Source organism: Pleurodeles waltl, chromosome 1_1, assembly GCF_031143425.1.
Source record: "Pleurodeles waltl isolate 20211129_DDA chromosome 1_1, aPleWal1.hap1.20221129, whole genome shotgun sequence".
Lineage (NCBI taxonomy): Eukaryota > Metazoa > Chordata > Amphibia > Caudata > Salamandridae > Pleurodeles > Pleurodeles waltl.
Genome location: NC_090436.1, coordinates 698,615,865 through 698,687,953, shown reverse-complemented (window position 1 = coordinate 698,687,953; position 72,089 = coordinate 698,615,865).

Below are 72,089 nucleotides of genomic sequence, written 5' to 3'. Positions count from 1 at the left end.
CACAGGATGTGGCTAATAGGTGAGCCCTGGTTCCCACCCAGTATATGTTGGTGTATGGGTATGGTGTGGGCCATATAGGATAGTGAGTGGCTAAATATTGTTCCTCAATATTTGCAGGTGACTCTGGTTACCCAAACCTATCATGGCTGCTGACCGCTGTGTGAAATGCCAGGACACGGGCAGAAGAACGTTATAATGAGGCACATGGGCGAGCCAGAAGGATAATTTAAAGGACCTTTGGCCTCCTGAAGGCCAGCTTCCGGTGTCTCCATCTAACAGGTGGATCCTGATCCCTGTGCTACTCACCAAAGAATGTCTGTCAGGGGTGGCATGCTGCATGTTGCATAACCTGGCACTCAGACACCATGTCCCATTCCTGCAGGAGGAGGAGGCTGGAGATGCCTGTGTGGCTGCAGCAGACCCTGTGGACAGTGAGGATGAGGAGGCAGAGGATGAGGACAACATAACATATGTGATCTAACAATACTTCCAATGTCACACAGGAAGGACAGTGTTACTTCACATTTCAATGTCTTTTGTTTTAATTTGTGTGGCAATGGCATGCTGATATTTTCAACTTCTATGCCCACTTACTGTTCCCTCTGGCAATTCATTTTGCAGATGTTGGTGACCTGACATATACTCCTGGTGTGATCACTACAGCCAGCTACAGGTCATTAATCTATGCTCATTCTCTGTACTGTTGATTTGCAATGCTTGTACTTGTTACAATTAATACAAATGTGATATACACAACATCCTCCAAAATAGTTATTTTCAAAGGGTATTTACTGAAGTGCTAATACATGGAGGGGCAAATGCAATGAGCTGGGTTGATGATGGAGGAAAGTCCATGTATTGTTCCAGTCTGTTTGTAGCACAGGTGCATTGTCCATGGGGACATAGGAAGAGGAGCAATGGCAATTCAAGGTGGACAGGGTGACAGAGTGGGACACAAGGGTGACAATCAGGAGAGTCTCATTTCCTGGTGGGGGTCTTGGCAACTGTCCCTGGCTTCTGTCTGGATCGCAGCGAACGCTTGCGTGGTGGTTCACCTTCTGCAGGGGTAGGGGTGCTGGTGGCCTGTGAGTCTTGTGGCAGGACCTCCTGGCCACTAGTGGCAGCTGAAGTGGAAGGCTGTTCAGATGTCTGGCTAATGGCAGGGGCCCGATGTTGTGAGACTGCCTCCCTCATAATGTTGTCCATGTCTGCCAGCACCCCTGCAATGGAGATCAAGGTGTTGTTGATGGCCTGCATGTCCACCCTGATCCCCTGGTACTGTCCCTTCTGGAGCCGCCTGTTCTCGTGCACATTGTCGAGGATCTGGCCCATCATGTCCTGGGAATGTTGATAGGTTCCCAGGATCTCAGAAAGTGCCCCCTGGAGAGTCGGTTCCCTGGTCCTGCCTCCCCCCCCAGGTGCACAGCAGTCCTCCCAGCGTCCCTAGTGGCCTGTGCCTCTGTCTCCTGAACGTGTGTCCACTCCCCAGGTCCCTGATTCTCTTGGGGTCCCTGTAGAGGTGGACACACTGCTGATTGACGTGTCCTGGTGACAGAGGTATGGGTATGCTAGGTGGGTGCTGTGGTGGCGTTTCCAGATGGGGGAGTCTCTGTGGTGGTGTGTGACTGAGCCTGGGTAATCTGCTGTCCAGTGGTCCCTGATGGGCCAGGTAGGTCATCCAGATCCTGAAGACCATGGTTGCTGTCATCACTGTGGGCCTCTTCAGTTGGGGGATTGGATAGTGCTGGGACCTCCTCTCCGCTGACATTGTCTGGGGTACCTGTAGGGATGTAAATGATGTGTTATGGTTTCTGTGTCTGACATATTGTACATCCGTGGCTTTCCCCTCTTTGGTTGGATTTGCCTTGGAAGCTTTCACTTGTGTATGTTAGTGTACGGTAGGATAGGTTATTCTCTATAGTGTGCATGCTTTAGTGATGAGTGCCCATTCAGGGCTGTGAGTGGTATCCATGCATTGGTACAACATGCAGGGCTTGGCATTTACATGAGTGAGATGTGATGGTGGGGTGTGTGGGAAGTGGTGGAGTGATGTGAGTGATGGTGAGGGTAAGGGTAGGTGATGGCATTCAGGTAGGTGGGTGAAAATAGTAAAGAGTTGACTTACCAGAGTCCAGTCCTCCTCCAACTCTGGCCAGGCCCTCAGGATGCAGTATTGCCAAGACTTGCTCCTCCCATGCTGTTAGTTGTGGGGGAGGAGAGGGTCCACCGCCAGTCCTCTAGATCGCGAGCTGATGACTTGCTGCAATGGAACGTACCTTCGCCAGTAGGTTGTTCCACCTCTTCCTGATGTAATCTCTAGTTCTTGGGTGCTATCCCATGGCATTGATCCTGTCCACAATTCTCCACTATAGCTCCATCTTCCTAGCCATAGATATCTGCTGCACCTGTGCTCCAAACAGCTGTCGCTCTATCCTGACAATTTCCTCCACAATGTTCCTTAGCTCCTCCTCTGTGAAACGGGGGTGCCTTTGTGGTGCCATGGGTGTTCTGTGAGGTGTGTTGGTGATGGTGTGTTGGGTAATGTGATAGGGTGTGTAATGTGTAGTGCGTCAGTGGTGTGTAGGTGTGAATATTGTGCCGCTCTAGTTGTGTCAGTGGTCTTGCTGTCAATCTTCTGGCAGTAACTGTTGTTTGTAAAGGGTTGTGGGCAATGTGGGTGTGTGTTTTATAGTGGTGTGGGTGTGTGGGTGTGGTGTGTGTATGAGTGTCAGGTGTGTGTTGTTTGAATTATCCAATGTGGTGTTGCTTTGTATGTGGGTGTCCATTGTGAGCGCAGCGGTATGTACAACCAATGGTTTGCCGCTGTTGAATGTCCGCCGTGGTGATTCATGGGTCATAATTTGGTGGGCGTAGTTCTGTTGGCGTAACGGTGTGGGTTTTGATACTGCCAGTTTACCATTGACCTTTGGTGTGGTTGATTTGTGTATGTGGTTGAATACTGATGGATTGGTGTGTGTCTGTCATAATATGGTGAACAGATATCTTGCCTATATATCTTTAGCGCCATTTGACGAATCTCCCAAAAGTTTGTTTTTTTATATAGACAGTCATGTGAGGTACTGTCTGGAAAGTGTCAGAGTGATCCATCAAGTGGGGGCTGGGATAAAGGGGGCTGAAATTGAGAGCCTTTCCAATGTTAATTCACGTAGGAAAAATTGAATAGCGATAGCGCAAAAACCACTGGACAAAATTACACCAAATTTGGCAAAAAGATGGCTCTTGGTCCAGAAATAGCTTATTTAGTGTAAATCCATTCTGTAGTTTTTGAGAAATTGTAGAAAATCCAAATTTGCATATATAGGTACCTGAAGGATTTGCAACCCTTCCAAATCGCATCCTGAGACCTGATTGTCTGTTAACACATCTACAAGGAAGTGTTGGCATCCGTGTTTGGACTCCAGGGACCGCCACCTCCCCAGGGCTAAATGTTTTATTTGTGCGGGGGAGGCCCGTCAGCCTTGCCACAGCCTGGTGATCACCACCTCCCAGAGCTTCAAACAACAAAAATGCTGGGGGGCACCAACGCAGAGCCAGGGACCACCACCTCCCCAGGGCTATAATAAAAATAATGATAGGGAGTCTGTTTGGGACCATGTAGCCCCAGGGCCAACTACTTCCCCTGTGCATTGTTAATGAGGGGGCCATGCAGCCTCTCTAGAGGAGCCACCGATGGACCTGTGACTGCCACCACCCAGGGCCAACTCTTGCTATGTCCCAGGGGGCCCACTCCTGAGACATAGCTGTTTGCTTTTGCTTAGTAGGAGCTGACTGATACCACGACGCACAAGCAAACATTACTCTGCTTTCTGACAGTGGGATTTGTCAAACAGACCACGCTGTCAGAAAGCAGAGCTTTCATCTGTCTTCCCTGCACGCAGATATGAGTGCAGTGAAGACAGATGAAAACATTGCTCCAGCAAGCAGGGAGCTGCTATTAAAAGCAGCTTCTTCCTTGCTGGAGCAATGTTGGCTCCTGCAGGAGGTTGGAGCCTTGAGGCCCCCACCATCGTCCCAAATAGCCCATAAAGGGCTAAAAATAAGTTTTAAAAAGTCAGGGACTGCGAGGGAGACCTTGAGCATACCTCGTGGTCTCAGATAGCCCATAATGGCCACCAAATGAATACATATATTTTTTTTAAACATGTGCCTAATGGTCATGGTCTCAGAATCTCAAACTGGAGGTTGATGGTGCTACTCCAGGCGTGTCCCTGATCATTTCCCTCCTTTTATCTTTTTTAAACTTCAAATGTTTAATGCTCATACTGAAAGGTGATCTCCCTCTTTTTATTTGAGAAACACATTTTTTTTTCAATTTGTCCAGAAATCGCTCCTTTTAAGTATATTGTCATCAAAGCCTAAAAGATTCTCGATCCCTCGCCCTCTCACTCTCTTGCTCTCTCTATCTCTCTTTCAATCTATTTCTCCCATTCACACACCCACTCAGACCCTTACACACCCACTCATAGTCCCACTCAGACCCTTGTACCCACTCACAGATCCACTCAGACACTCATGCACCCACTCATAGACCTATTCAGACTCTTACACCATCACTCACATACTCACTGACACCTTCATGCACCCACCCACAGACCTTCACAGGCACTGACACACCCACTAAGACACTGTTGCACATACACTCTCACGCACAGACAGATACACTCACAGCCACTATCACCCCCAAATACCCCCTCTTTCACCTATTCTCAAACCCAGAGAGCTAGGCTGTGGCCAACTCCTGACCTGTACGGCCAAAGGGCTGTGTGCAGAGTAGGGTTAGGAGGTTAGGTGGGGGTTGGCTGCAGGGATTGGCTGCAGGCCCGGCCATGTGGCCAACCACTGCAACACACAGCCAAAGGCTGCATGTGACTGCAGTTGGATTAACGTATAGTAATTAAAATTATTATACGTTAAAATAGAAATTCACTGACAAAAACAAAGGCTACAGGGACATTATATTTAGGAAATAGAATATAAAACAAAACATAGGAATTCACAAAAAAACAAACATTATAGTTAGGCTTACATTTGAAGCATACAAAACCATAGAAATTCACAGGTTATAGTTAGAGTTATCTCAAGTAACTATAACTTGCGCTCTAGGGTAACTATAACACGCGCCCTCGCCATGCACTGCTTTTTACCCAACATGTGACGACACTAACAAAATCTTTGATAATATCATTTATAAGATCAATGTAATATTTGCAGTAACATTTCTGATGAAAAAAAGCATGGTGGGGGCATCAGTTATGGTTACCTCAGGTCACGAGTTATAACTATAACTATAACAGGTGAATTTCTATGATTTTGTACGTTTAAAATGTTAGTATAACCATAGCATCCCTGTAACTTTTGTTTTTTTTTGTGTGAAAAAAAAAATATATATATATGTATATATATATATATATGTATATATATATATATATACATTTATATATATATATATATAGAGAGAGAGATTTAGAGTTATGGCCGTGTTTCCGAAGAAAAAGCATTTTTTGACTTGCCTATATCTTTGGCACCCTTTGACGAATCTTCATGAAATTTTCCAAATAAAAGTGTTCCTGTGATTCTTGTTTTGTATGGAAAGTGTCTTGGTGATCGGTCAAGTGGGGGTAAAGAAAAAGAAGGGGTCAAAAAAGTTGCACTACCCATTTTAATTCCCAGAGGGCCTTCGAACAAGGCTACAGCCTGCACCACTGGATGGAATTACACCACATTTGGCAGAAAGCTAGGTTTTGGTACGTAGATTATGCTTTTGCATATTTGGTGGAAATCCATTCAGTAGTTCACAAGAAATTAAAGAAAATCCAAATTTGTATATCTGAGATTCCGAATAATTCGCAAATATTTGAACATTTTCGCGAATGCGTGCACAACTAGAAGCGCTGTAATTGGCTGGCTACAACCTGAATTGCAATTTGCAGCCACCATTTTATGTTAAGGGAAAGGGTCCCTGGGGCTGAAAAGTAGCATAAGGGGTCAGGGTGGAGGTAGTCTGACCCCAGGAGTGTGATGCAGGGGTCTTTGAGGGTCAAATTATGGATTTAAAGTGGCTTTTCTTCACCATGCACAATATCTGTGATTAATCAAGATCAACTGAGATTAATCAAGTTTAGTCACAAATAATCAAAAGATTATTTCTAAAAAATCAAAGACTCATGCACCGCTCACACACTCACTCAAAAACTCATGTACGCAATCAAACCCACTTATAGACTCCCACTGCCACTTTCAGACCCACTCAGACACTCATAGACTCACTCAAAACCTACTCGGACCTGCATGCACCCACTCACAGAGCCACTCAGACATTGATGCACTCATTCACAGACCCTCTCAGACTCTGACACCCCCTCTCACCAATCCACTCAGACCCTCGTGCATCTACCCATAGGCCCCTCAAACACTCATGCACCCACTCACAAACCAACTCATACCCTCATGCACCCACTCACAGACCCAATCAGACACGGATGCACCCACTCACAGACCCACTCAGACACAAAAGCATCCACTCGCAAACCCATTAAGGCCCTCATGCACCCACTCACAGACCCACTCAGACACAGATGCACCCACTCACACACCCACTCAGACACTGATACACCCACTTACAGACCCACTCAGACACTAACACACCCACTAACAGCTTATCTCAGACCCTCATGAAGCCACTCACAAACCCACTCAGACACTGATGCATCCACTCACAGATACACTCAGACACTGATGCACCCACTCACAGACCCACTGAGACCCTCATGCACCCTCCCACAGACCCACTCAGACACTGATGCATCCACTCACAGATACACTCAGACACTGATGCACCCACTCACAGACCCACTGAGACCCTCACGCACCCAGTCACAGACCCACTCAGACACCCACTGGTGCCTTTTGAGATGTCATCAGTGATGTCACTGACCATATCATAAGTGATGTAACATATGAGGTCATAAGCAGTGCATGACAGGAGCGCAAGTTATAGTTAGCTCAGGTAACTATCTCTGCTGAATTTCTTAGGTTTAGTATGAGTAAATTCAGAACATAATTATAACGTCCCTGTTAGCTATGTTTTTTTCAGTGAATTTCTATGATGTCTTTATTCTATTTCCTAACTATAATGTCTCTCTAACCTCTGATTCCTTCAGTGAATTTCTAAGATTTTTTTTACAAGTATTTGCTAACTATAGCATTCTTCTAACCTTTGTTTTTTTCAGTAAATTTCTATAATTTTCTTAATTAACTGTAACGTCCTTGTAACCTTTGAGTTTTTTTTAGTGAATTTCTATGCTTTTTACAAAGGAATTTCCTAACTATCACCTACCTGTAACTTTTAATATTTTTTCTAAATATATTTACAGTGGTCATGAAAACTATAGTGACTGCTTTTTTATTTATTTTTTGGAAATTATATGATCATTATTTAAGGATAAATGTAATCTGTATCATTTGATTGTTTTATGTAAGTTAAAAATATTGAAAACAGTATGTAAAAGCAATAAAGTTTATGTTCTATGCAAAATGTTATAATATGATAGGATTTATTGTATTGATTAGTAAGTTTTCATTTGTATAAAAATTTGGATCCACAGTATTTCTGTGGAACAGCGACCTGCTGTATGAATTAACTCTATGGTTTTTCATTCATGCACGTGTTACTTTGGATTCCAATCAGCAGATTCACAGATTTATGGTGTGAATTTCTTTTTTCATGTAATACTGTGTAAATTAAGATATAATATAACATTCTATATGTTCCAAACCTCATAAAAGCTTGCACTATTTATTTATATGGCATTAACGCAGTTTGAAATTAAGACAAATATGCAAGTTTCTCACAAAATCCATGGAGTCGGAGAAGAAAAAAAAGAGATTCTTACATTTATATTGGTCAATACCAACCACACCCAGCATTTTAATGAAACCACACCCAGCAGTCATTTGGCTTTTATCTTTTGCTGAAAAAGGTGTATTTTGATGTTTGGGATTTCAAATGGCAGAAGGTGGAGATCATGGTAGGTCTGCAAGCAGAGAGGACCAGGATGAAGATGTATATGGAGGTCTTAGAAAGGAAAGTGATGTGTGAAGATGGTTCACTATCTCCACTTCTTGGACAAAAGCTTGTGCAAGATATGTGGAGTGCACTCTGTGAGGAAAAGACCTTTCCAGAGGCACTGAGAAAAGTGCAGCTATGGTACTTCCATTATGTGTAAACATTTTTAAACTTACCATGTGTATATCTACTTTACATCTGAGAGAGAGCTGATGATCCTTCTGCACCATGACCATCTTCTTCTGGAGCTTCAGCTGTGCAAAATATATCTATTCCACCAGGGTGCAATGATCTCAAGGAGATGGTCAAGTGCCTGAAACTTGTTGTTAAAAAGAATGCAGACATAAATAGCATACTTGATAAAAGTGAAGAGTCACCGCTGATAATTTGTTTGACTTATTTTTAGTTAGCAAAACAGGTTTTTTGAGTATGCAACAGTTTTGCATATAACTCTCTTATTTATAAAAGTTGTTTTTAAGCAAGTTCTATAAAAATTTTTACAAAAGATTTTCTTTGATAACATTTTTAAAAAGTTATTTTTAAAACCACCATATTTACTACAAGAGCTGTATCCGTGTTCTTATTTTTGTAGTTTTTGGATGAGGGTGTACCTGGAGATGTCAGTGAATGCATCAGTATGTCCCTAGGTCTGTCAGTGAATGCATCAGTGTCTCCCTAGCCCCATTGTCAGTGCATGCATCAGTGTGTGACTGAGTATGTCAGTGTATGCATCTGTGTGGCCCTGGGTGTATCAATGTGTGCATCATTATGTGCAGGGGTTTTACCCAAGGGTAGGTCCCTCCCCCTGCCGCTGCAGCTCCACCAGCCCAGGCTCCTGAAACCTCCAAGCAAGCCCTGCGAAATCACAGTAAGTACCCCCCGCCCAGCCCCTCGCCCTGCCCCGCGCTACTCACCTCTTCTCCTTTCTTCATCTTTGATCTTCCTCTGTGCTCTTCATCTGTATTCTTCATCTGTGTTCTTCTTTCTTCCCTGCATCCCGTCCTGCGTGTTCTTTCTTCTGTCTTCATCTGTGTTCTTCTTCTGTGTACTTCAACTGTGCTTCTTTCTCTCTCTTCTGCACTGCGACCTGCGTGTGCTTTCTTCTTCTTTGTCCTTCTTCTAGGCTCTTCTCTCTTCTGCTCCTCGCTCCTCTTCTTCTTCACCGTCTTCTTGGCTCTTCTCTCTTCTGCTCCTCGCTCCTCTTCTTCTTTACCTTCTCCTTGGCTCTTCTCTCTTCTGCTCTTCGCTTCTCTTCTTCTTTACCTTCTCTTTGGCTCTTCTCTCGTCTGCTCTTCTGCTCCTCTTCCTCTTTACCATCTTCTTGGCTCTTCTCTCTTCTGCTCCTCGCTCCTCTTCTTCTTTACCTTCTCCTTGGCTCTTCTCTCGTCTGCTCTTCTGCTCCTCTTCTTCTTTACCGTCTTCTTGGCTCTTCTCTCTTCTGCCCTCCTGCTCCTGACTCTTCTCTCTGACCTTCCTCACTCGCCACCACATCTGTAACCCCCCTCCCCTATCTTCCTATCTTTCTCCCTCACTCGCCACCACCTTTGTAACCCCCCTCCCCTATCTTCCTATCTTTCTTCCTAACTCCCCGCCACCTTTAACCCCCCCTCCCCTATCTTTTCTCCCCACTACCTGACCCCCCTCCCTCCGCTTTCCCGCTGCCACCTCCTGCTCGCCCCGCCCCCCCTGCTCCCATTCGTCGCCCCACTCCCGCCCCCAGCTGACCCCTCCCCCCTCCTCCCTCTTATGGTGGCCGCTGCGCGACAGAGTTAGCGACCCTTGACCCAAGGGTAGGTCGCTCCCCCTGCCGCTGTAGCTCCACCAGCCCAAGCTCCTGAAACCTCCAAGCAAGTCCTGCAAAATCACAGTAAGTACCCCCCCCCGCCCAGCCCCTCCCGCCGCCATGCGCTACTCACCTCTTCTCCTGCTCCTTTCTTCATCTTTGATCTTCCTCTGTGCTCTTCATCTGTATTCTTCATCTGTGTTCTTCTTTCTTCCCTGCACCCCGTCCTGCGTGTTCTTTCTTCTGTCTTCATCTGTGTTCTTCTTCTGTGTACTTCATCTGTGCTTCTTTCTCTCTCTTCTGCACCGCGACCTGCGTGTGCTTTCTTCTTCTTTGTCCTTCTTCTAGGCTCTTCTCTCTTCTGCTCCTCGCTCCTCTTCTTCTTCACCGTCTTCTTGGCTCTTCTCTCTTCTGCTCCTCGCTCCTCTTCTTCTTTACCTTCTCCTTGGCTCTTCCCTCTTCTGCTCTTCTCTCCTCTTCTTCTTTACCTTCTCCTTGGCTCTTCTCTCGTCTGCTCTTCTGCTCCTCTTCCTCTTTACCGTCTTCTTGGCTCTTCTCTCTTCTGCTCCTCGCTCCTCTTCTTCTTTACCTTCTCCTTGGCTCTTCTCTCGTCTGCTCTTCTGCTCCTCTTCTTCTTTACCGTCTTCTTGTCTCTTCTCTCTTCTGCCCTCCTGCTCCTGACTCTTCTCTCTGACCTTCCTCACTCGCCACCACCTCTGTAACCCCTCCTCCCCTATCTTCCTATCTTTCTATCTTTCTCCCTCACTCGCCACCACCTCTGTAACCCCCCTCCCCTATCTTCCTAACTCCCCGCCACCTTTAACCCCCCTCCCCTATCTTTTCTCCCCTCTACCTGACCCCCGTCCCTCTGCTTTCCCACCGTCACCTCCTGCTCGCCCCCGCCCCCCCTGCTCCCATTCGTCGCCCCAATCCCACCCCGGCCCCCAGCTGACCCCTCCCCCCTCCCTCTTATGGCGGCGGCCGCGCCTCTCGGCGCACCAAAGGCAAGCCCGTCTGCGCCCGTCCGCACCTGGACTGCGCCCAGCGCCACGACCCTTGGCCCCCAGCACTCCCAAACCCTGCAGCACCGCTACGACCCCATCAACCTCCACGCCCTCAACCCGGGGCGCTCCAGCACCTGCTTCCAAGCCAACCCGAAACGTACCCACGGACCCTTCGTATGTCACACCTGTAAACTCACCCTCCACCACGAAAACACCACGTCCGCCAGCCCACGTGCCATCAACCACCTCAAATGCATCCTGATCAGCGCACGCTCCGTCCACAAGCACACCGTTGAACTTTGGGACCTCCTGGACTCCACCGCACCAGACGTCGCCTTCATCACTGAGACCTGGATGAACACCTCCTCGGCCCCCGACATCGCCATAGCCATCCCCGAAGGTTACAAGATTTCCAGGAAAGACCGCACCAACCAAGTAGGAGGAGGAATCGCCATCGTCGTCAAGGACTCCATCAACGTCACCACCTCCACCGAAGACACCCCCGTCGCCGCCGAACACCTGCACTTCCAGATCCACACAGACCCCAGGACCACCCTCAGAGGAACTCTCATCTACCGACCCCCTGGACAGCGCGCCCTCTTCAGCGACTCTATCACCGACTTCATCTCCCCGCACGCCCTTGCCTCGCCTGACTACATCCTCCTCGGCGACCTCAACTTCCATCTGGAACAGAACAACGATCCCAACACCACCGCCCTGCTCGAAAACCTCGCCAACCTCGGTCTCAAGCAACTGGTGAACACCCCCACCCACATCGCCGGACACGCACTCGACCCCATGTTCTCCGCCAGCAACCACGTATCCTTCAGCCACTCCTCCGCTTTACACATTGACCGACCACAGATGTGTCCACTTCACCTTCCGACGAAAGATTTGCCACCTCCGCACACAACCCATCCCACGTCGACAGTGGAACAAAATCCCCGAAGAACAGCTTCTCTCCACCCTCATCGACAACCAACCCACCTTCTCCTCTGACCCCAACTACGCAGCCCTCACGAATTGGATCACCAACTGCGCAGAAAACCTCGCTCCCCTCAGACGCCTCCCAAGACAGACCAACACCAAAAAACCTCTCTGGTTCACTGACACCCTTAAGGAGTCAAAAAAAACCTGCTGCACTCTCGAGAAAGCCTGGCGTAAGGACCACACTGCAGATAACATGACTGCCCTCAAGAACGCTACCCGCGAACACCACCAACTGATCTGCGCCGCCAAAAGAAATGTCTTCACAGACAGACTGGACAAAAACAGCCACAACAGCAGAGAACTCTTCAACATCGTCAAAGAGATCTCCAACGCCAACGCCATCACGCCCTCACATGACCTTTGCAACTCCCTCGCCACCTTCTTCCATCGTAAGATCACCGACCTACACGACAGCTTCAAGCACCAGACCCAGCCGACCACCACAGAAGCCACAACCCCAGCCATCACCCTCAACGCCTGGACCCACATCAACACGGAAGAGACCAAAGCCACCATGAACTCCATCCACTCCGGTGCCCCCTCGGACCCCTGCCCACACTTCATCTTCAACAAAGCCGATGACATCATCGCCCCGCACCTCCAGACCATCATCAACAGCTCCTTTTCGTCTGCTACCTTCCCGAGAGCTGGAAACACGCTGAAGTCAACGCCCTACTGAAGAAACCTACGGTGGACCCAAGCGACCTGAAGAACTTCCGCCCCATCTCGCTCCTCCCCTTCCCTGCCAAAGTCATAGAGAAGACCATCAACAAGCAGCTTACCAACTTCCTTGAAGACAACAACCTTCTCGACCCCTCTCAGTCCGGATTCCGAGCCAACCACAGCACAGAAACCGCCCTCATCTCAGTCACAGACGACATCAGAACCCTGATGGACAACGGAGAAACAGTGGCCCTCATCCTCCTCGACCTCTCGGCTGCCTTCGACACCGTATGCTACCGCACCCTAATAACCCGCCTCCGCTCCACCGGGATCCAAGGACAGGCCCTAGACTGGATCACCTCCTTCCTCTCCAACCGCTCCCAAAGAGTCTACCTCCCACCTTTCTGCTCAGACCCCACCGAGATCATCTGTGGCGTCCCACAAGGCTCCTCGCTCAGCCCGACTCTTTTCAATGTCTACATGAGCCCCCTCGCCGACATCGTACGCAAACACAGCATCATCATCACCTCCTACGCTGACCACACTCAGCTGATACTTTCCCTCACCAAGGACCCCACCAGCACCAAGACCAACCTGCAAGATGGAATGAAAGACGTCGCAGACTGGATGAAACTCAGCCGTCTGAAACTGAACTCAGACAAAACGGAAGTCCTCATCCTCGGAAACACCCCGACTGCCTGGGACGACTCCTGGTGGCCCACGGCCCTTGGTACCGCACCGACCCCCTCAGACCACGCACGCAACCTCGGTTTCCTCCTGGACCCACTTCTCACCATGACCAAACAAGTCAACGCCGTATCATCCTCCTGCTTCCTCACCCTCCGCATGCTCCGAAACATCTTCCGTTGGATCCCCGCCGACACCAGAAAGACCGTGACCCACGCCCTCGTCACGAGCCGCCTGGACTACGGCAACACCCTATACGCCGGAACCACTGCTAAACTCCAGAAACGTCTGCAACGAATTCAAAACGCCTCCGCCCACCTCATCCTCAACATACCCTGCAACAGCCACATCTCCGTCCACTTGAGACACCTGCACTGGCTTCCCGTCAGCAAAAGGATCACCTTCCGACTCTTCACCCATGCACACAAAGCCCTCCACAACAAGGAACCCGAATACCTCAACCGCCGCCTCAGCTTCTACACTCCCACCCGTCTTCTTCGCTCCACCAGCCTCGCTCTCGCCACCGTCCCTCGCATCCGCCGCTCCACGGCGGGTGGGAGATCCTTCTCCTACCTGGCGGCCAAGACTTGGAACTCCCTCCCCACCATCCTCAGGACCACCCAGGACCACTCCGCATTCCGGAGACTACTCAAGACCTGGCTTTTCGAGCAGCAGTAACCCCTTCCCCCTAGCGTCTTGAGACCCGCACAGGTGAGTAGCGCGCTTTATAAATGTTTATGATTTGATTTGTCACTGTTTGAATTATTGTGTGCCTGGATGTGTTAGTGTATGCATGAATGTGTGCCTAGGTGTCTCAGTGTATGTGTCAGCATGTGTCTGGGTGTGGTAGTGTATGTATCATGATGTGACTGGGTGTATCAGTGAATGGAGCAGTATATGCCTAGTTGTGTATGCATCAGTGTGTGCTTGCATCTATAACTGTATGCATTACTGTGTGCTTTGATTTGTCTGTATCTGCATGACTGTGTCCCTGGATGTGTCAGTGTGTTCATCAGAGTCTTTCTGGATTTGGTTATTTATGCATAAGTGTGTCCATAAATGAGTTAGTGAATGCATTATTGTGTTAATGGCTGTGTCAGTGTAAGCATCAGTATGTTCCTGGGTGTGACAGTGTATGCATCAGTGTGTCCCTAGGTGTTCACTGTATAAATTAGTGTGTATATGGATATGTTAGAGTATGCATTAGTGTGTCCCTGGGTGTGTCTCTATATGCACCAGTGTATGTTTGGTTGTGGTATTGTATCCATCAGTGTGTCACTGGGTGTGTCACTGAATACAGCAGTGGCTGTGTCAGTGTATGTATCAGAGTATGCCTAGATCTGTAAGTCTATCTATCAGTGTGCGCTTGGATCTGTCTTCATGTGCATTAGTGTGCCCCTAGATGTGTGAGTGCATCCATGAGTGTGTGTCTGGATGTAGTAGTGTTTGAAACTTTGTCCATAAATGGGTTACTATATACAGCATTGCGTGTATGGCTATGTCAGTGCATGCATGAGTATGTTTGTAGGTGTGTCAGTGTATAACTCAGTGTCTACCTGAATATGTTGCAGTATGAGTTACTGTGCCTCTGTGTATGTGACTGTATCTATAAATGTATGCATTAGTGTGTGATTGGGTGCCTTAGTGAATGCAACAGTATATGTCTGGATGTGTTAGTGTATGAACCACTGTGTGGCTGGATCCATAGGTGTATGTATCAGTATGGGCCTGGATCCCTCAGTGTATGCATTAGTGTCTGGCTGGATCTGTGACTGTATTCATCAGTGACTTGTTGCATATGTTAGTCTGTGCATTTGTGTATGCACAAATGGGTTTCAGGATGCATTAGTGTGTGCTTGAGTCTCAGCGTATGCATCAGTGTGTGCCTAGGACTGTTGGTGTATGCATCAGTGTGTACAAGGGTGTGTTATGGTATGCATCAGTGTGTGCATGGGTGTGTCAGCGTATGCATCAGTGTGCTCCTGGGTGTGCCACTGTATTCATTAGTGTCTATATGGGTGTATTAGTGTATGCATCAGTGTGTGCCTCGCTGTGTCAGTGTATGCATAAGTGTGTGTCCGGATGTCTTAGTTTATGCATCAGTGTGTGCCTGGCTGTGTCACTGAATGCATCAGTGTGTGCCTGGGGGTGTTAGTGCATGGATCAGTGTATACATGGGTGTGCCAGTGTAATCCTTAAAGTGTATCCACTAGTGTGTGTCTGAGTGTGTCAGTGTATGTGTCAGCGTGTGCCTGGGCATGATAGTGTATGTATTAGTGTGTGTCTGAGTGGGTTAGTGTATGCATCACTGAGAGCCTGGGTGTGTCAGTGTATGAATGAGATTAGACCTGGGTATGTACCTGGATACCTTAGTTTATGCATACCTGTGTACATGGGTGTGTCACTGAAAGCATCAGTGTATATCTAGCTGTCTTAGTGTATACATTGGTATGTGTCTGGATCTGTAAGTGTAATGCATCAGTGTGTGCCTGGATCTGTCAGTGTATACATCAGAGTGTTGTTGCATATGTTACTCTATGCATCAGGTTATGCACAAATGGGTTTGTGTACCATTAGCGTGGCCCTGAGTGTCAGTGTTTGGATCATTGTGTGCCTGGATGTGATAGAATATTCATCACTGTGTGCCTGAGTGTAGAAATTTATGCATCAGAGTACGATTGGCTGTGCTACTGTATGCATCAGTGTCTGCTTAAATGTGTTTGTGTATCCATCAGTGTGTGCATGGATGTGCTATTGTATACATCAATGTGTGTCTGAGTGTGTGAGATGTAATTAGTTACTTACATTAGCACAGTAAATAGCTTGTTTATTCCGTATAAAAAGAGAAAACATAAAAAGTTTCATATTGATAACTTATATTTTAAAAATTCTCAAACTGTAATAAAATAATATAATTAATTGCAAGACAGAATAATTTTATATTGCTGTATAAAACGTAGAAACTTTACTTACGCATATCATATTCCCTTCTCCACTGCTCTCAGCATCTATATTTTTGCACTATAAATTAAGTGCATATAGACGCTCATGCTTGAATGGTGGGGGAGACAGTCACATTGAATTAAAAAAACATAAGTACATAGCATGTTATTTTAAATTAACATTACTATGTCTGATATACATATATCCACCATTCCTACTTCTGAAAACAAAGCCTGTGCCAGATATGTAGAGTGCACTCTATGTGGTAAATACCTTTCTAGAGGTACAGAGAAAATGTACAGTTATGGTATGTGCACTACGTGAAAACATTTCAAAACGTACCATGAGCGAACATATCTCTGTTACATAAGAAAGAAAGTTGCTGATCCTTCTGCGCCATTTCCATCTTTTTCTTTGGGTGCTCCAGCTCTCCAAAATATGTGTACATCACCAGTGTGCAATGAGCTCAAGGAGACGGTGATCCATTGTAACAAGTGCCAACCACTTGTTCTTTAGAAAACTGATATAACAAATAAATATTTATATCAGTATATGCATAGAAATTTCACTTTTTAATACTAATTACATTGTTAATGTTTTAATAAGTAATCACTGCATTTTGTATACTAGCTTTAACATAGTTCAGGCGTCAGTTAAGAATACTGAAGCAACATAGAAATGCACATAAACCAATTTTTCTAATTTCTACTACATTGTTTTAGTCATTTATTGGTTGGCTTCTATAATTTCTTTATATCAATTACAAACCTACTATGTATATTTCTGATGACATTTTGGTACCATACTACTGAGTTGCATTCACCTAGTATTCATTAATTCTTTACTAATACTTTCGAAACATAAAGTCCATTTTACTACACATACCTGATAAGTGTGCTTGTTGCAGTGTGTCTACAGAAAACCAGCCACAAGAATGGTACCCACTCTCACAGCAAGCAAGCATGAACTGACAAGTGTTTCACCTTTGCTTTCAAGCTTACTCAATCAGAAAACCAATCACAATCTCCATTTCATCTGAAACTTGTGTTCTACTACTTATGACTGGCTTCTATTCTTAACCATTTCCAGCACTCCTCAAAAGACAGCCCAATGCGGTAAGAGTTTTTGCCGGATTTGCGGATCCACCATGGGGCTCAGCATGAAGCCGATGTAAATACATGGAAAGATCCACGGGGAAATCGAAAAAAAATTTTTTTTAATACATTAAAAAATACACATCCATATCAAAGTCTTTCTTACACAAAAGCAGATCTGAACACCAAATAATTCCTGAAATCCGGAAAAGCATTATTGCTTCCACATTTCAATGCTCATTCACATTGTAGTCTTTTTTTGTATACCCTTCCCCCTCATGCTCCTGTAGCTGTGTAATCATGGTTACACAGCCTGCAATATTCTGCTGCATCAGGTTACAAGTTCATAACAGTTTCTGACTGGAGCGTACTTACTTTTAAACTATATTTATATTTATATGTGGTGTAGCCTTTCACAACAAACATATCACAGGCAGTAATACTGTTTCCCATTTTTGTAAAGCCAATCCAATATTAACATAGAATCCACATAACCTCACGACCAAATTCCCCAACAAACATATATTCAAGAGCCAATAAAATCTGTTCATTCAGATCCTACCTTCCACCCTACATTTTAACTGAATTTTATTTCATGCCAGCCTCATTCAGCTGAATCCATCACCTATGTGCTTCTCCAGATTATCTTCAAAATGCTCAGAGTGTGGATTCTGGGACACAGTTGTGAATTTCGGGCCAGAGAGAGTGCAACCAGAAGTGGCATTTAAAGGGACCTGGGTTTATCTAATGTGGATATTACTTGGGTTGACCACAGAGGTTCAAAGCAACATCAATTGCTTCCCTTGATTGAAACCATTAAGGGTTGTCAAAATCCAGACCCTATGATTGTGCACTGTGGTGGCAATTATCAAGGTACAGTTACAGGAGTTGGTTTGGAAATCATAATGAATGATACCTTTTCAAAATTGATGACGCTTTTCCCGCACACAGTCTTTGTATTTTCAAACATTTTTCAAAGGCAGAAGTGGAACTGGTCAACTCAGTTTTGCCAACAAATAGACACATCCTGGAAACATGTTAATAAAACTGTTTCTGCATTCCTCAGGGACCATAACATTGGCTCTATATATCACAAGAACATATGATTTGACACGGAGAGTACATCTGGAAATTATGGAGTCACCTAACATGCAAAGGCAATAAGGTGTTCCTGCATAACTTGAGAGACTGTATCCTCCATCATCAGTAGCAGTCACCTACCCATCATAAACACAAAGGCTCTTCTCAGAGCCAATACATTAACCATACATAAAGAAATATTTTTTAAATACTTACTTTTTTTTAATGTCATACGGATCCATGGATCCACCCGCTAATCCCAAAAATAAAAAATAAACTATTTCTAACATCCTTTACACATTTTTTTCAATGTGCCCTATTAATTTAAATGTATTTAGTAATGGAACTCATACCCTAACTCATTCATATGCATCAGTGCCAACATATTGGCCTCAGGATCCTTTTGTACTGACTGTCTACCTGAAAACTGGATTTTACAGCATCTCTCTAGCTGTAAGGTGGCTGTGACAGTGTCTTTCCTGCTGTGACTCCATGTATGTCTCCATGCGAGGATTAGAGTCAGAGTATGTCTCTGGGTGTGAGACTATGGGCCATATGTACGAAAGCTTTTTCCCATAGACACAGAATGGGTAAAATCCTTTGGTACATCTGTCCCTATGTGTCAAAATATTTATATCAGTGTGAGACTGAACCTGAGACTCTCTATCTGGGTATTAGAGAGAATGTAACAGCGTCTCTGCTTCAATTTGAGAGTGGGTGTAAAAGTGTCTCTCTATGTGTGTCACAGTGAGTATGAGAGTGCCTGAATGGGTGTGAGAGTGGGTATGAGATTGTCTGCCTGGGTGTGAGAGTAAATGTGAGAGTCGTGGTGTGAGAGTGACTGAGACAGTCTCTACCTCAGTGTGAGAATGTGCATAAGATTATCTATCTCTGAGTGTGACAGTGATCGTGAGAGTGTCGACATGGGTGTTGGAGTGTCTGTCTGGGTGTGAGAGAGAATGGAACAGTGGCGATCTTGCTGTGAGGGTGCATCTGAGAGTTTCTGTATGGGTGTCAGACTGAGTGTCAGAGTGTGTTCACTGGTGTGAGAAAAGGCATAAGAATATCTCTCTGGGTGTAAGAGTGTCTCTTTGGGTGTGAGAGTGAGTGTCAGAGTGTGTCACTCAGCATGAAACAAGGTGTCAAAATATCTCTCTCGTGTGACACTGAGTGTGAGAGTATCTGTCTGGGTATGAGAGAGAGTGTGAAAGTGTTGTCTGGATATGAAAATAGGTGTAAGAGTGTCTCTCTGAGTGTGATTAGACTGTCTTTGTGGGTGAGAGAGGAATTGTCAGCGTGTGTCTCTGGGTGTGAGACTACATGTTTCAATGTCTGACTGGGTGTGAGAGTAAATGTGAGAGTCTCAGTCTTGGTGTGAGAGGGAGTGTGACCTCAATCTGAGACTGGGTGTAAGAGTATCTCTCCCTGAGTCTGAGTGTCAGCATGGGTGTGAGAGTGGGTGTTGCTGTGTCTGTGTGGGTGTGAGAGTGGATGTGACAGTGTCTGTCTGGGTGGGAGAGTGGTTGTTAGGGTGTTTTGATTTTTTTTTATGTTTCGCTAAATCTGCAGATTGACCCGCGGATTTACACCACAGGCCGCTCTGAGCTCCACAGATGGATCCACGAAGTTCAAAAACTGACAAACAAAATATGTTTTAGAGCTCTTGATGACCATTTTTACTTATTTACCAGAAGTATATAGCATCCATGGGGTTAGGGACCCTCTAACCTAACCCCATCATCTATATTCTGCCAAGAATTCAGCCCCAGGGACCATTTCCTGATAAAATAAAATGGCGGATACAACATTCCTGTGAGGTTGCGGCCAGCCAGTCAAATCCTCCCTGTGCACATGAGTCTGCAGATCGATCCGTGAAAATCCGTGGAAAATCTGCGGTGCTATATATCTATATTTTTTTCTATATTTTTGTCCTTAAATTACCTCAAAATATCCACCAAACTGAAATAGATTGATCTGCAGAACACAATCTAGCTTTGTGCCAAATGTGGTGTAATTCCATTCAGCAATTCAGGCTGTAGGTGTGTCTAAAGAATTGAAAATCCCGATAGACACAGAATGGAGAAAAAGTGTTTTGGGACTACCCCCTTTATTTTGGCCCCTGTTTCACAGATCACCCCAAAACCTTTCAGAAAGCAGCTGAACTGACAAACGTATAAGTTTAAAAAATGTTGTGAAGATTTGTCAAGAGGTGCCAAAGTTATTGGCAAAACAAAAAATGCTCTGTCTATGGCAACCACTACTAGGTAATATATACATATACTGGGACAGGTTCCGCCCTCAAAAAGATGAGTTTTCACCTCTGTTCCCTGCACACATACAACAGAGATGAAAGCTTTGCTCCAGCAAGCAAAGAGCTGCTACTTAAAGCAGATGCATGCTTGCTGGAGCAATGGGCCCATGAGGCAGGCCTTGAGGTCCCAGTTAGCCCATAAATGGCATAGTATAAAATGAATACAAAAATTGTCAGGGAACACAGGGGAGGCCCTGACTCAAGTATGAAGGTTGCAAACCTTCACACTGAGCATTGAGTGTTTGAACCTAGGTGTGTCCCTAACCGTTTCCCTCCTTTATGTTTTTTTACTCATATATTTAAGACTCATACTGAAAGGTGATCTTACTGTTTATAAATAACATATATTTTTTTCTTTTCAACTTGTGCAGAAATATCTCATTCTACTTATATCTTAAATCAAAGCCTAAAAACTCTCTATCTCTTTCCTTCCCACTCTCTTTCTCTCTCTCTTTCAATCTCTTTCTCCCACTCACACAGCCTTTCAGACACTTATGCACCCAATCACTGACCCACTCAGACACTCACCGACCCGCTCACAGGCCCCTCAGACCCTCATACACCCACTCGCAGCCCCACTCAAACAGTTATGCACTCACTCACAGACCCAATCAGACTCTCATACACCCACTCACAGACTCACTGACACCCTCTTGCACCCACTCACAGGCTGGCACACACACTGACACACCCACTAAAACACTGATCTATGCACTCTCAAACCCAGACAGACATTCTCACAGCCGCTCCCACACCCAGGTACACCCTCTCACACATATTCTCACAACCAGAGAGGCTGCTGCCTACTTTCGCCATGCACAGCCAAAGGGCTGTAAAAGGGGGTAGTCTCCTGTACCTCTTTTTTAGTACTCCCACAGGTGGGCCAGATCCCAGGGGTTTGAAAAATATAAGGAGGGTGTGCACGGGCCCCTCCTCCAGGGCTTATATTTGCCCTAGGATTACCACCTCCCTGGGGCTTTGTTCATATTGTTGGTGGGTGTTGAGCATCCCCCATGCCCAGGGGACCTCCACCTCCTTGGGGCACAATGCTTTAACTAATTTAGGGGGGTCTTGCAGATCCCCCGGTCCTGGAGGCCACCACCTCCACAGGGCTTTTTGAGTATGTGTGGGGGGTGGGCAGTCTCTCCGCAACCCCGGGTCCTGCCAGTTCCCCTGGGCTTCATTGTAACTCAGTGTGGGGGGCAGGTGGCCTCCTGCAGCCCCAGGGACTGCCACCTCTGCAGGGTTTCATTGTAATTCTGTGCAGGGGAGCTGCATGAGCCCTCCCTCCCCCACTGCCCCGGGGCCTGCCACCTCCCTGGGGCTTCAATAAAAGACTGAGGGGAGTTTGTTTTTGACCCCCATGCCGTGGTGACCACCACCTTCCTGGGGCTAGATTACTTTGAAGGGGGTCCCTATGGCCCCCGTTGAGGAGCCATTGATGGCCCTTGAGACCGCCACCCCCCCAAGGGCCAGCTCCTGCCATGACCCGGGGTGCCAACTCCAGGACATAGCTGATTGCTTATTCTTGGTGGGAGTTGACACTGATGTGTCTCTATAGCCACACAGGATGTCAGCTAAATGATCCTAGAGGGAGCGGGTCCCTTACTTGTTGTCCCCTCTCATGTCATAGAAGACAGTTGCAGTCATCTTCTGATCTTCTGCAGCCCCAGAAAGTGTTCTGAAGAAGGTGCCTGGAGGTGCCACATCTATGCCTGTCATAAGCTAATGGCTGGGGTTAATGCCTGACTTCTCCCTAACCAGTGAGGTAAAGATTACAATTCCCTGACTTACTCACATTTACAACACTCCCTGTTTGCCTTACTGCAAACAGGCCCAAAATGCCAGGTGTTATGTCATTTTCAAGATGGTAAAATCTTCAATCACACTAAACTGGGCTGTAAGGGCTAGTGATGTGTGGGGAGTTTACTAATATAATCCTTGCGTTCTCCCACACTTAAAATCCCATTTGGGGCATTGTACCAGAAAGAAGCCGGAGACAGAATACTGGTAGAACAAAAGCAGGCCCCTTACAGTTCAGGTAGGTAAAGGCTAAATGTTACTTTCCCCTAATAGTTATTAAAAATCCGACTTCATCATTGAATTGGATTTTTAATAACTATTAAAAATAGTAGAATATTTTTCAAACAGGTACCTTTTCCAAATTAGTGGTATTTTATTTTAGTTATTTTTATATTTTTTAGTATTTTAATCGGTAATCTGGTTTTCTACATAGGACAGCTCGGCCTACCACAGTTAAAAATAGAATTTTGGGCCTTGTAACGCAAGAGTCATGGTAATAATAATTTTCTATATGTCCTACTTTTAACTACCATGCCCTCTACCTTGTTGGGCTGCAAAACTTACATAGATGCGACTTATTAATATTTACATGGGTGTTTTTTCTATGGAAACCAACGTTTTTTCACACTGAAGGGTTACACTACAAGAGTCAGGCTAAACAGCGTAGCCCTGCAGCCATGTTTTCATTGCCACTGTAGTGCATGGTACAATATGTGCTGCAGTGGTATTTAACTTCTAGGTCGAGCTGCAATATGGACACAAAATACTGTGACTTTGCAGGCAAGTTAAACGTGCCAGTTAGGAATAAGCCAATGTAACCATGGCTAAAGGGGAAGCACAAAAACTTTACTACCAGTTAGCAGGGGTAAGTTGGACAGACTTCTCAAGCCTGCAAAAATATAGCGTCTAAAAAAAGACCAAAAACCTTGGATGAGCACACCGAATAGGCGTATTTCCTACAACCAACATTTGTGCCTGTCTTACCTTTTCAATACAAGACAAGTCCTGTTGCTGTTTTTGGCACCTACTAAGATAATTGGGTACTTTTTGTGCACTTTAAAAATACATATTGTAAGAGGTATTTATTACTGCACTTACTAAATATAAAACATGTTGAAACATATTTATTGTATATATTTATATATGACTGAGTGACTTACTATTTTCTGAGCACTTCTTTGTTCTAAGCAACAAGTAATATTCTCCAAGGTTTCTGCTTCCACTGTAATTGCAAACACAGCAGAAGTAAGAATGTTTGCCATTTCAATGCACAAATGTTATTTTAGGTCTCATTTCATTTTGAAAATTACTATTTCCACTTAGTGGGACTGTGTGTGTTTTACTTATGGAACATTAATCTCAGGAGTGTGACATAATGAATATAAAGCTGCTTGCTTTACAAATCCCTCCTGTTTAGGACCGAGCATGTACGCTCTGATTGAATCCTGCTGCAGAGTCAGACAGCAACTGAGAGGGAATCGAAAAAACATATGAGTGCGTAACAAAAATGTTTCCTAGAGAATATGTCGATGCTCAGCTTCACTCACTAGCTATTACTCACCCGACTGTTTATATTTATGGTACAGCACTTGCTTTCGTAGCCGAATGTGTGTTCTGCAATCTTTCATGGAGATTGTGACAGCACTGCTGCTCAACGCCGTGTAGGTATGGGAGGCGGGTGTTATTTGAACAGCTGAACACATGTAGGTCTAGACGCAAAGACAGGACTGCTCTGTTAGCTGACCACAGACGAATGCTCCGACAAACCAATTGCTAACGCTCTTAATGCCAAGGTGATTTCTGATCCAAATATCTTTATTAATACAGGAACGATCCAGCTGGACTGACTTCATCACATTTTCGGCCATGTCAGGAATGGGAAAACTGACTGAGCAAATCAGAAGACGTGGAAAGCTGGCAGCAGTTAATACTGCTGTGTTTTCACATTCTTAGTTCAGTGAAAGTTGGAAGCAGGGACATGAAGCAGGTGTGAAAAGTTGGCTTGTTTTTTGGGGGTATTGGGGTTTCTTTGGCGGGTAAATGTCATTGCCGTTGTTGTAGTCGACTACTTGACTTGGAAACATTCATGTGAACACAGGACACAAGACATTTTTATTCACGCAGCTGTTAAAAACCAATAATGTTACTACCCTTACATGACTGAGAGAAAGGATCACTTTAGCTTGCCGTGTCCCACCTCACCCCACACTCTCCAGTGGAAGCTGTAAAAAGTTGGTAATGGATCCACAACCTTCCTGAGTCTCCAGAAGCACCAGGAAGGCTGCAGGATGGCAGATGACGGACGCCATCTATTGGCAGATTTGAAGTACAGATCTGCACAGCCAAGTCTGGCCGTGGGTGGGTGGCAAGTGGTATAGAAATGGGAACTGTTTGTGGCCTGTGTTTGTTTGAGCTGCATAAACAATAGTTAGTTTAGATTTTCTCGTTTTCTCATTATCCTCTGCTGGGCTTAGCTCACGTTGGTGGAAGGGTGGGGATTTATTCAGATTGGAATTTGTGTAAAACTTAAATCTCTGGTGTATGTGCATTTATGTATTGAGTTTTATGACCTGTGCCATGCTGATATGTACATCTCACTTAGGCCCATATTTATACTTTTTGACGCTAAACTGCGCTAACGCAGTTTGGCGTCAAAAAGTTTTGCGCCGGCTAACGCCATTCTGAAGCGCCATGCGGTCGCCGTATTTATTGAATGGCGTTAGCCGGCGCAAGCAGACCGGCGCTGCCTGGTGTGCGCGAGAAAAACCACGTACACCAGGCAGCGCCGGCGTAGGGGGAAAATGGCGCATGGGCGTCTTAAAATGGGGCAAGTCAGGTTACGTCGAAAAAATCGTCGTAACCCGACTTGCGCCATTTATTTTCGACGCCCATCCCCCATCAACATGACTCCTATCATTGTAAAGATAGGAGTCATGCCCCCTTGCCCAATGGCCATGCCCAGGGGACTTCTGTCCCCTGGGCATGGTCATTGGGCATAGTGGCATGTAGGGGGGCACAAATCAGGCCCCCCTATGCCAAAAAAAATAATAAAAAAAAAAATAAAAAAAAAACTTACCTGAATGTCCCTGGGGTGGGTCCCTCCAGCCTTGGGTGTCCTCCTGGGGTGGGCAAGGGTGGCAGGGGGGGTCCCTGGGGGCAGGGGAGGGCACTCTGGGCTCATTTTGAGCCCACTTGTCCCTTAACGCCATGCCTGACCCAGGCGTTAAAAAGCGGCGCAAATGCGCCGTTTTTAGCCACGCCCACTCCCGGGCGTCGCTTTTGCCCGGGAGTATAAATACCACGTAAAGGCCTGGGAGTCATTTTTTAGACGGGAACGCCTCCCTTGCATATCATTAACGCAAGGAAGGGGTTCACGCTAAAAAATGACGCACATTCCGGGAACTTTGGCGCTATTCGCCTCTAACGCCATAGTATAAATATGGCGTTAGTTGGCGTTAGTTTTGCGTCGAAATTGCGTCAAAAAAAACGACGCAATTTCGGCGCAAACGGAGTATAAATATGGCCCTTAGATCGCTACCGTTCGTTTTCTGATTACACATATACCTCTACAATAGATACTCTATTCCCACCTTGTATCTCACTGGCATTTCAACCTGCAACAGACAGATCATGGTTAATGTTTTGGTGGCTACATTCTGTTTTGATTCTTGTCTGTCTTCATCTTTGTTTTCATTTTTTTCAAGCTCGCGTTTATGTCTGCAATCTCCCCTTTCATTCATTCTCCCATTTAATATGTTCCTTGCAGCTCTATTGACTTTCAGCTCATGGGAATGGATTGATGTAGAGTGTGCAGGTGTAGGCAGCAGTGCATTTCAGACCCGGGGAAAGGGTAAGAGGTCAGGGTATGAGCTGCAAGGCAATGGATTCTGAGTCAGACAGCTTTTGACAAACTTGCACGAATTTATCGGCAGTGGCTCAGTATTGAGGAGTCCCTGCTAAGAACCGTCAAGGGGGTAGCCAGAAAATGAAAATGCCTCCCACTTTGGCCATACCTCTGAGGAACCGCTAACCATTGCATGATTTGTATAGAATTAAATGTCTTTTAGGGGGTGTCTGAAGAAGCATTCATGAAGTAGTTAAATAAATAAAATACTGTTCCTAATATGTGCTGAAGTTAGCTTAAAGGGGATGGATTAGGGGGCTTCCCTCCCTCTCTCCTGACTGCGTTGTCTTCCTTCTCTGTTGTTTTTATGATTTTTGTATTCTGATTCATAAGCGCCCTCATAAATAATGGACATGGGGCCCCGTAAAGCATTAATTACGATTTCTCTGTGACCCAACCTGTTGGCCCAGTGCAGCCCCTTTGGAGGTCCTTCAGTGGTGAGTTTCCTATGCACCTGAGCATGGTGTCTCTGCACCTTTAAGAAGGAGTAAGGGCTCTGCTCTCAAGGATGCAAGGACAGAGAAAAAGGTAAGCACAAAGTATAGTGACGGAAGGTGGCAAGATGTCAGGAATTTAACTGAATGGTCTTCTGTAAGGGAAAGGATAAAATGAGGTTTCTGCCCCCATTGAATCTACGCAAGGCCACCTGCAACATGCAATTGGAGAAACTAATTAAGTGGTAGTGTCCATCTAATGTTTCCAAATGGTACCACAGACACAGTTACTTTTGTTGTCGATATGTCACGTGTAATCCCTTCGTAGAAACAGCCCCCTTATTGACAACTACCCATCTGTAACTTTATAAATGTTGCACATGTGGCAAGTCACAGCAGATGTAAATTATCCTTCCCCAAATTATGCACCCTCATTTTATTGCTGGAGCTTCATAAGCTGTGCATGAAAAAAGCGTAAAAATGATATGCTTACCGAACTAATCTACGATAACAAATGACAATTCTTTGCAAGGTCTATATTCGCAATTGTCTCTCGCAATTTCACCACGCCTGTAGGATATTCCATTGGTAATTTTCAATTTGATTTTCATAAATGTGAGATTGTGAATTATACAAGTATAGTGGCTTTTGGTTCAATACTTATTTAAATCACTGAATTATTGTGAATAGAGTAATACAATTGTAACAGTTTCCACACTCCACAGTGGCCAATTTGCTTAAGTATTATATGCAAATGATTTAGAAACAAACAAATGTGAATTGTATGTAGTTTTTCGATCCATAAGAAGAGTTATTTCATAAGTGGTGTGTGTTTTATATTATTATTATTATTACAGATAAATTCGGTTACAGCCCTTACTCTTCCCAAGAATATCACTATTTAGGTTGACATGTTTGACTCAGTCTTTCTTGTGTAAATCATGAAAAATAAATAATGCATAAATCATGACTTTATAAATGTAGTACAGTGTTTATATGTTTTTTCCAGCCTCTTAAGTATACCGACACTCCCCTATGGTAACGTGTGCAGTATATTAGGTGCAAGCTGACATGGCAAAGATGTTCCTTTTTAGATGTAGGCTTTTATAAACTCCTTATTGTACAACAATTTCTTACTGCTGAGTAATGGTTTGACGAGGTCCTTCAGATTATAAGCGCAATTCACTAAAGCATTTTTTTTTAAAGGTAAATCAGCTTTATTAAAATCAAAATACATATGGGTCTCATAATGACAATACAAGATATCTGTCACAATGATAATTATACAATTTTAAAAGTAATTATAAAAGCTGTTTAACATTTTAAAATATAAAATGGGGGAAACAATAAAAAACGGAACAAGACCAATTAAAATAAGAAAGATACAGTGGGTTTTAAAAAGCTAAAAACAGTGATATTCAATAAAACATAAAGTTGAACTAAATTTAAATTCAAACAAGAACAGAGAAAATAAACAATTCATGGTGGCTTAAAATTCTCAGATAATGTACAATTTGTAGAAATTTGTAGAATTGCAAGCAACAGCATTAAGATAATCAGTCAAAGGTAACCAATACAGATCTCTATTTATGGAGGGGCAGCATAAAGAGTTAAAAGCAATAGCTAGTCTATGGTAATGGCAAACATTATACCACCAAGCCTTATAGGAAATGTTGGTTGAATTTTTCCAATTAAGAGTACTTTGCTGAAAGACTTAAGCTAACGTGAGATCCAACAGTTTTAAATTATCGTAATCTGAAATAAAGTCAGCAGAGAGGCTACCTAGAAAAAGTACTGAGGGAGATAGTTGGGATCGCAAATGAAAAATGGAAGTAAGCCAAACTTTTCTCCAAAAAGAGACAGTGGGAGGACATTCAAAAAGGATATGCATAAGGTCTCCCTTTGGGCTATCTCAGGAACAACAGTTTGAAGTTGAGGATACAGAAAATTTTACTATAGTAGAGGGGATAAAATAAAGTCTGTTGTAAAGAAAGAAAAGTGATTGTGTGGTAGAAGCTGATCTAGATATTTTATAAGATCGATGCCATATCTTATTCTAGAAGGAAACAGTCCAGGTACATCCCAAATCTAATTCCCTTTGAGATTCAGTTTTAGATTTAGGTCGTGTCAAAAACAGGAGAATGAAAAAAAGGAGTAAATATTTGATGCCTTAGGATATAAGGTAAGAAAGGAGGACAAAAAAAGGAAAATTCTGAAGAAGAAAGAGGCGAATGCAAGGAAAAAAGTACATCAAGAATAATATTAATAAGAAGAAGCTATTTAGGCATAAGTGGGTTGGGACAATGAAACAGAAGTTGGAATTGTGAAAAAGAAAGTGGGGTATCATTGGAAAATAAATCTTTGATCCACACTTTGGGCCTCATTATGACCCTGGCGGGCGGCGGAGGCCGCCCGCCAGGATCCCGCCCTCCAAATTACCGCGTCGCGGTCAAAAGAACGCGGCGGGTATTACGAGTTTTCCCCTGGGCTGGCGGGCGGTTCCAGTAAAACCGCCCGCCAGCCCAGGGGAAAACGACCTTCCCACGAGGATGCCGGCTCGTAATCGAGCCGGCGGAGTGGGAAGGTGCGACGGGTGCAGTGGCACCCGTCGCGTATTTCAGTGTCTGCAAGGCAGACACTGAAATACTTTTCGGGGCCCTCTTACGGGGGCCCCTGCCATGCCCATGCCATTGGCATGGGCACGGCAGGGGCCCCCAGGGGCCCCGCGACCCCCCCTACCGCCATCCTGTTCATGGCGGCTTTCCCGCCATGAACTGGATGGCGGTAGGGGGGGTCAGAATCCTCATGGCTGCGGAGCGCGCTCCGCAGCCATGGAGGATTCCAAAGAGCAGCGGAAAGTCAGCGGGAGACCGCTGACTTTCCGCTTCTGACCGCGGCTGAACCGCCGCGGTCAGAATGCTCATTGGAGCACCGCCAGCCTGTTGGCGGTGCTCCCGTGGTCGGTGGCCCTGGCGGCCACCGGCCGCCAGGGTCAGAATGACCCTCTATATTTCTTTATCTCCAGGATTTCCAAAATAAAGGTTTTTCATTGATAGCGATGAGACGATTATGCCAAATAGGGGAATTTTGAAAAGAGGAATAAGGGGCGGTTGGAGGTAAATAGTGAGAACGCAGAAGAGCACAAGTATGTTTAACCACTTCGCTGCCAGGCCTTTTCCCCCTCCTGTGCCAGGCCTTTTTTTGCCTATTTGGGGCAGTTCGCGCCTAGGCCCGCATAACTTTTTGTCCACATAAGCTAACCAAGCCAAATTTGCGTCCTTTTTTTCCAACATCCTAGGGATTCTGGAGGTACCCAGACTTTGTGGGTTCCCCTGAAAGAGGCCAAGAAATTGGCCAAAATACAGGGAAAATTTTGTTTTTTTCAAAAAAATTGGAAAAAGTGGCTGCAGAAGAAGGCTTGTGGTTTTTCCCCTGAAAATGGCATCAACAAAGGGTTTGCGGTGCTAAACTCAGCAGCTTCCCAGCTTTCAGGAACAGGCAGACTTGAATCAGAAAACCCAATTTTTCAACACAATTTTGGCATTTTTCTGGGACATACCCCATTTTTGCAATTTTTTGTGCTTTCAGCCTCCTTCCAGTCAGTGACAGAAATGGGCATGAAACCAATGCTGGATCCCAGAAACCTAAACATTTCTGAAACCTAGACAAAATTCTGAATTCAGCAAGGGGTCATTTGTGTAGATCCTACAAGGGTTTCCTACAGAAAATAACAACTGAAAAAGAAAAATATTGAAATTTAGGTGAAAAAAACATAAATGTTTCTCTACGTTTTACTCTGTAACTTTTCCCTGCAATGTCAGATTATCAAAAGCAATATACCGCTACGTCTGCTGGACTCCTCTGGTTGCGGGGATATATAGGGCTTGTAGGTTCATCAAGAACCCGAGGAACCCAGAGCCAATAAATGAGCTGCACCCTGACATGCGTTTTCATTCTATAACGGGTATACAGCAATTCATTTGCTGAAATATAAAGAGTAAAAAATTGCTATCAAGAAAACCTTTGTATTTCCAAAAAGGGCACAAGATAAGGTGTTGAGGAGCAGTGGTTATTTGCACATCTCTGAATTCCGGGGTGACCATACTAGCATGTGAATTACAAGGCTTTTCTCAAATAGATGTCTTTTTTACACACTCTCCTATATTTGGAAGGAAAAAATGTAGAGAAAGACAAGGGGCAATAACACTTGTTTTGCTAATCTATGTTCCCCCAAGTCTCCCGATAAAAATGATACCTCACTTGTGTGGGTAGGCCTAGCGCCCGCGACAGGAAACGCCCCAAAGCGCAACGTGGACACATCCACATTTTTGGAAGACAACAGAGGTGTTTTTTGCGAAGTGCCTACCTGTAGATTTTGGCCTCTAGCTCAGCCGGCACCTAGGGAAACCTACCAAACCTGTGCATTTATGAAAACTAGAGACCTAGGGGAATCCAAGGAGGGGTGACTTGCGGGGCTCGGACCAGGTTCTGTTACCCAGAATCCTTTGCAAACCTCAAAATTTGGCTAAAAAAACACATGTTCCTCACATTTCTGTGTCTGAAAGTTCTGGAATCTGAGAGGAGCCACAAATTTCCTTCCACCCAGCGTTGCCCCAAGTCTTCCGATAAAAATGATACCTCACTTGTGTGGGTAGGCCTAGTGCCGGCGACAGGAAACACCCCAAAGCGCAACGTGGACACATCCTAAATTTTGGAAAAAAACAGAGGTGTTTTTTGCGAAGTGCCTACCTGTAGATTTTGGCCTCTAGCTCAGCCGGCACCTAGGGAAACCTACCAAACCTGTGCATTTCTGAAAACTAGAGACCTAGGGGAATCCAAGGAGGGGTGACTTGCGGGGCTCGGACCAGGTTCTGTTACCCAGAATCCTTTGCAAACCTCAAAATTTGGCTAAAAAAACACATGTTCCTCATATTTCTGTGACAGAAAGTTCTGGAATCTGAGAGGAGCTACAAATTTCCTTCCACCCAGCGTTCCCCCAAGTCTCCCTATAAAAATGATACCTCACTTGTGTGGGTAGGCCTAGTGCCGGCGACAGGAAACACCCCAAAGCGCAACGTGGACACATCCTAAATTTTGGAAAAAAACAGAGGTGTTTTTTGCAAAGTGCCTACCTATAGAGTTTGGCCTCTAGCTCAGCCGGCACCTAGGGAAACCTACCAAACCTGTGCATTTCTGAAAACTAGAGACCTAGGGGAATCCAAGGAGGGGTGACTTGCGGGGCTCGGACCAGGTTCTGTTACCCAGAATCCTTTGCAAACCTCAAAATGTGGCTAAAAAAACACATGTTCCTCATATTTCGGTGACAGAAAGTTCTGGAATCTAAGAGGAGCCACAAATTTCCTTCCACCCAGCGTTCCCCCAAGTCTCCCGATAAAAATGATACCTCACTTGTGTGGGTAGGCCTAGCGCCCGCGACAGGAAATGGCCCAAAACACAACCTGGACACATCACATTTTTTCATAGAAAACAGGGCCTACCTGTGGATTTTGGCCTCTAGCTCAGCTGGCACCTGGGGAAACCTAGCAAACCAGCGCATTTATGAAAACTAGAAACCCAGGGGAATCCAAGATGGGGTGAATTGTGGGGCTCTGACCAGGTTCTGTTACCCAGAATCCTTTGCAAACCTCAAAATTTGGCTAAAAAAACATGTTTTCCTCACATTTCAGTGACAGAAAGTTCTGGAATCTGAGAGGAGCCACAAATTTCCTTCCACCTAGCGTTCCCCCAAGTCTCCCGATAAAAATGATACCTCACTGGTGTGGGTAGGCCTAGCGCCCGCGACAGGAAATGGCCCAAAACACAATGTGGACACATCACATTTTTTCATAGAAAACAGTGCCTACCTGTGGATTTTGGCCTCTAGATCAGCCGGGCCCGGGGGGCAGAAATGGCCTAAAATAAATTTGTCCCCCACCCCCCAACCCCCCTGCCCCCCCGGGAGCGACCCTTGCCTATGGGGTCGCCCCCCATTGCGTGACATTGGTGCCAAAAAAAAAATCCCCGGTGCCTAGTGGTTTCTGCCCCCCTTGGGGCAGATTGACCTACAATCGGCCAATCTGCCCCCAAGGGGGGCAGAAATGGTCTAAATACAATTTGCCCCCAGGGGAGCGACCCTTGCCTAATGCGTCGCTCCCCATCTCTAAAAAAACAAACAAACAAAAAAAAAAACCCCACAAAAAAAAAATTGCCCTGGCGCCTAAAGGTTTCTGCCCCCCCGGGGGGCAGATCGGCCTAATACCAATAGGCCGATCTGCCCCCAGGGGGGCAGAAATGGCCTAAAATAAATTTGACCCCCCACCCCCCCCCCGGGGAGCGACCCTTGCCTGCAAGGTCGCTCCCCTTGCGTGACTGCGCAAAAAAAAGATCCCTGGTGCCTAGTGGTTTCTGCCCCCCTTGGGGGCAGATTGACCTACAATCGGCCAATCTGCCCCCAAAGGGGGCAGAAATGGTCTAAATACAATTTGCCCCCCAGGGGAGCGGCCCTTGCCTAATGCGTCGCTCCCCATCTCTAAAAAAACAAACAAACAAAAAAAAAACACAAAAAAACTATTTGCCCAGGCGCCTAGAGGTTTCTGCCCCCCCTGTGGGCAGATCGGCCTAATACTAATAGGCCGATCTGCCCCCAGGGGGGGCAGAAATGGCCTAAAATAAATTTGCCCCCCTAACCCCCCCCGGGGAGCGACCCTTGCCTACAAGGTCGCTCCCCTTGCGTGACGGCGCAAAAAAAAGATCCCTGGTGCCTAGTGGTTTCTGCCCCCCTTGGGGGCAGATTGACCTATAATCGGCCAATCTGCCCCCAAGGGGGACAGAAATGGTCTAAATACAATTTACCCCCCAGGGGAGCGACCCTTGCCTAATGCGTCGCTCCCCATCTCTAAAAAAACAAACAAAAAAAAACCACAAAAAAACTATTTGCCCAGGCGCCTAGAGGTTTCTGCCCCCCCTGTGGGCAGATCGGCCTAATACTAATAGGCCGATCTGCCCACAGGGGGGGCAGAAATGGCCTAAAATAAATTTGCCCCCCTCACCCCCCCCGGGGAGCGACCCTTGCCTACAAGGTCGCTCCCCTTGCGTGACGGCGCAAAAAAAAGATCCCTGGTGCCTAGTGGTTTCTGCCCCCCTTGGGGGCAGATTGACCTAAAATCAGCCGATCTGCCCCCAAAGCGGGCAGAAATGGCCTAAATACAATTTGCCCCTCCAGGGGAGCGACCCTTGCCTAAGGGGACGCTCCCCATCTGTAAAACACAACAACAACAAAAATCCCTGGTGCCTAGTGGTTTCTGCCCCCCGTGGGGGCAGATCGGCCTAATAAAAATAGGCTGATCTGCCCCCATGGGGGGCAGAAATGGCCTAAAATAAATTTGCCCCCCAAGGGAACGACCCTTGCCTAAGGGGTCGCTCCCCTTACGTGAAAAACAAACAAACAAAAAAAACTCCCTGGTGTCTAGTGGTTTCTGCCCCCCTTGGGGGCAGATTGGCATCATAAAAATAAGCCAATCTGCCCCCAAAGGGGGCAGAAATGGCCTAAATATAATTTCCCCCTATGGGAGCGACCCTTGCCTAAGGGGTCGCATCCCACACCTAAAAAACAAAAGAAAACAAATAAAACAACAAACCAAAAAAAAGTATCCCTGGTGTCTAGAGGTTTCTGCCCCCACTGGGGGCAGATCGGCCTAATAATAGGCCGATCTGCCCCCAGGGGGGGCAGAAAAGGCCTTAAAAAAAAATGACCCCCTGGGAGCGACCCTTGCCCAAGGGGTCGCTCCCTTCTGTCAATTTCATAGAAAAAAAAAAAATCCCTGGTGTCTAGTGGGGTTTCAAAAGCCGGATTGCAAGCAATCCGGCTTTTGAAACCCTCGGAGAGACTTCAAAGGGAAGGAAATACATTTCCTTCCCTTTGAAGCCCCTCCGGGCCTCCCCCACGTGATCGAAAGAGAAATGCTGAGCATTTCTCTTTCGATCGCGCTGGAAGCTCTGCTTCCAGCGCGATGGGGGAGGATGTGTGATTGTCAGCGCGCACTCGCGCGCTGACGTCACAGGGGGAGTGGGGGGGTGTCGGGGGTTGAAGGGGAAGGGATTCCCCGGTCAGCCCTGACCTAGGGGGGTGGGGGGGCGGCCCTCGGGAGGAGCGCTAGCACTTCTCCCGAGGGCAGCATTGCGGACGTAATGGTTACGTCCATGGCGCCACACGGGCGCTGCCATGGACGTAACCATTACGTCCGTGGCGGGGAAGGGGTTAAGAAGCAGGGAGGAGATAAGCGAAATATTATAAGAAAAGGATACCCCTCACAAAGAGAAAAAGGTAGAAGAAAAGAACATTCAATATCCAACCGTAAGGGAGTAAACACAGAGTTTGACAAGGAGATCCATCTAGAAGCTTGAAGCAAACAAAAGGTTTTGTGATATAGTCTAAAATCAGGAAAAGTGGCTCCCCCTTCTGTTTAGAATGACAAAGGTGACTAAGGGAAATTCTAGATTCTTATTGTTCCAGAGGAACGTAGACAATCTGGAGTCCAATTGTTTAAAAAAAGTAGCAGGTAGAGGAATCGGAATCATGGACAGGATATATAAAATGTTAGGAGAAATCATCATTTTGATAGAGTCAAGGCAACCTCACCAAGATAAAAATAAGGGATTCCATAACAACTCTCTCTAAAGCATCCAATATATTTACTTCAATGGACTTTTTAATGTATGAGGTCAACCAAATACCAAAATATTTAATCTTGGAAGAATTCCAGTGAAAGCCAGTAATATCGAAAAAATTATCAAACACAAATAATTTGTTAGAGGAAGGATTTCAGTTTTTTCCGAATTAATCTTATAACCTGAAATCAAAGAAAAGTCTTCAATCTCCCGAAGTAGAGACAAAATTGAGAGTTCAGGGTTTGAGATATGTAAAAGTATATCATCTGCATATGCCGTTAATTTTAAGTGTTTCTCACCATATTGGAAACCCTCAATTTTAATGTTATTTCTATTACAGGACAGAAAGGGCTCTGGAGCTAGAATAAATAGGAGTGGAGAGAGCGGACACCCTTGACAAACACCACAACGTAATACAAAGTATCTGGACAATCTCCCATTCACCAATATCGATGCCATTGGGAATTGATAAAGCAAAGAGATAAATGAAATGAAATGCAGCCCTAAACCATGCCAGGCTTTCAATAGAAAATACCAGTCTAACTGATCAAATGCTTTCTCAGCATCTATGGAAATTGCTGCTAAGGAGTACGAAAGAGCGTGAGCTTTGCTGAGTAAATTGACGAATGTTCTACAGTTGTCCGAAGCAAGTCTACCTTTGACAAAACCCATTTGTTCCTTACTTATCAGCGCAGGTAAAAGGGTATCAAGATGTAAGGCTAATAATTTAGGAACGATTTTATAATCTGTATTGAGGAGAGACATTGCTCTATAATTTTTACAGAAAGTATGATCCTTACCATCCTTTGGAATTAAACAAACCAAAGCTTCTTGAAATGTTCCTTCTGTACAACCAAAACCCATGAATAATTGAAAAATCTGTAAAAGTTTGGGAAGTAAAATGTCAGAAAAATGTAGAAAAAATTCCACTGTAAATCCATTGGGCCAGGAGATTTACCTTCTTTTAGAGATTGTAGGGCTTTAAAAAGTCTGATGAAGAAATATCTACTTCAAGTGAAGAGACATCAACAAGCGTCTTATTGGGGTTTGGAAAGTTCTTTAAATAATCATTTATCTGTTCGGAGGTCAGGACTGATTCTGAAGTACAAAGTATCTGGTAATAATTAACAAATTCAGCTAAAATATCATAATCTTTAAAAAGGGACTCACCAGTATCTGTAACTATAGACTTCACTGTGTGACGTTGCTTTCGTACTTTTAAATAATGAGCCAGAAGTTTCCCAGATCTATTTTGACCCCCATAGTAGCGGGCACAACTACATAGAAGAAAAGAGGAGGCATTATCCATCGAGATTTTGTTAAATTGCAATTTTGCTTGAATAAATTCTTGTAGATTAAAATTAGAAGAGGAAGAATAATATTGATGTTCTAACCGTTTCATTTTGAAAAGCAGAGATTGATGATGTGCACTAAAAGCTTTCTTTTTATTACAGACAAAATGTATTATACGACCACGAGCCGCAGCCTTAAACGAATCCCATAACAATTGTGGGGAAACATGAGAGTCATCATTAAATCGGAAACATCCCTCCGCAAAGGCAACAAAGAAAGTGGAAAATTTAGAATCAAGCAACAAACAATTATTAAATCGCCACCTATTGGATTTGGATCTGTGATGACTGGAGCATGATCAGAGATGAATGGAGGAATTAATAAGATTTTGGGATAGTGATTTTGAAACAAAAATATGGTCAAGTCTAGATAAAGAGCCATGCGGTGGAGAATAAAACGAAAAATCCCTACTATCAGGATTAAAGGTTTTCCATGAATCAATTAAATTACATTGTGAGAGAAATGCCTTAAATTGTTTATGCCTTTTTTTTTAAGAGAAAATGTAATTACAGATTGCCTCTCTATAAAAGGATCAATAATTTTATTGCAATCCCCTCCAAGAAGAAAAAAATCATCATTATAATGCAAACATTGCTTAGTGACGTTCTGCCGGAAAAGATAATCTGAGTGATTAGGACCATAAATATTACCAATAGTCATTATAATCCTATTAATACTTAGCTTCACAAAGAGCCATCTACCATCATAATCTGAGTCTTGCGAAATAACATTAACTGATATTTTTTTTAAGGCAGAGCACATTTACACCATTTTTCTTTGTAGATGAAGGAGAAGTAAAAACATTGCCCACCCAACCTCTTTTAAATTTCAGAGCTTCAGAATACGTCAAATGGGTCTCTTGTAATATAATCAATTCTGGATTACATCTAACTAAATGGGATAACATTCTCTGCTTTTTTATTGGGCTAATAAATCCTTTGACATTCCAAGAAATAACTCTGAATTTTTACATCACATAATCATGTATATATTTATGAAACGTCTTGTACCATAAATAACTGAAAATACATATAGGGGAAGGGAAAACAAGAAAAACAAAAAGAGAGAAGAGTAAAGGGGGAACAGCAAGAAAAAAGATGAAAAGTATTCAAGAAAAAAAGAAAAGACAGTACATGTCAAAGAAAGACGACTGCAAATACATAACTGAGATGAATGAACAATAGGAGAGGGGTGGTGACAGCACAGACTGAAGATGGCACAGCAAGGAAACGGAACACATCAATAGACAAATGTTACAGGAAAAAATTATTATTATAGAACACCAGGAACCTGTGGAAAGAAAACAATACATTAACGAAAAGGACCTATAGTCACATCAATATAATATAATGTATAGACTGCACATGAACGACCATCAACTGTATCGTAATAGTAATGAACAAGGGACTAATAAATTAAGAAACGTGTATAGTCAACGTGTAGAAGGACCAGCTGTTTGCATAGAGTTTGTAGAGTGTAGTCTTAGAAAATCACGAAGAGTTGCAGAGGAGGTTTATGAAGGAATCTTATTTTGATATGTCACTTTGAACAAACACGGATGGAATAATCCAAAACGAGCTCCAAAGTCATGAAGCTGTGGATTAAGATCCCAATTTTTTTTTTCCTCCTGTCTGTTGTAGCTTTGGATACATCCTGTGAGATGAAGATTTTACTTCCCTGCCAAGAGATTTGTTTTTTGGCTCTTGCAGCACTAAGCACTCTCAATAGATCAGTAAATTCAAGAAAGAAAATAATCACGCCTCTTGGTTTAGATATGGAGGAATGCGGAGGATGATGGCCAATGCGTTGTGCCCTTCGGATGTTCAAAACTGTAGAAGATGGTAGGCCTACTAACCTTGGAAAGAATGAAGTAAAATATGAAATTGGATCACTCCCTTCAAGACCCTCAGGTAATCCATAAAGGCGAAGATTATTGCGCCTGTTTCTGTTTTCCAAATCTTCCGCAAGTGTCTTCAATTTTGCCACTTCCTTGTCCAAGTTAGCAATTTTATTTGTTTCATCTTGCACATAACTGACTCTTTGCTCAAAAACAGAAACACTCACTCCCATTTGAGACCAATTAGTATCAAGATTTTGCATCCGAGAATTAGTTTCTTCAATAAAAGGACATAGTGCACATATTTCGTCAAGTACAAGTTCAAGAGAGATTGGTGAGGGAGATTTTACTGGTGAAGGTGGATCTTGTTTGACCCTCTTATGAGTAGTTGTAGAGATATTCTGGGAGACTTTAGGCAAATAAGAAGATGAGGAAGACTTCTTTGACTTGGCAGAAGAAGTCGCTGCAGCAGAAGTATCCAATTGTAAAAACTGCGAAAGTTTATTAGTTGAGGAGAGCTGATGTGACAGAGATTTACTTTTCTTTAGTTTGCCCATAAAAATAAAAATCCTTCAATAAGGAAACGAGTGTTCTAGGAACTCCAAGTATATATTGATGAGATAGTAAAACTAAATTACATGGCTTGCGCAGAAAAATGAGAACAAAACCATCAAAGGATCAATAAACAAGCAAATAAGAACATCGTAGTGATGATGAATATTTTTCAAAATGGCCGCATTTTCTGAGGAGAAATGTAAAGACCTTTTTAAAAGTAAAAAAAATAAGCTAGGTGGCATTTAAAACATGAAAAAGGCTCACCAACAGATCCAGCATGCAGTTATATGCCAGGGGCCATGAAAAGTAAAAGAAAAACGGCTCCGATGTCGGAAACACGTCCAACGATGCGAGGAGCTCTGTTAATTAGCGGCCATCTTAGCTGCCAGCTGGCGCGCGTCTACACTAAAGCATTTTTGAATAAATATATCAGTGCTCCAGTACTCACAAATGCGTTCACTATCATCTTGACGGTTATCTGTGCTTATCTTTCTTTTATGTTTTGAACTCTCCATCAAGCGTGTGGAGAACTCGGCACTTGAAGGCATCCATTTTTACTCTAAATACAAGAGTAACAAGCAGTAGGTATGGGCAATTGGAGCGTATTTACTACAGAATGGAAGGAGGAAAGTGAAAAATAAGGAGGGTTAAAGGGTTTCTTGTGTAAATATAGAAATACACCAACAAAAGAGTGAAATAATTGCTATGACAGCATCCACATACACTCACATCTGCTCAATATTACTGCAGCCCAAACAGGCTTAAATCTGCTACAGCCAAGCTGTGAAGAAAGTCACACACAACGAACAGCCACTCACATGTACTGCAAAGTAGACCAGATGCATAGAAATCAATAGAAACACATACTACCACTGACATCATGTAGGGAAAAATAGTAACACAAAGGGCAAAATATGAAATAAAATGCAATTTTTATATTTTAAAAAACATGTTTCCTTTTTTTACAATGAAAAAAACAAGCTTATAATAATAAGCATAGCTAAAAATTGTTACAAAAGATTTAGGAACAAAGATTCATTCACGGTCAACACATGCTGTTGCAAGGGGAATTCAACAGTCATGACTCTACACCCATGTCCAGATGAACCCCACTACACCAACAGACAATCACACAGTTTGCACACATAGGGGCTCATGCCATCCCCAAAGCAATTTCTCTCTATCTCAGTGAATGTCTTTGTCACCTTGCCCTCATACTGAGGAATAATTATTTGAGGAGAAGAGAGATTATATTTAGGGAACGAGCAATATCTTTGCTAAGTCTATGGAAGCAGCAATAGCTTGATATTGCTTAGTACCCAAGATGATCCTTGAAGTTTTTGCAAACCAGCAGCAGGACTTCACTTCAACAACATCCCTCTGTGATTGGCAGCATGAATCTTCAGCAGTGACTGTCCACCAGGCCTGACAGAATCTTCGTGCCACAGCCATGACTGTCATCGACGCCCAGCCTGCTCTTTGGGCTAAAGCAATGATCATCTGCAATGCTCTACCTGTTCTTTGGTCTGAGCTTGTGACTTTCAGCCGGTCTTGCGTGACTAGAATCCATGAGTGGCGCTTCGTGCTTTTAGGTGCTATACTTACCTGAACTCTTTGAAATTACATAGCTCCTAATTTCTACTAATTTGGTTTTTGTTGTGTGAGTCACAAATCATTTATTAAATGTCACTCTAAATTGGATTGGGATTTTTATTGTGTTATGGTGTCACTCAATATTTGAAAGGCTGCATAAATACTTCACATATTGCCTCTAAGTTAAGCCTGACTGCTTTTGTGCCAAGCTACCAGAGGTTTGAGCACATATTAATTTTGGTTTTACTTGTGTTTCATTCTGATAAAAATTGTGGTTGCTGCTTGAGTAGGGTTTCACCCCCCTCAACCAGTAACCCAATTCCGTACAGGCATAGATTTGACAATACTGTCTTTGCTGTATCTGAATTGCTTTCCTTCAACCCCACCCTTTTGTAAACCTTCTCAGCGTTCTATTGCTACCTTTTGTGGGTCATGTGTACTAAGGAAGTTATTTCATCATTGAATTGGAATTAAATAGAAAGTAAATAGAATGTCAGGCCTCACAATCTCCTTATGCCTTTAGTCTCTCATTATGACCCAAGTCTTTTATCTGTAAATGGTAGGAGTGCTTATAAACAGGCTCATTGAAGGTAGTGAGTGCTACAAAAAACCTTTGGAAACATCCCCCCAAAAAGTATGCAATTCACTAAGGTGAGCAGACACAAACATCTAACCTCCACTGCTAGATATAGTGTGAAGGTTTAACCATGGCACTTGTAGGCCTCACGTTATTAATCCCCGCTTCCCCTTGTAACAAATCATGTAACAGGACTGTAACCCAACAATCTTTTCCTTTTACCCATGGGGGAGAGAACACCCACTCTCATAGTCCACTCACTGAAATATGATGCAGTGAGAAAGTTATGGACCCAGAAACAAAGTGTCCTGCACTATGATGTTGGTAGTCCTGTGTCACCAAATTGTTTGATGGTGGTCAAATCATCCAATCTGTGCCTGTTTCCCTTAAATGAAATTATGTGATAGAGGTGGGCGAATTACCCAAGGCTTGAGACAAGTTTGATCCAGATGCAGGGGATGACTCAGATAGAGCTTCTCTTGAATCCTCAATCCAAAAATAAGCCATTCCTTCTTGTGGTTTCTGTTTAACACCCATGCTCTAACCTCATGTGCCAAGAATTTAAAGACAAAGCATCAACTTTTGATGTAAAACAAGAGAGGGAATGAAATACTCATTGAGTGGCATAATTGCAAACAGCGAAATCAGAAAACCTGGCAACCCTGACTTCCCCATTTGAACAAACTGTGTGATTTTAGGCAATTATTTATTTGACTTTGCCTCCTTTTTCTTCATTATCACACACACATTCAAATACATGAGTTCACAATGGGCACTCTATAAAATCCTCTCTAGTTTTTTGATTTGTTAGACTATAATGCTATTATGTGAATAACAACAACCTTTGGTACACATAGGGTATGCATGGCAACTGACTTGGCTCATGTTTGCCATTGTCTTGATTGCAAGGAGAGACATGAATGTTTCAAAGTTTATCACTTATAAAAATGTCATTCAAAACAGTGATATAATCTGATGTACTAAGGTGAAACACTTCTGCATTTTGAATAAATGCACTTTTTTGGATTTGTCATATTTTTACAATTTGTTTTACAATGGCTCTAGCTGTGAAGGTGTGCCTAAAACTAACAGGTGCAAGACACCTTCTGTGAATCTTTTTTTTTACTTCAGTGAATGTGTAAATGAATGCTTGTTTAACATTGTTCTGAATGTTAGTGATCAGTCAAGTAAACAGCAGCTCATTGCTACCAATGCCTCAATATGTAGGTGCGGAAACTGTGAAAAACATCACCATACTGCCATCTGGCCTCCTACCACACTGACATTTGTGAGGCATCTGGGAGTGGTTGATTACATTTACCTTTTGCTAGCATCTTGTATTAATCAACTTAAAAGAAATGCCTTTCATCAACAGACAAACCCTGTGCCACATTTCTACTTCTCTAGGATTCCTATAGAGGGAGCAAATCACCATCTCCCTGGAGCTGTTAGGGGTGGACTTTGTCAATGATCAATTACATTGAGTCCTATTCTACCATCTATAGAGAATTTAGAGCATGACTTCTAGAAATTTAATGTACATATGCTATTGGCATTGTCCACAACCGTCTGCAATATCATACCATCTTTCATTCAAATTAAATTTATCAGTTCATTCATGGCATTCCCACCATTCCAAAAAACATATGTTGATGGTACTCCCTTCTATGTTCAGACAGCCATGTGTGGCACACACTGCAGGCAAATAAAAAAAACATACAGGATCATCTGGAATTCAAAAAGGTGGCAAAGCCCTGGCTGCTTTCAAAGAGGTGACCCGAGCAGAATGCACACACAATGAAACACAGTAGCCACTTACTCACTCATTTTGATAGGCATGTACCTAAATGATGCAACTGAAATGAAAAGCAGAAACTGTGTGGGGTTTGAGAGGTTAGCCTACGATAAAAATAAGTATAGTAACCCCAAAGCTATTAGCATGGAGTGGAAGTTGTTTGGACATTGGCTACTGTTATGGAGCACACAGGCTACCTCCCATGAACAAGAGATTTAGTAAAATAATCCCTTAGCTACCTTTTCATAAAACAATGATTGTCATAATTCAGAGACTCAACGAGCATAGAAATGTTCAGTAGATGTGTCTCTTTCTGTTTTTCATTCACACCATATTTGCGATGTGAGGTTGCATGAAGGGATAATCATTTAAGAAAGTTGGCACGTTGTACTATGCTGTATCCTCATTTCACTTTGTTGTTATTCCACTTTGTAATTTTCTGAAGTACTTACAATACTTGCAGCTGCCTTATGGATGTTTTGCATTGCCCCACCCTGCAGTGTAAGTCCAAACACAGGGCAATGGGAACAACGTATTAGTGAAAGGTGGAAGGTTGCTTGAAGTTGATGGTTCATCTTTTACTCTACAAACATAAACCCAGCTTGCATTTCAAAGAGGGACAGAGGTGTCCTGCCCCTGCAAGTGGTTGGAGAGAGTGACTGCACTTTCTTGTAGGTGGTTAGTTGGGGGGAGACCCTAGGCTCTCCTTTCCCTCCTTTCAAGAAGTTCCTTTGGTAGATGCACTGTCTTTGTGCACTCCCTCCCCCCTTTGTGGTGCACAGAAAGTGTGCTTCCTGATGGCCTCTTTGCCTTTCAAATCTCACTTGGAATATTGTGTGGCTACAAAGGAAAAGGATTTCTTCATTTGCCTGGGGCACTGTTCCCACATAAATGAGACAACACCCCCTCAAAAATACTGTTGCACACACTTAGCATCACCACAATTTAAATTAGAAAAGACAACCATGACTTGAAGAATTTAACTATCACTTCCTTGTATACATTCATTGTCGGTATATACATTCTTCATACTTACTACACAATACAATTTTATAACCTTATTACACATAGTTTAAAGAAATGAAGACTCACAAACAGTTTGGTGATACAAAGTGTCTGTGGCCCCTTCTGTGATAACAATGTGCCAATTGAGTGCAAAAAGGCAGTACGCATGCTTGTAGCATCCTCATGCACTTTCTACAAAAAAGTCCTTGGTGCACTTCTAACAGTGATGCATTTTAAATGACTCATTACTTTTCAAAGTTTAGCCTCTGTCGTAGTTACTTTGCATCACTAAACTGATTGTGAGTCTTCATTTCATTAAGCTGTGTATATTAAAGTTATAAAATTGTATTGTGTAGTAAGTATGAAGATTGTATATAGTGACAAGGAACTTCTACAAGAAAATAATAGTTAAATTCTTCAAGTCACGGTTGTTGCTTCTGAGTAGTGCTCAAATAGCACAGCCATGAGAAATGTGTGCAGCCTATTCCATCACTGAAATTAAAGGTCATGTTCTGGTGTTTCTGAGTTACACATACAGCATGTGCTATAAAACACACAAGACTCGATTTCAGTCTAAGCGTACATGTTGTTTTTTAATGTTGATGAGTAGCACTCAATGCATTAACCACAGTCTGCATACAATGACTTCATGTTGGTTTGGACACACACACACACACTCACACACACACATGAATTAAACCCTCACAAGCATTTTTAACAGTCTATGCTATCAAAATCAAAACATGTAGACCATTTTTGATTTGCCTTTGTGGCACTCATATAGCATGAGTATGGTCAGAAGCAATACACGTCATCCACACATACACTTGATATCTATTGCAGACAAAGTCAGAGAGTTACATTTATTGTTTTACACACATGACTCAGAATTGATGGAGTTGATGATGGTATTGGTGATGTAATATGTGTGTCTGGAAATACTTAAATGATCACACAAAATGTGCCATTGTTCCTATCATCTAAAGGGTTACGTGACGTCATGAGGAATGGGTAAAGGGAGTTAGCACTTAGCAGCTACATTAACTGGAGGACTTGTGATTTTCTGCTGTGCATTGTAACATTACATTCAATCAACTAGCCAAAAGCATTTTAACAAACATACACACACACAATATTCATTCTTAATATTCATCAGTGATGCTTCTATTTTCCTATTATTCAGAAAAGTGATCAAAATCCTCTCTGTATGATAAGAGGTAACTTTTCAAAAATATTAGCCAATAAATGATATATATCTTTACAGTTTATGGTTCCCTAGTTTTGAAGTGCAACTTCTAAGTATATTCTGTGCCTGGTTTATGAAAAAACAATTATTTTATTCCAATAGAGTTTCACTCGTGACTTTTATATAACATGTTAAATTATCAAAGTACCAAACATTAATGTTACTAAACATGTAGTAATTACATCAAAATGTTTAAAATAAATATGGGGAATCACCTCATCTCACCTCATTTATGTCTGGACGGACAGCACATTTATCACAAGACATTATGGGCCTCATTGCAACCCTGGCGGTCAAAGACCGCCAGGGCTGTTTTGGAGGTTGTACTGCCAACAAGCTGGCGGTACAAACTCAGGGATTACGACAGCCGCGGTCACACTGCCGGGACCAGTGTTTTTTTGCCACAGTGGTCCCGGCGGTTGTAATGCAGCGCTGCCCAGGGGATTACGAGTAGGAACCGCCATGGAAAGGCTGGCGGGAAGGGGAGTCGCGGGGCCCCCTGGCACAGCCCCACACTGCTTTTCACTGTCTGCACAGCAGACAGTGAAAAGTGCGATTGGTGCAGCTGCACCTGTCGCACAGCCGCAACACTGCCGGCTCCATTTGGAGCTGGCTGCCATGTTGCGGCCCACATCCCCGCCGGCCCAGCGGGGATGTCGGAATGGGCACTGTGGGAGTGCGGCCGCATTGGCGACCGCACGACGGTTACAACTTGGTGGGCGGCGGTTGCCGCCCGCCAATGTTGTAATGAGGGCCTATGTGATTAACCTAAAAAAGAGCTGTAAAGAGTTCCACAGAGAGAAGCCTTGGCTCAACGCATGAGTTGGGTGCTAGGATTGCAGCCTTTAATTGGAACACGGTTGAAGTAGTCCATCTAAGAGATAGTTTAATATGCATGATGCATTGTTCTTGAAGAGCTTTGGAAGGTGCTTTATTACCCCCATTGCCATGCACTCACACCACCCCTCTGTCCAGGCATATCAAGCTTTAATAACCATGGATCCAACATGAACAAAAAAGCAATAGCGTGTACGGGCAGTAGCAGGGCCAGAACAGCATGGCATGACAGCACAGTTTCCTACTCCCAAGATAGATATCATAATGAACTGTAATGATACAGTGGCATAGGAGTGGAATGGTTATCATCTATTTGTTTGGTTATTTTTCAGTTTGCGCACTGCCTGTGCACACCCTTCTGGTTTATCTGTGAACAGGCAAAGGTCTGCATAAATCGTTAATGTAGCCACCCTCCAGAGACAGGCCTCTTGGTGCCCGGAAATGCCATTCACAGCCTTCTAGGTACACAGAGAGCAATGCTGTGTCAGCCCTGCACATACAGTCTGCAGCTCAGGAGGGAATGGCAGCTTCTTATAGAGCTGCACTAGGAACAGGTGGGATTCCTAACACAGCAAAGTGACAAGAGCACACCCGCTATGGATCAAAGGCTGTCTAGGAATTGGAGCATGAGGGGAGTTTGCCAGTCTGGCAGCCTCTCAAAGCACCCCTATGTACTGCTTGGGTGTACAACTCATTGCTGAGCTTGTTTCTTGTAACTCCTGAGATACACACATTGAATAGAATGTTTAAATGACAGCAATGAGAAGTTTGAGGATGGGGTGAGGAGTTTGAGGGTGGTAGTAGGGTGTGTTGTTGTAAATGGCAGGGGAGACTCCTTCTCAATGTTGGTATATTATACTATTGTTTTATTTTTCAGCTGTTGGTTCAGCCAGTATGTGCAGGGGTGGCAGGACAGGGACATGGGAGGGAGGAGGAGTGGAGTACACTAAATTCACATTTCAGTTTGGCCAGCCTAATACGGCCGGCCAAACTAACACAGGCACTTAGGTTTCTTCAACCTGTCTGTGTTGCACAGCCTGATTGGAGAAGCTTCACAGACCCCAGTACACTGTCTGAGCACCAGACCAAGCCGTTCAGATCAATCCTGATGCTCTAGCACCAGGTTTGCATGGGGAGCTTGTGCTGGTGTTCCAGGGACTGCTTGGCCACTAGGAGAGCAGAGGAACAAGGCAGCAGGCAGCAGTGTCCTTTGAACAGTAAGTTGTTTTTTAAAATTAATATTCCCCCCTCCACCCCTCCTCTTGAGATTTGTAGTAGTGGCTGCTGGTAAATGGTGCTACAACATTCCTGCTTTGAACCATCAAAATGTGAACAATTACAGTAAAAATGTGTACCTGCAATGGCACCCTTGAAATACTTAATCATAGGGGCTGTAGTTGCTGTGTCAGCACCCTTAAATAAATAGTGACTATGGATTGCTAAAGGAAAATGCCCCATGCAAGCGGTTATGGTGCGTCAGTATGTTTACAACTGCTAAACTGTAACTGCTTAATAGAGGTATGCTCTGCCTTTCATGTTTTTAAGGTCCGTACCATAAATACCATTTAGTTAACTAATAACACCAGCCACCTACAGTGCTGCAAGGCAACCATGTTGTCATAACAAGCTCTGAACAAAACACAGGCCATTTATCTTTTCAAGGCTAATCTCTAAAAAACAAGCCAGGCCTACAAATAAAGGACATTAGCTGGCTGAGCTATTGAAGTGCACCTGCCAAGATATGAGCGGTCATACTATTTTGAAAGAAACATTTTTATTACTGTTTCCAAAACATAATACATTTGGCATTTGGGGCACCTTTATGCTAGATTCTGGGAGCTGCTTCCTCCCAACTCTCGCATGTGAGTAACTCTTTCTGACTGGAGATGTGACTGGTTGGAATTTGCATTTGCATTTGATAGGAACAACTGCCACTTCGTTCTGTTTGCTCACATTTTTCCTGCGATGGATTTGTTGCCTGAATGACATCTCATTTACGCAATGTGGCATAATGTAGTAATATGGAACATTTGTTATCACAAGCATAATGTGAAATTACAAAAATCAAGCCAGCCTAGTTGACATATTGTGCAACCGAGCATATTATACAAAATTCACTTTACTAGTTCACTTTGCACGTAGGGGAAAGCTTTATTTAGATGGGCACGCAAAATGTAATGCAGACAGAAAAATCAAAATGTCAAGGACACATCTGAGGTGCGTTATCTTTTCCAATGGATCTTAATGAAGGGGCACATTTACAATCGAATTTCCGGGTACAATCAAGTATTTTATAAATGTGTTGCGCACCATTGAACATCTATGTTTTTCTTTCAGCCAAACATATGTTAAAATGTTACTATTTATTAGTTTTGGCGAAGTTTACCAGTACTCTTGTTGCAAGGGCAGGGCAGGGGAAAGAAAGTGCCATAAGGTTTCACATTGGCTATCTACTTCCAAAAAGAGCTTGCATTCCATTACTGTGCACCAAGCCATACTCCACATAGAAGTAGCCATGGCACATATATCTAATTTTATGAGAATCCATGCTTCATTGAATTTGTTGAAAGAATGGCCCTGAGAAAACATGAAAGCAAATATTTCATGTTAGTAGTTTTCTATCCCGATCAAAAGGAGCACGTGTCTGCTCCATTCTGTGATCGGATTTGTGGGGATAATCCATGCTGGTTGCGCATACACAACTGCTCGTGTAGTGCCTCTAATGCTCTGTCATGTACAGTATGCAGATCTGAAGAATAAACACCAAAGAATGCCAGAGAGTTGTCAGATGGGCCTAATTTTTAGGGTCGAGCGCAAAGAGCTCCTTCACTAGTGTAATCTCTCTGTGGGCTTTTACCACACCCATGCCAAGCCCCTCAGTTTGATTGGTTTGTGGGCTTGCCTTTTAAAATTAGCTTGATTTAATTGGTGAAAGGCATGCAGACGTCATGCCTTTTCTGGTGTTTAGCGCGCCTTGAGTGCACCGGCCAAATACTGAAAACATACAAGGCTCCATGTTTTCCGTATGGTTTCTGCACTATTTTTTCTCTTTATTTCGTAGGCAGCGTGATCTTGCTGGGCAGTAGTAGAGAGCTTTGCATGACATTGACCCTGTTACATGGATATTTGCACTTTTGCCAGTTACATGGATAATTGCACTTTTGCAGATATGTTTCACTGTGATCGAACTTCTGTTTCCTTTTGTGTGTTTTCTTTGCACTCATTTTGCTTTGCACTCATGACGGCCGTCGGCCCGCTTATGTGAAACTGTTTTACTTTTCAGTTTATGTGGCAAGAAAAGTCTGCTTAGCAGTTTACAATGCTAATAGCTTTAGCTCGAGTAAACGCACTGCAAATGCTTGTTTTCATTTACTTTTAGTGTAAAGTGACCACACCACCCTGACATCAGAGAAACATTTCTGGTTCTCCTACAAGTCAAGCTGCAATATCTACAAAACCTTCAGAAACAAAACCGCAGTACCCAGGCTAACAATCTAGCTGACTCTGGCAGATGGTTAAGGAAGAAATACAGAAAATAAACAAGCATTTGCAATGCAATGGGTCTCGCATTTGCTTGAGTTAGAGCTATTAGCGTTGTTAACTCCTAACCAAACTTTTCTTGTCACATAAATTGAAAAGAATAAATTGAAAATGAAAAGTAAAACAGTTTTACTTAAGCAAGCCGATTCAAAGTGCTACTGCATGAGCGTGAAGGAGACACACAAAAGGAAAAAGAAGTTCGCAGGAATTCAAACGTATCAGCAAAAGTCAATTAGCCATGTAACAGGGTCGATGGCCAATAGGTAACCAAACTGCCCCAAGGAGGGACATACGTAAAGCATTTACCAATGATAACAAGGGATTTTTGAAGGGCAAGCGTGAGATGGGCGTGGTTGAAGGGTGTGAGGTGGACATGGTTCAAAGCAGAAATAGATAACAACACAGCGGAAAAGCATTGTTTGCACGCTTCTATGCTCAACCTAAAAATACAGAAAGCAACATTTGTCATCCTTGTACCCAGGATCTGGAACAACATCCTCACCGACTTCACAGCTGCTTCTACACTCCTGCCGTGGGCAAGAAAGTTAAGAGAAACCCCTTTGTGTAATAGCACCAGGGCACAACTTTAAAATGCTATGCTGACATTCACAAATAAAAATGTACCAAGGCCAATCGCCATTCTGTTCAGTGTCCTGTTGCTTCACGGCTAACTGTGCACTAGATGTGTGAACTTTCAGACACACATAGATACCTTTTTAGTTTTGGCACAGTGTTGAGTACTGACTAATGTGTTAGTGGAACCTGTCTTACTCACGTTTACACACGCCTTTATTCGGCTAAAAGCCATAAAAGGGAAATACAATCAAGCAATACAAAAAGCACATTATTCCAGCAACAATTAATATTCGCTTAAATACTAAAATCAGACTGTCTAGATAATGGCCAATGTTAGTCTTAAAAGCAATAAATAACAATCAATTACAATATAACATTTTTATAAAACCCTTAAAATTAAAATTAAAATTTGCCTCCCGTGCCATCAGGCACTTATTTACTTAACTAGGGGAGGACTATTTAATCAATTAAGTAAAAAATAAATAAATAACTGGATCTAAAAACTAGTTCCATAAGTGTCAGATGACAATTCTAAAAAACTTAAAAATCCTCCCAATAACTATGGTCCTTGTACTAAGGAGCAAAATAATTTTATAATTCATGTTCTTCCCAAGCATTATCAATATCCCCTGGGCTAAATATATCCTTAGCTAAATGTATAACCAGAGTCCATTGGATTACAGAAGACGGCTCCCATTTATCATTTTGAGGACCGTAAGTTAACTGTGGGGGTTTTGTCTGAGTTAAAGCGCCTAGAGCCTCAGGCCCGCCTTGTCTCTGATAAATGAAATTGCTAGTAAAAACCGGCTTAAACCAAAAACAACATATGGTATAGTACTCGATCTCAAGAATCTAGCTGCTTCATTATAATTCCTGATTCCAACGTTCCTGCAAATAGGTCGAATCCATTTCCTCCTTGGTTTATCATAAGCTTTGCAGTTTAAAAGTACATGATCCGTCGTTTCAGAAGTCACCATATTACACAGCCCACAAGTCGCCTCATGTCTTCTCCCACTCAAGGGGCCCCATTTAGAAGTAAAAGCCCTAACCTGGAGAGTCCCATATCGGAACTTCATAAATAAAACTTTTGCTCGCCTAGGATGGATAGTATCTATCCATTCCTCAGCTCTCGGTAATGGTTTGATATCCAGGAAAATTAAGGTTAGTCTACCTAAATCCTTGCTGTAGAGAGGGCTGTTTAGAGTGAAGTCCCAAAATACTTGTTTTAGTCAAATCTTAGATTGTGTTGTGAGTGTATGCGGTTCTTCCCAATAAAATTTCAGCCCTAGATTGTAAAAGCATTGCCTTATATAGTGGAGCCACGGAAGGGAGATGGCCTTATCCAAGTCCATGATCTCGATTAGTGCTTGCCTATATTGGATCAATTCAGGGGTTGTCCAAAGTCTACACCAGTAAAGCAAGGGCCTCAGGGCTGCGAATTTACCTATTTGTTTCATATTAATATCATAGGTTAGAGGAATCAGTGGAGAAGATGGAGGGAGACCCAGTACCCCCCTCATAAAATTATTTTCCTGTGTAACCAGTGGGGTTAGATTTGTAAATCCCCAGAGTTCAGCTCCATATAAAGCAGCAGCCTGTGCTTTGCACCTATAGATCTCAAATACTGGTGAAACAATGCTAGATCTTGAACATTTGTAATTTTTACTAATCGCCATGGAACTATGAACTAAGGAGATAGCAGCTTTATTGACGTGCGGTGCCCATGACTACTTGGCATCAAGCAGTATCCCTAGATAGTTGAAGTTTTTTACTCGTTCCAATGCCTGCCCTCTAATCCGAATGTTTCTCTTGAGTGCTTTATGGGGATTAACAGTCAGGTATTTGGTCTTGATTGTGTTTATTTCTAGTCCCTTCATACTGCAGTACTCACTAAATGTATCTAATTGGGTTTGCAAGCCCATGGGAGTTTGAGATAATAAGATGGTATCATCTGCAAAAAGGAGGGCAGGAACTGGATCACCGTTCAATCTTGGCGAGTCATGATTACTTTGTTTCAAATGTTTAACCAGGTCATTAATATATAATGAGAAAAGGGTTGGGGCAAGCACACAACCCTGTCTCACCCCCCTCTTAATAGGTATTGGGTCTGTCAGCTCTTCCTTTGGACCCCACCGAACCTTTGCAAATGTATTTTCATGTAACCTCTCTAGCTGGCACAGGAGGTTCCCCGGCATGCCCTGTTTCCCTAGTGCTGCCCATAAGGAGTCTCTTGGCACCAAATCAAAGGCCACTCGCAGATCCACAAACGTGATATAGAGGTGACCCTTCCTTAGTCTAGTATATTTCCACATTATTGTCAATAGCCTAAAGGCCTGATCGACTGTACTCGTCTGCTGTCTAAAGCCTGCTTGATAAATAGTCAATATGCTGTTTTCTTCTATCCAGCTACTAATTCTATCCAGCAACTGTCTAGCATACATTTTTTGCATGACATCTATGAGGCTGATTGGTCTATAGTTCCCAGGGTCTTCCCTGGATCCTTTTTTGTAGACTGGGATTATTTCTGCCCCTTTCCATGTCTCAGGCACTAGACCTCCCCTTGCTATAGCGTTACTTAAAAGATTTATATAAGGTGCCCAAATTTCTATACTATGTTTAAACATATCCCCCGGGATCTTATCCAAACCGGGGGCTTTTCCTGGCTTGATTGCTTTAATGGCTTCCAACGTCTCCTCTAGACTAAATTGTAACTCGGGTAAGATGCCCCAAGTAGCTAGGGTTTTATGCTTGGAGGGATAGAAATCAAGACTGGGGGGATCAGAGTAAAGGTATGTAAAATGATTAACCCATGTTTTGAGATCTATATGATGATCTGTATTAAATATCCCCACTTTGCTGCCGTGGGTAACTATTTTCCAGAAGATCCTAGCGTCATTACTTTTTGCTGCTTCGAGCAGATCTTGCCATTTTTGATCCTCCCAGTTGCTTTGGGCAGTTGCCAGTGTTTTCTTGTAGCTGGCCCTTGCCTGTTGTACAGCTAGTTGATTTTTTTTCTTTAAAGCCTCTATCAGTACTCTTTTCCTCTCCCTGCATTTGATAGTATACCATGGATTACTTGGGGTGGTTTGCACCTTCTCCTTTTTATGCTTATGCTGTAACTGTTTGGTCAGGAAGGGTCTTAGTGCAGTACTCATTGACTGATGGATGGGCGTAATAGGGATATCAATAGGTTTATTTTTTGCATAAGGCTCCAAAAGATAAGAAAATGTATTGTAAATATTTGTCATAGTGTCCAAGTTGCCTAGTATTGCTGGCCATTTTACAACCCTTCTATTGTTGCTGAGGGTGGGTTGTAACTCCACTTTATCATGTTCTATATATTCCAAATCCAAATCCAGGAGGTGGGCCCTGAGTTCAATTATTAGCGGGAAGTGATCGCTTTCCCTTCTTTTATCTATTTTAAAAGTCACTAATCTTCCCCATGTACTTATACTGTGCAAAATGTAGTCTATTTTCGAGGTTGAGTTGCCTCTCTGGAAGGTATCCAAATTAAGGCCTCCTTCACCCACTCTGCCATTACACGCCCTCAGTCCGTGCTTTAATGTAAGGCCCATAAGTTGCTGGGCGGCCACTGTGCCCGGAACAGTTTTTTCTATTGTTAGATATGGAATTGCTCTCATTCGATCTTCTTCTTCTGCTAGAGGTTCTAATCCAATTATAGGTTCATAATTACAATAAAGGTCACCCCCTATCATAATTGTCTCTCCTACTGGGATCTTTTTAAGCAGGTCGTCTAATAGAGTTATTTCAGGAGACTCCAAATTTGTCCTTCTAGGCCTTATATATACATTGAACAAGTGGGATATTATCTTATTTTTTTCCCCCAATACCAACCATAGAATATCCTCTGACTCTGTGACTTGCATACGTATCTCGACATTTAATGACATTTTCACCCATGCAACCAACCCCCCGGACGGCCTCCCTCTGGCAGCTGAAGTTGCACTAATAAAAAAGGTTTTTTATCCAAATTTATACGGCGGATCCTTAAGCCAGGTCTCTTGAAAGAGACAGACATGATATTGATCAATATAGTCCTGCCATTCAGGGTCTATAAGCTTATTTTTTAAGCCTGCTACGTTCCAGGAGATCATAGTGATTGATCCCCTTCCATTTAGGGTCGTGGCATTAGAAGTAGGGCTCAAATATGCTGACGAATCTTTCCAAGGGGGCGAAGACTCCACTGTACTCCCTGCCCCTATAGCATGAGGATCATTCCCTTCATGGGGCTCACCTACTGTTGGGTCCCCCTTTGGTCCCACTTGTGCCTGATCTAGCTGGGTTAGTCAATCTACTCTTTCAAGATTGGAAACTCCATTTCTCCTTTGCAGTCCCCCATTATTGTTATACTTAGGCCTCTGGACTTGGGGTTTGATAATGAATGGATCCGGGCTAAACCTCATAGCATTAATTTTGGGGGAGGGGGTTCTCTGTTCCATATCAATCAGGCCTCTGATTAATCTTCCATCCTTAAGTGTTAGTGCAATGACGTCCTGTTGCCCCGTCTCTCCTGGCATTCTTTCTGCCCCCCTAATATCTGAACGAATTATGGAAAGACAGTGTCTTTTGGCCCTGATCCAGTGTATAAGCTTATTCTTTAAGGAATCCTCGTCTTCTCTGCTATTTAGGGACAGTTTTGGAACATTTAACAGGTAAACAACATTGGTCCTAATGGGATACCTATCCCCCTCAGAATGACGATTCCATGTGGTGCGACGGATACAATCATTAAATGCTTGGGGATAGGGGTTCAGAGTAGGTTCCACATTTCCTTTTCCTTTTTGTAGCCCTTTTACCAAGCAGGGTTCTCTTCGTAGATTCCCTGTTTCTTGGCGTAGAACACTAGCATCACTTCTAGGATAGTTGCGTAATCCAATATTTTTCTCATTTACCCCTCTCATACATCCCTGTGGTTGATGTAAAATCTTAGCTATAGCTGGGATAGGGTTGGGGTCAATATTCAAACTTTGAGGACGTGTAGATCTACCTTGTGGATGAAATGATGTAAGGGGGGTCTCCTTTCTGCTCTGAGCTCTATGGGTTCCCCTACCCTCCTCCTTTTCCACAATATCTGATAAGGTTCTTACTTCAAGTTTCAATTCCCTAACTTCCTGTATAAATCCAGAGAGTAGGTCATAGAGATCTGCTAGAGTTCTTGTTTTATGTTTTAAATGATTCACTGGTTCTAGATTGGGTGGAGATATCCTCTCTCTAGCTAACTGTACAATTGGGATAGTTGGGTATAGCTCATCCACAGATTCCCCCTCTTGTACATTCTGTACTTTATTACTATCGAGTTCTGCCAGGACTGCGTATTTATTGAAGCACACAACTTCACACTCCTGCATATGACCCTTCTTCCTGTTACTGTCTATAGTGCATGGGTGTATGGATCGAGTTGTAACATCCTTAGGGCTGCCTGTCCTAATATCAGTCGGTACCTCCCCCTCTTGCTGGCTAACAATCTCTATCAGTTTATCTTCCTCTAATTCGACTTTCTTCGTGTAATAGGAGGTAATCTTTTTATCAGGACCTTCCCGGATAGTGGCCCTATTACATAGTAGTGACTCTACCTCCTCGATAAGATCATCAATTTCAGCTATAGTGCAGTTCTCGCCCGCATTCCTAAGTTTTTTTATAGATTTCTCCTTCCCCCTTGGGGGTTCTGATGCCTTACGTTTTCCCATATCTTGAGCCACCTATATAATACTTCGGCTCTAATGGAACCAGTCCACACTATGTATTTATAAAAGAGATTAAAAGAAGGTCTAGTGGGGATAAACCTAGATAATAAATATTAACTTCTCGTATGGCAAACGTTAAATATAAATTTTGCACTCATAAATACCAGCAAACCTCTTGCAGAAAATGAAGAGGCAGAGACCCGGCCCAGCCCCACTCCAAAATCTAACAGATAATGATGAAGTGCTACACCAATAAAGGGAGACTTCCGTCCTAAGGCCCTCTATAAAAAGACCTTTTTTAGGAGTAATTGTCGGCACAGTACCTTCAGGCAGCCATATACGTGTGAGCTGCCTAATCCGAGCGTCTTTATATGGATGTCAGGGGGGTGGCCCTGCCCTGCCTCTTCCTGGCAATGACGGGCCCGCCCTTGGCCCGGGCTTTGCCCGGGCGCCGCCCGTGCGCGTCCCGCGCAGCGGGAGCGCTGTTGAAAGTTTAAAGGGCTCCTGCCCTGGACACACCTCCCAGCACTGACGCGCTTCCCGCGGCGGCGGGAGCGCTGTTGAAAGTTTAAAGGGCTCCTGCCCTGCACACACCTCCCAGCACTGACGCGCTGTCTTACTCTTTTCAGTACTACAGAACTGAGGAGTGACTCATATGCTTTGTTTTTATTATAGTTTGTTTTTATGATTGTTGTCTCCTTCTTCCCATTTGCAGAATATTGTAGTCCCAGTGCCCATGTTCATTTTTTTACCACCCCCAGCTTACTACAAGTAGGATGAGAAAACTGTCTTCCTTAAACATATCAAAAATTCCTAAAAATGTCTTCAAATTAATCTGGTTTGACAGCTTTATCTATCAGCAAGACCTCTTGTTTCTAATATACATAGGGCCTGATTCATAAAAAAATAGTTACAAATGTAATTAAATATAATTGAATGTAAAAAAGTATAAAAATAGCACATATTTATTTTTGAATTCTAATTTGCAATACCCTATTTTGAATTTAAAAATAAATGTAACAGTAATTTTTATCATAACATACCAACTATGTTTGTTAATCCTATGCTTAACTTTTGATGTTTATGAATGCATAATATAATTATTCTCTTAAGTAAGAATATCATTTTTAATTTTTACTTCAGAAAACTAATTTACATTTCATTTTTATATATTTCTATTGATTGAAAGTTCATTTTAAAACTAAGACGATAGTACAGTTTCATTTTCTTTTTACTCTGTTTTACATTTCTCAAGCTGATTTCTATTAGGTGCTACAAATTTAGGAGTAGGAAAGTTTAGTCATCACATCAAGGACAAAGAAAAAAACAAGAACTAAACAGTTGTTATTATTAATGCATAACAAATGAAACTATGGGAAGAAGTATGCTATTTTTGTGTATAATAGTTAGTAGAATGGAGCACGTGTAGCTGAAGCTTTGGCTAAATGTTGTAAGTGGATCAGGAGCGCATGTAAAAAAGTATAAGGACGGGGTATAACAACTTGCGCAGGAAAAAAGGAGGGTAATTGCAATTATGAAGTTAGTATGCTAGAAGTAGTTCAAGGGCATCGCATGTTACATCATAGAGACCTACTGGGCTTTGTAATGAAGAAGGAGGGAGGGACGTTGCGATATGGCGGAGAGGAAAAGAGACACATTCTACAAAAGGCAGTTGGATGCATAGAAGGGCGCAATCCCAGGACTGAATCCCAGGAATAGTAGGTATTTGATAGAAGCATGTTCCTGTGCTAGCCAGGGAAAGAGGGGTGATAGACCACGAAGACATAGGTTGCAGTACCCTTAGGGGTTGAAATCAAAACTGAAACTATCTAGATCCTGGGTGCATAGTGTCATCCCTGTGTGTGTCTCGCAAACAAGCCCAGCAGCCACTCAGTCCCTAGCCATTAGATGCTTCTGAAGATCTCTGGCTTCTTCCCTGTTCAAGGCCCAACTCTCTTCTTGAGCCAGTTTTAGAATTGTGTGGCACCAAGCTGTAAACAGAGAGGTTGCCAGGGCCTTAAAGCTCATAGGGATTGCACACTTACCCAACAAGAGACTCAGGTCTAGAACACAGGCTGCACGTTTGTGGTGGTGCTTAGCCAGTCCCAAAGTGCAGATGTAGAACACTGTACAGGACATAAACCCTTTGTGCAGTTCTCCAAAAGGCAGATAGGGGTGGGTAGCTCCTTATCATACAGAGGAAGTCCACCAGAGAGCCACACATCACATGCAAGAGTGAAGGCTCCCAGGAAGTGTTCCATTTATTTTCCCAGAGGAAGGTAACCCCTGTACTGAACACAAAAATGGATACGCTTGAACCTGGGATCTCAGAAAATAGTGTGCAAATATTCAAGTGCTCTCTCCCACTATTTTATATCCCCTGATGATCCAAATGTAGCCACTCAGGTAGCTCTTAGGGATTACAAAGCAGTGGGTATGTACCTTCCCAACACACAGTATGGCCAGCTTGTGCATCCTCGCCCTGCTCAGATTGTGTATAATCTTTGAGTAAGGGAGTGTGTTATTAGCTCAGTGTCTGCAAAAGCCCATCTGGCCCTGTGCTTGTGCAGGGTTAGGCCGTATGAAAGTGACAACCCTCATGCAATGTGAATTCTTCTTGGTGAAACTTGGAAGAGTAATAGCTGTCCATCTGAAAACAAGTGACCCAGGGTTTCCATGCTGGCTGTCTCTCATTGAGCTAATTCCTTCCCTCTAAAGAGCTGCTGGTGTCCTGGGAGGCCATGCAGTGGTATATTTGGAGGGTCTTGGGTTACATGCTTTAGTGTGAGTAAAACACTTGTGTGCCATAATATACTAGGCCAATAGGACAGTTGGTTCTCCTGTTTCATCTATAGAACTGTCTAACAGTCAATAAGAAAGTCAATGCATCTGGGCTGCCAGATAATGTGAAGTTGGGGGCTCACAGGTCCACTGGTTAGTGGCAAATTTAGTTTGGCTAGAGCTACTCATCTGTGTCTGTTAGACCAGATGAATTATCCCCGGATGGTGTCCATGTCCAAGTCCTGAAAGGAGCTTATCAGATAAGGAGGGATGCCATCCACATACAATAAGATGGCATTGATGCTGGCTGAGAGATGCTCCAAGATCTCCACCATTTCCCATCGCACAACCAGCAGCTCCATGGCAAGAACAAAGAGGAAGGGAGAGAGGGGAACCCCTGTATGGTACCCCTACTCACTGCATCTGAAGCATAAGTAAGCTTGTCCAGTTTCACTCGAGCCATAGGGTTCATGTAGAGAAGTCAGATCAAACATATGGTGAAAATCCCAAAGACCACCTCATAGAGTTGGGTGAGCTTATAGGCCAAACATGACTCATTTGTTTAATAAGATTCAACTGGAAGCTTGTCTGTACCTGGAGTCTTGCAATCTTTTATGGCTGCTCTAAATTCTTGAATTGTGATGGGGCCATTCTCGTCTTCCTCGAAATCTATAAGCATTTTGGGGTTGTTGAAGGGACTCCTGTGCAGATGCTGCCATATCCTGTTCTACATTTACAATACATATTCATCAATAATCTACATTAATATTTAATGTAAAAATATGTTTAATATTGATAATAAAGTTCAATAATTTTTTTTTACTTTTCTCTATACTTTATCATGCAAAGATCTTGGCCTATACCATGCAGTCTTTCTATGCTAAAGTCAACTAAAAATAGTAAAAATGTATTTCACTCAAAAATAAATGTTAAACATATTTTTTATAATAACAAGTAATGTAAATTAATGTTATATATTTATTTTAAATGTAGAACAAAGTAGTACAGCAATACAGCACTGTTGACTTAATTTTGAAGTAAATCTTCAATTATATCAATATATTAAATTAAATAGAACATACATTTTCTTAGGTTTAAATAGAAAATTCTTACCTAAAGACATGTTTGTATTGTGCATTAATAATTATTAAAATTTATGCTTAAAATTAATTAAAACTAATTGAATCATATTTTAATAAAAGTAATGGTAGATTTATTGTAAATTCAAAATATAGTAATAACATATTTTATAATTAAATATTTAATATGTACTATTTTTATATTTGATAACATTAAATTGTATGTACTTATTAGATTTTATTTTAATTTCCTAGCTTCATTATTTTCTAAGGGTATTGTAGTGCTAGTGGTTGGCAATGTGTGGTAGTGGATGTACTTTTGGGTTTTTTTTTGGTAGTAACTTATACTCGGATTTTATGAATAAGAAAAAATAATAAACTTACTGAAACTTGTAATTTGCACAAAAGTTTAAGTTACCTTTGTGAATCAAGCACTGAGAGAGGGATTTGGCTTAACTGCCTTCAACCAAGATTGTTAGGTTTGGCCCCCTTCTGTCATTACTTTGGGACTTTGCCTATCAGTTCTTCAATTAGCTCAAAGGTATATACTTCCCTTGTGTCATACAATCAGCTCATTGGTGGAATGGAGAGCTTTAATTGGAATGCAGCAGCTGCATTGTTTTGAGCATGTGGTGGGCACTATTTGGTGAGTGAGATGCTGTCTCGCCTAAAAGCAATATGTTCTGCATTAAAAGCGAACTCAAAGTTTAGGGCAGTATTATGAGGTTGGCGGGCCAACTGTCGGCCCACCAGCCCTGTTGGGAGGAGACCTCCATGGAACTGACGATCTTTTCCCCAAGCCGATTGCAAGGTTTCCTCTGGCCTGACTGGCAGAAACCTCTGAAATCAGAGGTTTCTGCTGGTCAGCCCAGTGGAAACCATATGGCGGCATTGACCTCAGATTCTCATGGGGCCGAGGCCAATGCCATCATACAGAGGTGCTCCCAGCATCCTCAGAATACACACTGCCTGCCGTAGCAGACACTGAGCATTCTGAGGGTTCTGAGCAGGGGTGTTGTTACTCTTAAATCATGGAAAACAAATACATGTCTTGTTTACCCATAGTCCTGAGGCCACAGGAACAAAGTTGAGAGTCAAGCCTTGACAGGGATATCTTTCTGAGTGAGGGAGTGTGGGAAGTTGGCTCGGCATTTCCTTACAGGGAGGTTAGAGGTAATTACCATGTTTTAGGAACAAATGTTAAAAACTGAAAAAATGTCATGTTCAGCGCAATCTCACAACCAACCAATTAGGGTGAAGGAAGACTGGCTCCTAGTGAAAGAAACTTTCCACTGTACAGATGTTACAGGTATATGGTTGTGTTTGTTTCTAAACAGTACCAAAAACAGGTACACTAAACTATAATTTGTCTTGCAGTTGCTTTTCAACTTTCCAACATTAGGCACACCCAAATGTTTGCATGTGGCTACTCTGATCCAATACAAGAAACATGTCTAGAACCCCCACCCTGAGGAGACAAAGAGGAACAAAGTAGGGGTTATGTTTAGGCAGGGTGATGTTCTTGGCAGGCAAAGCCAGTTGGTTTTCCATGTTTTGTAAAAAACATGCAAACAACATGACAAATGTTATGTTCAGTGTTCAAGTGGTCAGCTAGACAGGGTTTACACCAATAGATTTGTAGGGTTGTACAGATTTACAATTATATAATTTGTATATGTTCCATTTAGTCCTGAGTTTGATATCTGTCTTCAAAAGAAGTGTGTCAATAAGGTGGAGGAATTGGAGATATCCCGTAGAGCTCAGCTCACTGCTCCAGCAGACTGTAGACTTCACAATGTCCTTGCATTAGAGTGTCCCTCCTCCATTCCTCCATCCTCCTAACCTCCTATCCTCCATTTGGTGCCTGTTGGATTCCAGCTTGTTGGCCAGATGCCACTCACAAATTGAGAAGGCTGCAGCATTAATCCATATTTCTGCCTTCCTGAATTTACATGGAGAAATCAGGTGTCAAAACCAGATGTTCTGCTGCCTGCCCAGAGGTACAAGCCAGTGCCAATGCCAATTCACCTGACTATCCTGACATGTAGCTGGGTATTGCAGAAGCTGAGGTGCTGGTCCCATGGGGATCTTCCAATGATTAGCTGAAAAGTGTTGATGCTGCAGAGCTGGGGATCTTTGTGTCACCCAGAGCCTTGACAGCAGAACTATGCTTTGGTCCTCCATGTTGCCTGTCACTGTCATCCAGTAGTCTCTGCTGTTCTATTTATCTCTGGAAGAGGGCTAGGTTTTGATCACTGAACACTCACTCTAGGATAATAACAGTCCGCTGTCATGTTTGCTTCATCCATTGAGTAGTCTTGCATCAAGCCATTTGTCTGATCCCTGCCCTCTGCCTCATATTATCTTTACACTTGTCTCAATTATATTTATATTTTTCTGAATTATCAAAACAAACAAGGAGCAATAGTTATCTTCAACTGCTGGTTCTTTAACATAGCTGAAGGACAAGAACCACAGTTACATAAGCATAAAGGAATTTCATCTCCGTCAGACACTGACATAAAAGATGGTCTACAAACATAATTTCTTATCATGGATGCAGGACGAACACAAAACAATATCTCTAGATTTTGACTGTACTGGAAATGGACGACAATAATTAACTACTAACACTTTGACACAATGTTATAATTTCTTACTTCCAAATAAAGAAACAATAGGTTAAAAAAATATTCTCACCGGGGTCCATGAGACCTTAATAGTGGACTCCTAATTCAACCCTGTGAAAGGAGGAATGAATACTGACCTCTTGATCTACACAAGTAATATCACAGCACCTTCATCCAATATTTCCCTATCATGCATACCTTGTGTGTAGAAGATTATAATCGTCTCTCCCACTATGTCTTCCTCCAAACCATAAACAATATTAAGGTAACGATTCAGTCTTCCCAAGCCAACCTGTGGCTCTTCAACAAGATATCACCAAAGCTGAAATTAAGCATGGTAATATACACTCTTGCCATGTCAGATTCACCACTACCACCTTACTACATCATCCTGATCCCAACCCATCTACATTACACCCACATATTCTCAGACCTTATACCCCTCCCTCTAGCATCCCATTTGGTGTTTTACTTTCATCTACACCTCCAGCAAACATACTACAAGTCATCATAAACACGAGATCTGCAATCAGAAATGTATATGTGTAAACAACTTCCCTATTCTCCATTATTTTATTTTCTAGTCATTATAGCGACTTAGGTTAAGGATTCTTCTTCAGCTTATTTTGCTAATCTTCCTCCTCATAACCACAATATTATATTGGTAAACAGGAGTCAGGATTGTGGAGAAGATGTGGTGTTAGTCCTTAAGATCTCTTTATAGTTTCAAATTCACATGCTTACTAATGTTGCCAATTCTCCGACAACCACTCTGGTCACTGTACCTCCCTTCCATTCAGACATTCTGCTATTCCCACAACAAGTAACCATTTTATCTAAGCGGGCCATACATCTCATTAATACAAATATCTGGGCTGACATTCACTCAAACATTTACTTTCAAAGCCTGATAGAAAGCATGGATGCCCTTGGGTTCAAGCGCTGAAGAACCAATTCATGAAGGTAGTAAATGTTCAAATGTAATCTTTTCAAATGTTTCTGATAGCCATATTCTTGATATCCATCACATAATTTGGTTTGATCATTTCGTAATTAGACTCATTTCAGATAACTTGCTACATTCTGTCTCAATAAATTGTTTACATTTGGGGCCCTTCTCCCTCCTGGCACAATCTGAATAAACTACAGCATGATGCCTTTATCAAGCTTCTATAAGCCATCCTAATTCTCCTGTCAATAATACTGATGACTTTCTTAACCATCTGAGCTCTACGTTGAACAAGATCCTAAATTCCATGTTCCCTTCCTCAGTCGGGAACTGCTGTTACTTAACGCCTCCGGCATTGGGTTACTGGCACAAATTAAAACACACAGGCAGAGCATTAGAAAGACAACAACACCAAACTATTACCTGTAGACCAACATCCTGCTAAATGCATTCAATAGGCTGTTAGTCTGCTTGAACTGCAGCAAATAAAAGATTGCATATGTTCCACATATCAGCATCATCTAACTCCCCCAAAGTGCTTTCCCACATCTATTAGAATCTGATTTCCTCAAACGCCTCTAGCAATGTCCTTGCTCATCATCAGATTTCTGCAACAGACACGTCATATTCTTCACTGAAAAAACTAATCTCCTTGAAGTATAGAAACATCATTTGCTTGAAACATCCTCCGGAACACTGCTGCTCATCCCTCGTCCCATGTGAGTTCTAAACCTGTCACAGAAACTGAAGTCAGCAAAATGTTGACCTTCTTCAAGATATTCTAACTGCCATGGAACATTGCTAAAATGAAGAAAATCAATTTGGGCCTCCCTACATTATCACCAATAATCACAAATTTCATAAATAGCTTCCTAGCCAGTGGGAATATCCTACAGTCATTCAAGAATGTCATTTTAATCCTTATCCGAAACAAATCATCATTAGACCCATCCATCTTTCAAAATTAAATATCTATCTCGGGCCTCCCCTGCATGTCTAGCTTGATTAAAAAAGTAATTTCACATCAACTATCCTTCCACCAGGAATCCATTGATGATTTCAACGTGATATGGATTGAGGACTCAAAGAAGCAGTTAAACCATCCTAATAAACAAAAGAGAGGCACTTTTATCCACCCGTGACCAAAGTCTCTCTTCACACTGATATTACATGACTTATCTGCTGCCTTCAACACTGTCGACCACAAGGTTGTTATAGATAGACTAGCAACTTTAGCCAGCATAGACGGTACAGCCCTAGTAAGGTTCTCCTCCTTCCTAATAAATTGTACAAATTAGGTAAAACTCCGTCCTTTCCTTTCAAGATCACTCACCATGCATTGAGGTGCTCCTCAAGGTTCTGCTCTATCTTCCATTCTAGTTAAATTGTATATGGGCCCCTTAACAAGAATTCTGATAAAACACGTGTAATGAAGCAGATGGAACATCTGCTATATTTGTGACAATGTATCCTGTCCACCAAACTGTACTTGAGGCCTTCTGTCTTTGCCATAAGTCATTGGATAACTATGCCCCAAATTATATCTCCATTCTTTTTGCTGCCTATTAACCTACCTATAGTCTGAGATTTGCTAAAGTATATTAGTTATATAACACCAATTCAGATATAAATGATTTGTCAGCCAGACCCTCATCCATCTAAAGAAACAAAAGGTGTACTAAACAATTATTTGGTCAGGTTAAAGAAGGGATATGTTCCTAGTAAAGAAACAAGGTGGAAATTAAAAAAAGTTTGAAAAACGTGCTAAGAATCTGACAAATGTTAAAGGATGAAAACTCTATCAAGCCACCTCAGACTTGAACAGTGTCACTTCAAATCCAGAAAATGCAATAAGTGCACTATTTCACCACAACATTTCTACAATACTGCCTTCTTTGTGACTGCAAACATACTTTCTTCACTGGTTTACTGAGGAAATGTCAAAGATCGTTAAGCTCCAACCCCTAGGCTTGGCTATTTTCCTCAAACTGGTATCATCTTTGGCACCGTTAGTGGGCCTAACTCTGACTTGTATTGACCGATCTTCAGCCCTTGACTCATTTCCATGTTGAAATGAAATACATAAATAATCTGACTGCACCACATTCTTCTGAATTGCATTCATTTTACATAACTGATTGTGCAGACTGCATCCCCCGATAAAACCCACTCATATTTGCTATTACCAGACTTCAGACATTCAAGGCAATGTTTTCATAGGTATCGTTCTTAGATTTATGTTTTTCCATTTCAGAAATGCAACACAATATTCAGCAAATGTGTTACAAAAATCAAAACATCCCCACAGTTGCAATCATGTATTCAGGCTGCAATTAGATATTGCTTAAATATATTTGTCATTTTCAGGGTCTAGTTCACTTTCACTCACATATGTTTGTATCAGTGTATAAAACATAACTTTTGAACTGCATAACTCAATATGTAAGGAAAATAAGTATAGAAGGAGGAGTAACTGAGTTTTAGAGACAGAGACAGCATGCTAGGAGTTAAGTTAAAGTTAGTGTTATGAGTACAAGGCTTAGGGTTATATGTGAAGGAGATAAATGTACAGTATAGGTAATGTAAATATCTGGTTTAGAGATCATGATAAGACCAGTGCTGCTGGTCCATTATTTGTTCATGTATGTCAGGTTGAGAAAAAGGGCACCTAAATATCATGAAACTGTTATAATTGGTCATCGAGTTTGTAAATTAGTTTTGTGTGCTGCAATTGTGGCCATTGAGTTCATCCACTTTGCATGTGCACGGAGGTTAGGGATTTCGATTTCCTTATGGTACACAATTTAATAGCAGCTATGGCTGATGCAATCCAAATTCTTTGATGTGCATTTGTGTCTACAGTGTCCAAGGTGACATGCAGCAATGCCAGCTTGGGGTGTGATGTCTAGATCAGATGTTCTCTTAATGCTGGATCAAATGTGCTGTCAGTATTCTTGCAAACCCAGTCATTGCCAAAGGGTAAGTATGATGTCACTTGCTAGTCGATTGTAACACTAGCACATTGGTGTAGTATTAATTTTGGCCATGTGCAATTTGTAGGGGATCCTGTGCCAGACTTGGAGGATTTTGAAGGCACTCATTTGAAGATTGGCTTTTCTTAGACTTTTGTTATGTGTTGACATGAGCTCAATCTAGTTATCCTCTGAGTATAGCTTGATTTGTCTTGCCTGCCACCATCCACTGGGGCTGTTTTCCTGTGAGACAGAGTAGAGATTTGTTATCATGAGTTAGTACAGCCCTGAAATTAGCATGTTGTAGTCCTCCATTTTGGTGAACTCTGTTATATGTTTTCATTTGGGATAGTTGTATTTCCCCTGCAATATATCTGTACAGAACCCAGAGATTGCAATTTTTGGTGGTGTTGGTTCCCATACACATTTCCTGATCAAATTGTCAGTAAGCTTTAGTGTAGAGGCTTGTATTCCCATTGGTAATGTTCTAAAAACGTAGTTGAACCCAGCAGTGGCATCCATCTTTATAGACTGTATTCTGCCCAAGAGCAAGAGTTGTAGTTAGTCTCATTTCATGAACTCAGTGTTCATTTTATGTAGTGCAGCTTGAATGCTGTCAGTGACCATACTATGAAAATCTCCACTAGTTGATATTCCCAGGTATTTCGATTTGCTAGATACCTATTTTAAGGGTCTTCCAGCTAGTGTACATTCCATTGTGGTTACTATCAGTGGCATGGTCGCACTATTAGTCCAATTGATTTTGTACCCCAAAAGACAGAGAATTTGGGGTGTCAAGGCTGGCTAGATCAACTAGCAACAGCAGAATATCTTCAACGTAGAACATCAATTGGAATTTGCCTGCTGGGGCATGCACCTCTTTGAAGATTGTAGTTTCATGATGGCTATTTCCAGTGGATCCAGTGTCATTCTGAATAACAGAGGTGAGGGGAGACAGCCTTGTCTGGTAAACCTTTTGATGTTGAAAGTTTCAGACACAAATGTGCAGCACACACCCATCGCCCGGAAGATGGAGCTATGGCAGACAATAGTCAACAGGGTCAATGCAGTGGAACACCATTCACGCACCAGCGACGACATCCGCAAGAGATGGAACAACCTGCGGGGGAAGGTCAGGGCCATGGCATCTAGGCACCACATTGCAGTTCAGAAGACTGGGGGAGGACCTCCACCATCACCACCCGACTACACTGACTGGGAGGAAAAGGTACTGGCCATCCTGCACCCTGAGGGCCTCACTGGACTCACTGGAGGAATGGACTTGGGTAAGTCGTCTACAATTACCCCATATCCATCACACCTGTAATGCATGCACCACCCCACCCCTCCAACACCCACCAGGACCACTACCCCACCCAGCCCACAAGCACTTAATCCACTCCCCCTGCATTCCCACAAACCCACTAACAGGCCCACATCCCTCCCCCTGTGCACAGCCACCCCCCCTGCAAAGAAACATAATGGCCTATAACACCCACAATGCACTTCCACAACCTAAGCTAAAAGCAATGCTAACCTCACCAAAGCATCCTGCATGGCCCCAAAGTGTGTAAGCTGCATAAACCCGCCCAGGCCTCTGCACCCCATTCGACCCTGCTAATGTAACAGACATGTCCATTTCCCCCAACAGGCACCACCACCCATGCCACCCTGATAGACAGGACAAGGAGTGGCAGTGTCCCACAGTGAGACAGAAGCACCTCACAGGACACTGGGGATGGAACCCTAGACACTGACGATCAACCTGGCCCCTCACATAGTCCTGGACTGTCACCATCCAGCAGCCCCACCCAGGATACCACTGACACCCCTACCACCCAGCCAATAACATCAGCCCATGGCAACCGTCCCCAAGCCTGTGTATCCAGGCCAGAGACTGGTGGAACACAAGTACAGAGGCCACAGTCACCCCCTACCAAAAGGCAGGAAGACAATGGCACCAGTACAAGTGGTACCTCCAACCTATGCAGGGGACACAGGCACTGGGGGCTAGGCCCAGTGGGAGGGCATCAGTGGCCCAGTGGGGAGGCCAGAGGATGGATGCTGCAGCCCAGGATGTGATTTCTGAGGTCCTGGGAGCCTACCACCATGCCCAGAACAGATTGGCCCAGATAGTATCCACCCTGGAGCAGAGTCAGATGATGCAGCAAGCACATCACCAAGAGGTCACAGAGCAGTACAAACTGCACAATGCCTCAATGGTGGCAATGGTGACAAGCTGCGCTGCTGCAGATTGTGCAAGCACAGCCTGAGGCCCACACAGAATAGGAAGCCCCCACTACAGCACAGGATACAGACCAGACAACAAGAGCATCAGCATCAACTTCACATGTACTACCCTCTGATGCACACACACATCCATCTCAACCCCTACAGGCCAACAACAGACGCCCAAACGGACCCTGAGGCCAAGATATGGCACAGGAACACCTGCCAAGAACAAGGCCCTCTCTAAGAAGTGACTCTTCAAAAAACTGTACCACTCAATCAACCACCAAACAGTGCTACAAATAATACAAACTCATGTAAGCATGGATGGACCTACCAATACTGCCAACTATGCTGCCACCATGTTGCCATTTTGGATAACCACCATTAGCCTACTCCCATCACTGTAATCTGGAAGATTTTATCCCTGCAGCAAATAAAACACATTTTCACCTGTTACAATGTCCCCTGTCATTAAGTTTGAACAAAGTGAAGAATGGATGCAACTGGTTGATAACTCCTTTATTTGTATTTGAGTAGCATGAAAAGTACCACACGCCTTACATGTTATTGTGCCTAAATATGTGTTGAAATAATAGACTAAATTGTAATCTGTCCTGTGCAGACCTGGTCACAGTGGCAATTAGTATTGACCCAACACCCCCCTAGATGACAAGGCACACTGACAGTATGATGCACGGACACCAATCCCATCCAATTGTCCCACATAGTTACTGGAAGTAGAGTTGTATCAGTTTGGTCCTGGAATTTACATCTTCCCCTTCCTCATCATCACCATCACTCTCATCCCCTCTCTAAGGTAGCTGGTCTGGATATACAGCACCCTCCTCCTCCAAGAGGGGGATAGTATTTCTCACAGCCACGTTGTGCAGCTTGCAGTAGGCCACCACCATTCTACACACCTTTTCAGGCCCGTAGGCCAGGGAACCACCAGAGATATGTAGACAACAAAATCTAGCCTTCAGGAGACCTATTGTGCGCTCTATCAGCCTCCTAGTACGTCCATGGGCCTCATTATAATTCCTCTTTGCATCTGTTGCAGGATTCCTCACTAGTGTCACGAGCCAACGCAAGTTGGCATAGCCAGAATCACCTAGAAAAAGGTGCACAGCACAACTTTAAATGACAAGCCTTGGAGACAGACAGCCTGGCTATCTGGTAGGTGGCAAAAAGTGACAGAAACACCTACCTATGATCCACCCTCTGTCCATTTGTAGTTGTTCCATCTTGTGTGGCACACTACTGTTCCTCAGCACAAATGAATCATGGACTGAACCAGGGAACATGGCATTCACATGTGTGATGTACTGGTCTGCAGTACACACCAATTGAATGTTCATGGAATGAAAGTTCTTCCTGTTTCTGTACACCTGTCCACTGACTCTTGGGGGGATGATAGCTATGTGGGTGCCATTGATGGCATCTGTCACATGGGGTATGTTGGCAAAGGCATAGAAGTCTGACTTGATGGCAGGGAGGTCAGCACTTTGGGGAAACCTCACATATGACTGCAGGTGTTGTACAAATGCATTCAGGAATCTTATCAGTATAATGCTAAACACTGGCAGTGAAAAACCTGCACCCATGCCCACTGTCACTTGAATTGAGCCCGTGGCCAGGAAATGGAGTGCAGAGAGCACCTGCAGTTCAGTGGGGATGGCATGCTGATTACAATTTGCCAGAGTCAGTGCAGGATCCAGTAATGCACAAATTTCAAGAATAGTTGCACGAGTGAGTCTGTAATTGATAATGATGTGACACTCCACCATGGTCTGCAAATCCACAAGTGGTCTGTACACCGATGGGTCCCTTCCTCACCACAAGGGTCTGTACCTAGGAGGAGTTGAAAACACGTGTGAGGAACACACATACATCGGCACACATTGCTAGTCATTCAGTACTGCTGGCATGATTGTCGTCAACACTAATGCATAGTGTGTGTGACATAACAGCAACTTGACCACAATGATAGATCAGGGCTGGTCAGGTGAGGTAATGTTAATTGTCACATGCCTATGGGTGTTCGGGGAACAACAGGGCCTGCATTGTGCCGATGGGAGTTTTAGAAATGCATAGTTTTAGCCCAAATGTCTGCCCCATGAAATCCATAACTGTCGTTGTAGAAGTGACCTCATACCGCTAGTAGTTGATGTAACAGCGTTAGGCGGTGTTTACCGCTGTGCGCAAATTTATCGGTTAACATGGATGTCAATGGGGAATCCTAGCGTGTCATGATCGCCACCGGCGGTGGCGGTGCATGCCACCGCGGTGCGTACGCGAACTCGTCACCCCAACTTCACTTGACTCCCTGATCTCATGCAAGCAGGTACTCCACTGAGTGTACTGCTGTGTCCTGGCTCTGGTCATGGAAGTGGCACGTGTTGCAGGGGAAAGGGCCTCGGCCTTCACCCAAGAGGAATTGGAGAGACTCATGGACAGGGTCCTGCCCCTGTACGCCAAGCTCTACGGACGGCCAGAGGTACAGGTGAGTAGGAGGATTGGGTGCCATGGATGTGTGTAATGGTTGTTGTTGGCTGCATACATGTGTGCACCTTTGACACTGGACTGGCCAGTGTTCCTGACATGCTGCGTGTGTATGTGCTGTTAGTCGGTTTGTACTGTCTGTCCCATAGTGGAAGTATAGCCAGCTGTATATGATTGGCCAGTGCCTGACCTCTGTGTTACATTTCTGTGTCTCCATTTTAGGTAAGTGCCCACCAGAAGATGGGACTTTGGCATGCCATCGCCAAGGAGGTGCGGACCCTGGGGGTATACAACCGGTGGAGCACCCACTGCAGTAAGAGGTGGGAGGACCTGTGGCACTGGGCACAAAAGATCTGTCAGGCCCAGCTGGGGAAGTCCTCCCAACGGAGAAGGGGTGCCCATCTGGCACTGACCCTCCTTATGCAATGCATCCTGGCGGTGGAGGACCTGGACGTGGATGGGCGCTTGAAGACTGCACAGCAGTCACAAGGGGAGTACACATATCATATTTTTGACCCTTGATGCATGTGTGTGTGTGCATTTGGATTTTTGCTGCCTAGTTGCAGGGACTATGACTGATGTCCATCTACATTATGGCCCCCGTGGGGAGTAGGGGTGTTTTGGTCAGGTCTACTACACATCAGGTCCTTAAGGTATTTGGAGAATGGCTGTAGAGCAGAGTTCTGGGCACTAGTCAGGGGCATAGCCATGGGTATAGCGGTAGGTGCTGCTTGTTGGAGGGTCTTCTAGGTGGGTGTATGTGTGAACCACTATTGTACCTCCATTCAGCTATTTACAAGTGTCTCTCCTGTTTTGTCTCCCCATCCCTGTTCTGTTGTGTTGTCTGTATACATCAGCATCATCTGGCGATGGTGC